Source organism: Punica granatum, chromosome 2 (assembly GCF_007655135.1).
Source record: "Punica granatum isolate Tunisia-2019 chromosome 2, ASM765513v2, whole genome shotgun sequence".
NCBI classification, from domain to species: domain Eukaryota; kingdom Viridiplantae; phylum Streptophyta; class Magnoliopsida; order Myrtales; family Lythraceae; genus Punica; species Punica granatum.
This window is the reverse complement of record NC_045128.1, coordinates 34,318,206-34,376,628: the sequence shown is the minus strand read 5'-3', so window position 1 is coordinate 34,376,628 and position 58,423 is coordinate 34,318,206. Positions and strand designations below refer to the sequence as shown.

The window sequence follows — 58,423 nt, the reverse complement described above, 5'->3', positions numbered from 1 at the left end:
GCGGTGATTTTGATCAGGATATCGGTATCATCTGGTCAATTGCAATTATATTGTGCTTAGGTGATGTACTTATTATTATTATTATTATTATTATTATTTTTAAGGTTTGTCTTGAAATCCCTATGATATTTCCTGCTCTTCTTTCTGTGTTGAGACTAACAATTACCTCGGCTTTCACTTAGATTTGACTCTTGAGAATTCAATCAATTTGATCACTTCACGGACTGGATCCTTAATTCTCTAAGCAATCATCCAAAGATAATGTTTTATAACTAGCAGGAAAGGTGCTATTTCTGTGGGCTTTCTGCGCCGCGCATGAACCTCTCCCGCGAGGACTTATTCTAAAGCATGTCGTGTCATCCATCATGAGTTTTTCTTTCTGTGGTCTCATAGTAAATATTCAAATCCAAGTTGTGCGGGCGGACCAATATATATATTCCCTTATTATATGAGTAATGGACCAACATATTCCATTGTTATAGTAGTTTATACCCCTGAAGTGGGACACAAAATTTTTCACTTTCAAAATTGGCTAGGACACGATCGTGAGGGCTCAAGTTGCATGCACACATTACAAGGTGGTAAAGGGATCTTATCAGTGATTCACAGGGTGGGGAGGCCCCATTTGATGCTTAGGCAAGTTGAGCTACAAAGTAATTATATAGAGGTTGCCAGCTTTATGGGCGAATAGCAGGTCTTGAAAGTATATTATTATACGTAATAGCGACAATTGAAAGTGAAATATCTTTATTTCAAGTTAGAATATCATTTCTCAAACATAAGTATTTTATTACTTTTTTCGTTGAGGGAGAAGGTAAAATGCACACATGTATTTGTTAATAGCACTGCTGGAAACTGCTGAATTCGGCGCTGCCGGACAGACAAGGCGGAGGTAGGTTTGGAAAAAAAAAAAAAGAGAAGATAATGGGCAGTTTATTGAACAAAGAGGAGTCGGTGGATTTTCAATCCGAAAAGTTTCAACGACATATCTTGCGTTTGGTTTCATAGTAGAATTTTAAAATTAAATTTTAATTTTGAAAAAGAGTGGTATAAATGGGGTCCACCATTTGACTTTATATGAGTTATGTTATTTTGTTGTGGAAAAAGAGTGGTATAAATGGGACTCACTCTTGACTTTGTATGAGTTATTTTGTTTTGTAATGGGTAGAGTTAACTTAGAATTGTGCTTCTAAAATAATATCAAGAAACCAAACAGGGCAATAATTATTACTTTAATACTAAATTCTCTAAACTATTCATTACTTTTTCCACAATTTTACAATATAATCGTTACTTTCTCTCAACTATTCACTACTTTTTCTACAATTCAATAATACAATAATTACTTTCTCTCAATTATTCATTACTTTTTCACAATTTTTCTCATAATTTAACAACACAATAATTATAAATCAATTAAAACCAAAACTGAACTCTACTCAATTCTAAAATCAAAAACAATTTGGTAAGGAAAGAAAATATACCTAAAAAATTATTTGTTTAAATATCTTCCTTGTAAAACATGAAATGAAGTACCTATCGAAAAAAATGAAATGAAGTAATCATCGAAAAAAATATATATGAAATGAAGTGTTAAAATAATGCGTCATTTCTGATATCCGTTGAGATGTTTTTATACACCGCCCTTCGACAATTGTAAGGCTACGACACCTTTTTGCATTTAATGGCAATCCGTACATTCAAATGCATGCATGTTTATAGTCCCAAAAAAGAAAAAAAAAAAGATAGCAATGGTTCTAAAAGTTTATTATTTTTTGAATTTGAGCTCCATCAGTATAACTTTGCAAAAAGCAGTCCTAAAACGTTTAGAGAAGTAATAAATTTGGTACATTCCGTAACCGACCGTTAACAATCATTGATGTCGACATAACACCGTTAAAAAAAATCCTAATTGGCCGTCAATCGGTACACTTGGACCAGTCATCACACGCCACGTCGATAATTCGGAAAGATTTATATAAAAAAATCATAATCAATTTAGAAAAATAGAATAAAATTAACTAAAATCAAATACAAATTAGAAAAATGTAAAAAAATAAAAATATTTTAAAATAAATTAAATTAAAAATATTTGGACATCTTTTATAAAATACGAAAAAAAAGAAATATAATTTGAAAATTTTTATAAATAAGAAAAAATATGCAAAAAAAGAAATACAAAAGAATTTAGAAATTGGAAAAGTATTTTGACATTTTATAAAATAAGAAAAAATTACAAAAAATAAACTAAAATGAAATAAGAATCAAATAAGAATTAAAAAAAATGTAAAAAATAAAAAATAAAATAATAAAAAAAAGGACGACCCAACCTAGATGTGGTTGGATTGCAGGGGAAAGACTGGACGGGATAGCCCTTCCGGTCTCTCATTCCTCTCGACGAGGTCAACAAGGGCTCCAGTGCTTTCGCGACATCGCCGAGAGGGAAGGGAGGCCGGAAGGGCTCACCCGATCCAAACCTCCCCCACCCCTATTGTCGACCACACCAAGAAAGAGGGGAGGCCGAAAGGGCTCCCCAATCCGTTCCTTCCCTCCTACATTCGCTCCAATAGGTTGGGGTCGGGTCCTTTTTTGTAAAAAATGTCAAATTTTTATTTTCCAAAAATGTCAAAATCTATTTTTTATTTATTTCTTTTTGGCAAAATGACCTAGATAATCACAAATTTTACACATTTTTCTACTGTTTTATCACAAACTAATTTTTTTATGAAAAATACACAAATTATCAATCCATTATGAGTTTTATTATGCCGTTACGATCTCTGTCAATTCTAATCGGGCATGTTGACTTGACATTGACGGTGACATATGGTGCTCAGAGATTGGCTACGTAGGCAGTCACACCTCTGAAATCATTATAAATATTAAGGGTGTGTTTGTTTTATAAAAAAATTTCAACTCAACTCAACTCCACCAACATAATCATTATTTTTTTAATTTTTTTAATTTTTTTAATCATTTAATTCAATTTTTAATATTAAATTCTCTCAACTATTCATTACTTTTTCACAATTCAACAACACAATCATTGCTTAATCATTACTTTTTCTAAACTATTAATTATTTTTTCACACTTTTTCTCATAATTCAACAATACAATCATTACAAACTAATTAATACCAAAACTCAATTCAATTCAACTTTAAATCCAAACGCACTCTAAAAAGGAAAATAAGGAGGAGGAGAAGTCTCTGCACACACAACCATCCTCATCTTTTTCTCCCCTCTATCTCCTTTGTTCGATTGCACGCCCCTCCACCTTCGACCTTCACTTCCAGCAAGTCTCTGCACATACCTTTTCTATAGCCTTCCTTCACCTCTGCCACCTTCATCACCACAACCTCAACCATCCCCTCCTTCATTCTCTGCTTTTCCTTTCTATCACTACTGTCTTCCTTGGCCTCCTTCCTTCTTCACCACATCACGATTGCTCCATTACAGCCATCTCCATCTACTCCCCTGTTTTCCATTTGCATCACCATCATCCTTTTCTTTTCCCCTCTTCAATTCACCATCTGCTCACACCCTTCTTCCATTACCACCCTTCCATAACTTTCCTATTTTCTTTCCTCTCCATCACCTTCCTCTGCCCAATGCCGCCAATACCAACTATCCTACTCTTCATCACCTTCCTTTTTCTCAGAGCTCGCCGAGCTATTGTTCGTGTGTTGTCGTTGCCTCCCTGCTATTGTGGAGTCGCTGTTAATCTTTCTTTCCACCACCGTTCACTTCCATCACCATCATCTTCTTTTTCCTCTGCTTTATACCATCACCATCCTCACATTCCTTCTCCTATATCACCCTTGAGCTATACTATTGTTGCTCATCCCGCCACCTTCACATTGCTTCAGCTCCCACCCAGCTCCTTCTCGAGTTGTTACTGCCTCCTCCTAACTCTCTGTGTTATTGTCTCTCAAAGTTGTTGTTGACACTCTACCCCCCACCGCTATGGTGCCCTTCGATAGCCCGTAACAAGCTCATTTCGAGGGGTTTTCGAGGTTCATGTGGCTCATGCCATACCCTTGCTTGCTGCTGAGATACTGTTACAATCGGGAGGGAAGCTAGGTGCAAAGACTTGTCGGAGGTGGATGATTATCGGAGGTGAAGAGGCATGCGGTTGATTGAAGGAGACAGATAGGAGAAGAAGATGAGGATGGTGGTGCATAAAGTCCTTTTCTAAAAACTTTTATAATGATTTTTAATAATAAATTTATACGGGGCCTACATAGCCAATCTTCGTGCGCCACGTGTCACCGTCAATGTCATGTCAGCGTGTCCGGTTAGAATTGACAAAGATTGTAATGGCATGATAAAACTTACAACGGATTGATAGTGTATGTATATTTTTATAGAAAAAAAATTAGTTTATGATAAAACGTAAAAAAAAGTGTAAAGTTTGTGATTATTGGTTCATTTTCCCTTTCTTTTTTAAAATATTTTTTCTTATTTTATAAAATTTCAAATTATTTTTTCATTTTTCTGTTTTTTTAATATTTTATAAAAAATGCCAAAATATTTTAAAATTTTATTTATTTTAAAATCCTTTTACTTTTTCTAATTTCTTTTACATTTTTTTATTTTTGTTTTATTTATTTTTATAAAAACAAATATATGCACATTATCATAATGTCTTTATATGCTCTTTTCGTATAAGTTACCGTGTGTATTATATATGTGTGTATATATATATATATATAATATACATATATAAAAGTTACAGTAAGCGGATGAGAATGGAGCAATCAAAATTTTATTCTTTAGTGCCATACAAAAATTATTTCTCTCTCCTCTTTTCTTTTCTCCTATTATAAAGTCCGATAAGGTGATTTCTTCTCACTTTTAGTTTCCAAAATCGCTCGTAACTGATATACTTCAATTAATTAGGACAATTAGATTAAGCATATAGTAGTAAATTTTATATTGATAATTACTCACTAACTTCACCTTTTTTGCTCATCATCCTTTTTTTTTTTCTCTCAATTCTCTTTCCTCCAACAGTCTAACGTGCTCTTCTATATTGACTTTGTATTTTTCATTTTTTGTTATATTGCATTGTGAATTTGTACATCAAATTTATTTCCTCATCTTTAATTGTTATTTTCTTCCATTTAAGTAATTCGTCCATAGTTTAACTAAAATAATTTCAAAAATATGTATTAAAATATCTCAATGGCTATATAATTTTTTTATTGTTTTATATATAATTTCTAAGTTTAGCACGGGTACATGCATTTCCTCTTTACTTACCAAAAGCATAATGGTTCAATATCCCCATGCAATCATCATATCTCTTTACTAATCTTTGATTTGATCGGTTTTTAAAGTGCTATAATGGATTAATATTTGGATCTCCAAATCCCTAAAATTTCTGAAATTCCACGTATAAACATCAATAGTCTCACATATTCACGTGAATCTTTGTTTCAATTCACAACCTCAACCGTGGCAAGTTCCTTATTATGGTTCGGAGTAATTTCGATTTTTCAACCGATAGGATAATGGCTCGAAGTGGACTATCCACGACAGCTAACTGATTATAGCTTTGTTTAAAGCCATTTTCTATGCTTTGACACCAACCCAAATTCGGTCCAAGCCCAGAGCCCAAGTTTGAAATGTTATGATCTATGGATTTGGTCCTTGATGGGCCACGGGTCCAAAATAGGCCCATGGGCCGAACGTTCTCCCGCATGGACAGGTAGATTATCCAGCGGGAGGGGGCAATTTGGGGAATTCGGCTTTGTCCCGTGAGGCAGATCTGGTGGTTCCTTCTTGCCTGCTGATCACCGCAGAGAGGAACACGACGAGAGGGGGAGCAGCTCACCAGGAAGGAGAAGGAAAATTCCTGCAAGAAATCCAAATCCTTCTCTCTACTCTACCGGAGATCTGCAATCGTTCCTCTTCCAATCTCGAAGGACCAATTCGATCTGAGGGATCTCAATCGCGGGGAAGATGTACGGATTCGAGGCCCTCACCTTCAACATCCACGGGGGGTACCTCGAGGCCATCGTGAGGGGCCACCGGGCCGGCCTCCTCACCGCCGCTGACTACAACAACCTCTGCCAGTGCGAGACCCTCGACGACATCAAGATGCACCTCTCCGCCACCGAGTACGGCCCTTACCTCCAAAACGGTGCGTCCCCTGTCGCTCCTCGATCGTTCACCAATTTGAGTCTGAGTGAGCTCGGTTCGGGGTAGGGGATGTGGGAATCTCATGGGGTTTTTGGCTGGGCATTCGGGTGAAATTGTGCTTCTGATTTGATCGATAGAGTTCGGTTTCTTGCATTGGTAGTTTGTGTTTCCGTTGGAAAATGGTGGCTGCGGCCTTTTACCTTTTCGTCAACCTGCTTGTGTTTGATTGTATTTATTCATTTCCATGTCTTGCAGAACCTTCGCCACTGCATACCACGACAGTTGTGGAGAAATGCACTCTCAAGCTAGTTGATGAGTATAAGAGCATGCTGTGCCAAGCCACGGAGCCCCTTTCGACTTTCCTGGAGTACATAACGTCAGTTGAATCTGCGATTTCACCATTCAATATTGTTGAATTTTTTTTTTTAATAGGAGTATTTGCCCATGTATTGCCACTATGTTGCGATATACTCGATAATAGCTTTGAGTCAATTCTGCCGATCTTGAGCCCGAAGAAGCTGGAGCGAAGTGCATCTTCTATAGATAGTAGTGTTAGTTTGTTTTTATTGATGATCTGGAGGTTGAATTCTAATGTGAAGGAGGGAATGACTGCAAACCGTATGGGATTTTGGAATTGAAGTATTTCTCCCTATGTCTCTTTTAGGTATGGACACATGATAGACAATGTTGTCTTGATTGTTACCGGAACATTGCATGAGAGAGATGTTCAGGAGCTACTGGAGAAATGTCACCCATTGGGCATGTTTGACAGGTTCTTTTACCGCTTCCCAATCGTTCTCACTAAGTTACACAGTTGATAGTTGGCCTTATCTTGACTTCATCTACGTCTTCTGTCAACCAGTATTGCTACCCTGGCAGTTGCTCAGAACATGCGGGAGCTGTACAGGTTGGTGCTTGTTGACACGCCACTGGCTCCTTATTTCTCTGAGTGCATCACATCGGAGGTAGAGCTTTCCTTTTGTTTGACTTGTGACTATGTTAGTTTTCTTCTTTTGAATTTGAATCCTCTTCTCTTATGGCATGATCTGTTAATATGGATGTGCAATCACTGCTACTGTAGAATGAGTTGTGATGTAATATGTAAAAACAACTTAGCTGTGTTTCCTCATGAATAACTGCTAGTGGTGCCACAGTCAAACAGTTGAAAACGTGGTCATGCTGTTTCCACTTTGTTTGGCTTTTCGGTTGGTATTACGTGTAGCAATATCTTTTTTTTTTCTCCCCTGCTAAGTTAATAAAGCAACTTAGCTCTTGGTATCTTCGCAAGAAATTGTAGAAATCTCAACCTATAATGAAACACTCTGATTTAGCATATATTAGCAATGATATGTATCATATGCTCGCTTAGCTTTAAAGAAGACAGTTTTTGTTATCACCTTCAATCACATTTGAAGTATGATCTTTGGTTTAAGGACCCTGCCATTCATTTTGCTACTGTGGGCACTTCTAATACATACTTCCCTTTCCCCTCTAGGACTTGGATGACATGAACATCGAGATCATGAGGAATACCCTTTACAAGGCTTATCTTGAAGATTTCTACAGGTTTTGTCAGGTGAGGTCTAGTTGCACATTTGCTGGAATATCTCATCTGATTTTTTCTTTTCCTTGAATTCTTCTTATGTGCTGCTTAAAAGCAATAAGTGCAATATTCTGTATAGAAACTGGGTGGTGCTACTGCAGAGATCATGTCTGACCTTCTTGCCTTCGAGGCTGACAGAAGGGCGGTGAATATCACCATTAACAGGTAAATTATCCTTAAAGAAGAGGTTTTATTAGACTATACGATCAATGCAGCCTCTGTTGTTACTAAATGCATTCTACTTTTACAGCATTGGCACAGAGCTCACCAGGGATGACAGGAGGAAGTTGTACTCAAATTTTGGTTTACTGTAAGATTTACACTCAAATTATGTTAACAATGGAAATCTCTCGGATTTACACTCAAATTCCTGACGGTTGGTTTATGTTTGATTTGCAGGTACCCCTATGGCCATGAAGAACTTGCTGTTTCTGAGGATATAGATCAGGTATTTCAATTGAATTCTGTGATGATAGTTTAGAGCTGATGCTTTGGGAGTGTACTGGCATAAAGCCTAGGGCTGTTCTTCCTTACTCAGTTAATTTTGCAGAGTCCCATTCCGATATATTCATTGAATCCTTTAAAGCTTAAAAAATGGAAAGAGCAAAGTTGGGCAGTTTCCTGATTTTTGGCACTTACAGGTCCGTGCCGTCATGGAGAAGTATCCTCCATATCAGTCTATTTTCTCGAAGCTGTCTTATGGAGAGAGTCAGATGCTGGATAAGGCATTTTACGAAGAGGAGGTCAAGAGGCTTTGCCTCGCCTTTGAACAGCAGGTATGCTTCGTTGTTTTATATAGCCATACACTCGTATTTGAGACGTGTTGGTGACAATACATTACGTGCCATATTTGAGGCGCAAAGGTGACAATACATCCTGTACGCTGAAATTCTTTGACCAACATGTAATTGTATTATTTAGTGCCTGTTTGGGACAATAGCCCCTTTATAACTCTTCATTCTGTTTCATGCAGTTCCATTACGCCGTATTCTTCGCATACATGAGGCTGAGGGAGCAGGAGATTCGGAACCTGATGTGGATCTCGGAATGCGTGGCCCAGAACCAAAAGTCGAGGGTCCATGATAGCGTCGTGTTCATATTCTAGTACGCATTGTAATCTCTTTATAGTAACAAGAGTATTGTGGCTTTTATATGCAATTCTTTTTCTGTAGATTTGCCATGTCACTTTATGTCGGATCCATTTCGAGTTGCCGATGTTCGGATGAGTGCGACCAATGTATTGGGTAAATCTTTAAATAAGTTCTGTCTATATTTGGAATAAGCATTCATTTTGCATGATGCTCAATTCAACTTTGCATTTTCAAAAATCTTGAGTAAATTGTAGTAGGATGCTTCTGTTCTCCTCTAGGAGCAGTTTTCATGTTCATTCACGGTAAACGAGTGACCCTTTCTCCTGTGAAAAAAGGATTGTACTTTAAGGAGTGTACTTTAAGGAGTGTCATAACGAAGTTCCAATGTATTGGGTAAATCTTTTAAATAAGTTCTGTCTATATTTCGAAATTCGTTTGAAATATCTCGTGAATAGAAGTGAATCGCCGTGTATAATGCACAAACTGCCTTGGAGGGGTCTCTTTTAATTAATTAGGTCCAGTTTGATTTGTAAATTTAATTTTAGAATCATAATTTTAATTTTAACTCAATACACTATACAATAAAAATATATATTTTTTAAGTTAAATTTATAATATCATCTCATTTGTCACGCATCATTAATGCTGAAGCAGGGATACCATAAATAGAAAAAAATAAATATATATATATATATATTTCTTTAAAAAAAATCGTTTTGATCTGACGCGGCAATCGCCGGTTCGTCAGAGCCGCCGCCCTGCTCCGCCGCATTCAGGCGGTTCTGCTCTGGAGAAAGCAAAGGAGAGCTTCGCGGGGGTGCCGAGCTGATTTTCGCGCCCTTCCTTTATTATCATTAGTTGAATCGGCCGCCCCCTTAAACAAATCACAAGCGAAATCCGTTTTATCGTCTCCTCGGCGAAGCAAAACTCCCCTGGTCCCTGAGAAGCTGAAACTCATGGAGCCATCTCTATCTCTATCCCCATCACCATCTCCGTCGACGGGCGACCACGGCTCGGAAACAGAACCAGCGACGTCGATCACCGACCTCGATGTCGACGCACTAGCACACTGCACCAGCTACCTGAGCTTGCAGGACGTATCGAACATGGCCATGTCCTGCAAGTTCCTCAACCGCGTCGCCTACTCCGACCTTGTGTGGCACCGTCTCTACAGGTATTCCTTCATGATTAAATCTCTTATCCTCAGCATTGGTACTCTTTATCTCCATTGTAGAAATGAAATTGATGTCGCGAATCAAATTTAACAGGGAGCAGTGGCCGCAGCAATTGCCTCCCAGCTTTACATCGGGAGTCCGTGAAGCGTATTTGGATCGGGTTTCTGCACTGCAGCAGTTTAAATTCGTCGATCCCTTAGTCGCCGACTTCTATACTGATGCAAAACCTTACCAACACATCTTATTGGACAAGAATCTGATGGTTCTTTCTCAGGTATTGCGGTTGTGTTTTCCCTCTAAGAATTCCTTCATTCTTGCGGTCCAAACTCTGACATTGGTTTATTAATCTTTTTAGTTGGGATGAAAGTGCTTCGATATTTAAAAATAGTGATGTTGTAATTCAGGGCTCATCGATACAAATGATGAAGATTGATAGCTTCTTGCATGGGCGGGATTTTGTTCTCCTCCTTAATGATCACAAGGCTAGAGTTACTTGTACAAGGTGAGAATACTAGTTTGCATTTTTCTTTGGTCTCTGTTGCTCTCCCTCGATAATCAATAAAATATACACTAGTAGCTGATGTGTGTAAACATTTGGTCTGTGATGATCTGTGTGCAGACTTTTCCCCTTTAATGAAACCTCCCTATCTCGTAGTGAGTCACAGAGCAAAGAAAAGATCCTTGTATCCTCGAGTTCTGATCATTCCATTCGGCTATGGTGGAAGGTAATGGTATGATTAGATTTACGAGGCTTGTATAAATTACTACCCGCGGTTTTCTTCTTCCTTTTCTTTCTAGCAGTTAAATTTTTTTTTCCCCTGCTAATTGCATTTGAAATGGCATTGCACTTCCGTCAGTTTCTATATCCTCTGAGAACCCAAATCTACCATTTTGGTGGCTCTGTCTCAGGGTTCATGCCAACGATGTTTCAGAGGTCACAATGGTCCAGTTTTAACCCTGTCAGATAAGTTATTGGGTGATGGAAGTGCCAAGTCATTGGCGAGCGGAGGGGAAGATGGTACCGTCCGCCTTTGGTCACTTAGTTCCAGTGGAAAACGAGGACAGCAGGCCTTAAAGGCCACATTTTATGGGCACGAGAAACCAGTGAAATTGGTATCAGTCGCTGAGTAAGTTTGGGAATCTTGGATAAGCTGACCTGATACTTTATGTCCTTTTATATGCCCCTTGGAAGAAATAATACTTTAGCATCAGGCTTTAAGATGAGCTCCTGGTTCTTTTTATTGTATAGATTTGTAGACCATTGCTTGATCTTAAACGTTAATTTTCAAAAATGATGCTTCACATTTGAAAAGTTTAATAGGTGCATCCAGTTTGCTCGTGGTCATGGTCTTTTTTCTTAATTAAAGAAGTGATATGCGAGAATTAGAATAAGATTGCATTGCCTTATCACTGGTTGTATTCATCTGGAAAACATTAGATTTGTCATAAACAATGATTGATTATCATAATCCGGCCATGCTTGGTGACTTCCATTTAATTTTGAGGCAGCAAATTCATATGGAAAGTATTCTCAATAGTATAATATATGCATCAGTAACCAATGCTTTAGCGTTTCATTCTTATAAATATGGCATCTAGTTCTGTCTCAATGCCAGGTATGCTAATGTGCATTTCTTGCTGCCGACTTGCAGGTATAAAACCTCTCTTTTGGTGTCCATTTCCAGAGATTCTAAGGTACCTTAGCTACATGATAAGCTTCTCTATCGTATAATGCCGTATTCTATTTGTAATGTTTCTTTAACCACCTTTATTCATTGCCATTGGTCTATTCATGTCTGAACTTTCTAGCCCTTGGTCCTTCCTTGCTGGAACAGTTGGGATGTTAGCTCCCATATATGTGTACATATATATTTTCCATCAAGGACATACGCAGTTTGTGGAGATGTTTAATGCCTGATTTTTCTTGAATAAGTAATGCATATTACTTGTCATATACTAATAATTTTTTTTTCTTTTATATCTACTGATAAATTAAATAATGCTTGTAAAGAGTTCAACTGAAGTGCACACAGTGGAATGCTCGTCTTTTTCTCATCTGTATTTATGTTTGCTATTATGAGTAATTTTCGTCTTCAATATGATATGAGAAAACATTGGTAGCAGATACGGGTTTGGGATGCAACCGCATCTTCTACTGTTCGGTCATCTTGCTGCGTGGGAATGACTTCAGTCCTTGGCACTCCAGTAAATATGAAGTGCCATGAGTCTCTCCTGTATGTTGCTGCTGGAACCCACGTTGTTGCAATCGATTTAAGGACAATGCAAAAAGTTTCCACCTTAGCAGTTTCAAAATCAAGGCTATGCTCATTTGAGATCCTGCCCTTGAAGTCATCACTCTGCACTGGTGAAGATGACAGGTAAACATTTTGATTTCTCAATGTGATCCCTTCTCTCTCTCTCTCTCTCTCTCTCTCTCTCTCTCTCTCATCGCCATGTTATGATTCACAGACAGAATCATTTATCTTTGAAGGAATAAGTTCTCAATAGCCTTCTTTTGTAGTTTTAACGTCTTTCGTCTTTCAGATTTTTAAAAGGCCTTCATGACAATAATATTAGGTTCTGAAGACAATGAAAATTGAATGCTAAATTCATCAAGTTGATTTTCCCTTTTATTTGCAAGATAATAGATATATTACCATGTCTTTGTCTTAAGCTGAAGCTTGTGCATCTTGTAGCAGTTGCCTTTCAAATTTCATCATTTTTAAAAAGAAAACAATTTACTAAGTAATTTCTTTGAATTTGGATGATGCTTCAATGCTGCAGAGCAATTTTGTGGGATATCAGGAAAAACCAGGCCAAGGCAAAAACAGACCCTGTAGCTGAGTTGGATGGGCATATTGGTCCTGTGATCCACCTGCATATGGATCCACAGAAGATAGTTACGGGAACTCAAAAAGATGTTAACATCAATACTTGGGAGGCTGGCACGGGAAACTTTACGAACTCTTTGACTTGTTGCACCCCTGAGGAAGTGGGTCCTTGTCTTGGGTGTTCTGCAATAGCCGTGGATGGTTACCGAATTGTTACTGCTGCAAATGGAAAGGAAGGCGGATTATTACGCTTTCGGGATTTCAAAAATGCGAGTTGTCCAGTCTCAGTTCATGGAGATGAGCAGTCATCAAAATTCTGGGATCCTCCTGAGTCATTGTATTCTGAGAATGATGATTGAGGTTGCTGAATAGTGTTTTTCTTTGTATATATATTTTGTGTTGTCCCTTGAAATTAGCCTCAAGTCAATAAAATTTCTTATGAGATCCCAATATAAGGACATTGATCGACATTCGCCGGCCTGCCACAACTTTTGCTAAATCATGAACGTGTTTGGGTAAAGATCATATTTTTTTATTTGTTTGGATTAATCAATTGTTAATGCTGGAGGACTAACAAATTCATAACATTTTGCAGTATATTCCCATGTGTAGACTGCCCCAAGAAATGCAAGCAAAAAGCTGTTGGCTCTCTCAAGATCTGAAAGCAATTGTGTTGTCCTCTGTTGATCCTTTTCGGTTTCCAGTGGATGCAGAAGGGAATGTACGGTACGCTAGTTGGTGAATATCCAATCTTAGTGTAATTAAGTCGTGAACTCTAATGAAGCAAAAAGCCGCTTATATTGACAGAATGGGGGAAAGTATTATTTAATAGACAGGAATTTTACGTTTTCTGATCAGAACCAATAGGATTACATCCCGTTCTGTCGGTCGATCAGCCAAAAGGATCTACAAATTAAATGTATCCATGCAGTTTTCTCTGAACCTATATCTTGCATGATCACAAAAGAAAGTGGAGCTCTCGTTCTTGCAATTGTACGTCATCTCTATATGGGATATGACCAATTCCATCAGTGAAGATCTCAGCATACTCATCTTCGTCACTCGCAAGCTGTGTTTGGTTCTTTACATCCTCACCATCTGTGTCATCCTCAGACACGTTCGCATTCTTCTCGACCAACTCTCTGAACACTGAAGATCGAAGGAGGAGACTAAGCGCTGTTGGAGAAGAAGAAGAAGATGATGACTTGTTAATGCACGAACCGATGGAGAGCTTCTCCTCGAAGAGCTCTTGCTTCCTGGGTGAGCCTATGAATTCTGTTGTATAAGGATTTATGGCGGGGAAGATTGAAGGCTTTGAGTCCTCTCCCATGATGTAGTTGTTTGACAGTGGTAATAATGCCAACTGAGGCTCAACAGAAACATGTTGTTGCTCATTTGTTCCGGGCTTTAACCATCGGATGTAAGTGCTCAGGTCGAAGTTCGTTACGGCATTGATGCCTCGGTACTCGATCGCTGCTATGTCATAAGCACGAGCTGCTTCCTCTTGGGTGCCTGCAACAAATAACATATGGATTATAACAAATCTTGGTTTTTAATTTGTTCTTTTCTACTGACTGGATTTCCTCGCACGGAATTTCGTTTCATGAAAGATCTGTGGGAAGTTGAGCTTACCGTAAGTGCCGAGATACAGGTACTTGTTCCCGAAAACTCTCCCGATTCTCGCTTCCCACCTACCATTGTGATGGTGCCTGCATTTAGTCCATCAAAATTTAGCTTCATCATATATGTAGTTGTTGCTCAGAATTGTTTTCTTTTGAGTAGAATTAGATCAATATTTTTGTTACCTCGCAACTCCTCTGTACTTGGATACACCCCTCGAAAAGCCGCTGCTCCTTCTGTACGGAGATTTACTTTTAGATCATTCAACTGATATATTTCCAAAATTTATTGTGAGTTTTGGTTCATTTATTCCTAGGGTGGTGTGTGAAATTAATACCTTCTTAGGGAAGCCAAGTACTCCTCCTTTGTTACAGTCTGCATGATCTCAATTTCCTTCTCGTAATCTGATATCTGAACAAACATGGAAACGTCATAAGAAAACTCACTCTGTACTGCATGGAGTTCTCTTCGTGGATTAATAATTGCTTTTTCGTATTTTACCGGAAAATTGGTAAAAGTTGATGCCCCCCAATACTTGAGAGCAGCTAAATCATACGCTCTCGCAGCTGATTCCTCCTCGTCGTAAGCCCCTGATAGATTCACAAGAAACAGGTTTTAGTATCCATTTTGATCAGACCCGCGAAAAGAGAGATTTTTTGAATAAGAAGGAAAAGAAAAATTCCTGACTTACCAAGATATACTGTTGATTGGTCCAAAGCCAAGAGCGATCCCGATGGAACACGAATATCAAATGAAGCATTAGTTTATAGGGAAGGGAGCCATAGTCATAGGTTTAAGGAAAAGGAGACGCATGAATCATACTGGAAGATCACTATGATGAAGATAGATATCTACCTTGCTTTCCCTTTTTCTTCTGCGTGACATTCCAAGAGAGCTTATCCCACAGGTGAGCTTCAAAGCGACCGGTCCACCGATGCCTGTTTTATATTCAGAATAAATAACTTGTGGTCTCAGGAAACTGAAGGAGAGGAAACTAGGATGCGTTTCTTCACGTCAAAAAGTAAACTGGACCGGTTTTCTGACCTGCTTACTCCTCGGAACCTCGAGCTCCTCTTCACCGTGGTGGCAGCAGAGTTCTGATCACCTGGTAGTGGCTGCTGCTGGCTCTTGTTATCATCGCTGCCGATAGAAACCGAGCGCGGGTCCCTTCTCCGCCTCTTGACACATCTCCGTGCAGACTCTTCTGTCTTAAGCGTCACCCTCTCCATTTCTCTTGTTTTCGCTTCCTCGTTTTTCTCTTCCAGCTGTTTCAATTTTTTGGTTTTTCTCTCCTTGATATGGGAGGATGCAATGGGATATATATGGTATGGTCATATTTTGGAATTACTATGTTCTTGGGTTGCTGTCGACAGGAAAGTGATTTAGGTGGAAGACGAGGTGGTCGATGATCACCAAGAGCAGTGTAGGACAAGCTCTGATGTCTGTACTGTCTGACAGCCCATGGATCTTCTGAAAACAGCATCTCAATGGTTTTTCCGATCAAAACGAAATAGAAAAAAGAAAAGGTTTTGCTTATTGGCTTCACATTGCTCGGTCAGTTGCTTGTGGACCAGGTTATGCTAATGGGGCTCTTCCACTTCGAAGGATCGAGACAGAAATCGAACGTACTTCCATTGTTAATTTTCGTGCCAGCCACAGATACGCTTTAATTAAGCTCAGCACTTCAGTTGGCACCATGATAAGTGCTTGTCTCGGAGACAATGTGCTCTATGGACGAGGAACCGTCTTAGTCTAGTAAGAAGTTGAAGCTGAGCTGCTGCTGAATCTGGATACTTCGCAGTGCTGGAGCATGTTGTGAGCAGTCATACGACCGCCGGACCTATGTTCTCGTGCCCACCGGACTCTCTATAGTATCAGGTTTGCATTATAGTTCCTCTGAATAAAGGGGCATCAAATAACCTCGTCTTATTTCTGCGCGATTGAAACGATCACTATCATCACTTTGACAGGATTCATTCATGTTACATTAGCTTTAGATGACCAAAACCAGAAGAAGAAATGTCTTGGAAATCCGAGGAGATATGAAGGTTCATTCAGAATCATTAAACCCAATCTGTTGTGTTTCTATGGACGGGATCGATACAGTCCCAGCAGTTATGACTAATACCAGAAGCAACAAAAGTTATCGGACCTCACGGTCACAGACCGGTATATTTCGACCGTGCTGAGATTTTCACCGTATGCAATTAGGCGGTTGAGTTGTTTTTCATTACTTCTCCAATTTCTAGGAGTGATCGCTCGTTTAGTTATAGCAACCTTTTAATAAATGTTCGATATCTCCGAGGGTTGGAACGTTTCTTCGTCCTCCTGGTTCTATTACTTGGTCTCAGTGGAAGGAAAGGGATGCTTTTATTAATGGGAAAAAGATAGCGATCGTCATAAAAGTTTGTTATTTTTTGAACTTGAGTTTTATAAGTTTGACTTTGCAAAAAACAGTTCTAAAATATTTGAAAAAGTGATCGATTTGATTCATTCCGTAACCGACCATCACGGGATGCTGACGTGGACTTAACGTCGTGAAGAAAAGAAAGAGGAATTTAAAGAGTTCGTTTTGTCGACGCAGTTGACGATCATTACTAAGGTATCAACTCCCATTATATTCCTCACTTCACTTTCAAGGCTGAAGGTGATGGCTTTGCTCTTTTATGCCTATGCCTCCCCAGTCCAATACATTGTTTATTTCTTCTTCGAATTTTCCCTCCAAAATCATTGAGGAAAAAATGTTATTCTTTGTCCCACGCTTTATAATATCCTAGGCCAATAAGGTTCGCTTGGTAGTTAAAGAGCATGATTTTCTTGAGGAAGTTCTATAATTTAAATCATCCCAAAAATTATATAAGAGAATACTCTCTATTAGGTCATCTGCACTGCCTATGACCCGGTTGACTTGTCTCGTAAACTTACGGGTATTATCGTGAACCATGAGATTAGTCAATGAAATCCGAACACCCTCGTTATAAAAGGAAAAAAAACTACTAAAATATGCCATGTAGACTTGAAAATCCAAATGTACTTTGGAGAAGGTTATTCATGTTTCCATTTATAAGGTGTGGCTTGGCCAAAAATAGGATTTGTCGATTCCCCTTGTGAGCACTCAGCAATTTCTGGACCCGATCATGGTGCAAATTAAAAGGGGCCTAATCTTGGGCAGTATTAACTTGACTCACTAAGCCTACTCCGGACCAACATCTACGGTCGGTGAGCCTGGCTCAAACGACAAAGCCTGGCCCTGCTCGACCCGATCTAATCAATGCCTCCTCAAGAAGAGCAAAAGAGTTTCTTATTACAAAAAATAAAATAAACAAATAAATCAATCTCTATCAATTTATTTATCTAGAAATATATTAGTTTGGCGGGCTTGGGCTTTTCTTTTGGATGGGCGGGCTTGATGTGAAGTTAGACCTAACCATGATGGAAGATTTGGGGGCCAAGACCAGCCTAACAAAGGATTAGGTGAACCATACTATGAGGTCCTGTCCATTGGCTGGGCCCATTAAGCCGGCCATGCATATGGCCTATCAGGGATGTCCATAGGCAAGGTCTCGGATGTTTGGACCCTTCCTAAATCCAAACTCTCTCAAACCCGTTAAGATTTTAGAAATAAATTCTCGAACATTTCCTACTAAGTTAATGGATTCCCGCCATTTACCCATTAATAGACTCATAAACATTGCAAAAGGACTTCAAATAGCAGCAATAACAAAACATATATTTAATCAAACGAGTTTCGAGAATAAAAATATCAGCTAAACTAATATCATTGCTGAAAGAGTCTTATTATATGGGGTTCCACCAATAACACAGAAAATGAAGTCAAAATGCTCCTTAGTCCAACAAAAGAAGAATCAAAAAATGATTTTGAACTCAACCCCTAATAAGTTAGAATAATTTACTAAAACGAAACAATTAAACTGAAGAGAGAGAAGACAAGAAGCCTAGACCTTAATTGATTAGAATATGGCATTTTGCAAATAAATACAACATGACTAGGGGTATTTCAATAATTTCATACATTAACGTATTTGGGATGGGTTTTGAAGGAAATTATCATAAATTTCTCAAACCCTACAGGTTTTAGTAAAAAATCCCTAAATCATATCCGTAATCCAACAAGCAAAATCCTCTAATACTCCGTTAAGACTTGAAAGGGTCAAAAGTCATTTATAGGACGACCATCAAAATCCCTGGGGCCTATAGTGAGAATATCCCAAACGCCCCATTTAACTTGGCAGACGTGGGTGATTGAGTTGATGAAACTGTTGTTACTTTGGAAGGGATTGCAATTCTCATTCCGAGGTCTGGCTACCTTCATGTTAAAATCAAGATTTGAGGCATCAGTTTTTTATCATACATATATATTCTTTAGGCTAATGAACAAATGCTTTGTACGTACAGGTACAGGGGACGGTACGGCATTGAAATTCGTCTTTCATTCTTACGTCTTCGAGTACCGGAGGATGATTTCAAAATACAGTATAGCAGTATTGGTCGTTTATTTTTGCTACCAAAGGTATTTCTCCTAATTATTAGGGACTGCTTATCATTTTTGAGTAGGAGGATTTTTTTTTTTTTTCATTTTTTCCCCCTTTAATATGTCTCTTTAGGCTTCAACTTACGTGTACTATAACAATACAAAGAGATTTTTGCATGATTCATTAATGATTGGTGCGCAAAATTTGATTAAAATAACTACTTCTTCCACTAAGATTAAAAGCTAAGGATTTTAATAAATTCCGTAGATCAGTTCGTCTCGTTCCATATCTAGAACTTGCAGTCGCACTGGTTTTGCTGTTTGGTCCATGGATTTCACCAATTCTGCTATATGATTCGTGGGTTTGAATGCCAATGACATAATTTTATGATTCAGGTGAATTAATCAGAAATGAACTAACTGTTTAATTTTATTTTTCAGTTTACCCAACCACAATACTACGTGGCTTGTCTGGTGCCGAAGTCACTAAACCAGGAAAGTGCCGCAGCTGTCAAGATGGTTGCGGAGTGAAATCATCACTTAGAGCTGAAGATGGCGTTCGCTATCCACTATAAAAAACTTGAAACAGCAACAACAATAGCATATTTCATAACACGAGTTTCATTAGTAACAACACCAACTGAATTTATACGACTCACAAGAGCTTAATCATATCGAGTTTCACTAATAATATAAAAAATGAAACTCCACTAAAACAAAGAACTAAATAAACATTCATACAACCAAACTCCTTAAGCTCAACTAAAAGCAGACATTCAAACCACGAAAATTCCTTAATCCTCCCAAAAGCTTCACATCTTCTTCTGGTGCATCGAAGGCATCATATACTCCACTAACACATGATTGGGAGGAGGGATTTCTATAGTGGGCCCGATCATTATACCATAAGGTCCTGTCCAGCGGTCAGGGCGGTTGCATGGGCCCAAGGACAGGCCGACAATTCTTCATGTACTAATGAGCCTAGTGTTCTCAAAGCCCATGGGCCTTAGAATTGAGCCCGGTTTGCACCCCCTCTTCGCGGCCATAGCGGGAAGATCCCGAAACGGCCCGTTTTGCTTCGACCTGTATAAATACTTCTGCTCGTCATATCTCCTTCCCGTTTCTCATTTTACCGCGCGCTCTGGCTCGCGCTCTCTCTCTTTCGCTCCTCCCCCCCCGTCGTTCTGCTCACTGCCTCCTCAATCGAAGCTCTCTTGGCATCGCAACGATGACGGATGGCCACCTCTTCAACAACATCTCTCTCGGCGGACGCGGAGGAACTGTGAGTGACCACTCTGTAACATCAGTTTTGTTTTGATTCATTAGTTCAGGCTTTGCTTAATCATTCACTTCGGGGGTTTCGGTTCGCACGGTGATTGTTCCTTCTTTCTCGATGAACCCTAATTCTGCAAATTCCAGCTGTGTATGGCTTTCACGCGCCTGATTGTTCTTCCTCTATGGTCCACTTAAGCGCTTGGGGATAGTGATACGGAGCCTTCTTTGAGCTTCTCGAATCCGTTGCTTCTGTGTATTGACATATCCAAATTCTGTGATCAAGCTTTTCTGACCGGCTACTGCTGCATTTCATGCAGTTCGGTTAATTTGGTTAATTCATGTAATAATTCTTTTTTTCCTTGCCTCTTGCAAGGGATCTTGTTGCTTCAACCTCCTCCATTTTGAAACCCTAGCACCTTACAGCTGATAGTATGACGATTTCTCACGAATATTTCTCTCTTTTCGTTGGTCTGCTAAATTTTTGAGTTTCAATTTTTGAGTCGACTTCCCCAAACACCCAGAAAGAATGAAATAAGTTTCGCCAGAAAAATTTCTAGCTTTTTAGGTTTCAATTTTTTATGAACCCTAGTTCTGCAAATTCCAGCCATAACTGTTCTTGCTCTATGGTCCACTTTTTCCTCCGAGGCATTCGGGGATAGTGACTAGGAACTTCTTTTAGCTTCTCGAAATGCATTGCTTGTAGAAAATGAAGTTAACGTATTTTAGCTGTTCAGTGTTTTTTTTATAGGCTGCAGCTGCTTTTGATGCAATTTGGTTCATTCGATTACTATATCTTCTTCGCCCTTGACAATCACAGCTGATAGCTTGACGATTTCTCCTGGAAGGTCTCAAAAATTGCTTGCTTTTCGTTGATCTGCTGGAAATTTTCGAGTTCCAGTCTTGTTCGACTTCCCTAAACACCTAGAAAGAATGAGAAGAAAATTTTCACCATAAAATTTCCAGCTTTTCTGACAGAATTTAAAGCTTTGGGCCATATTACGGTAACACTGGACTTGAATGTCTCGAGGTTATGAATAAATGAGAGAACCCTCAGTATTGTAGCCATTTTCCGCTGATTGTTTGGTCTTTGTTTTATTTCATGGAGAAAACTCATCCATAGTAACAAATACTCGGTGATGGTTGGTTATGTGCGTGTAGTTTATGCGGTGGGTGGTTCTTTTATGTGCCATTCTTGATACTTAGTGGCATTTGAAGAGAAAACCCAGGGAGGATTATTTCGGTACCTAAGATAGTTCTCCTGTCTATTATGTGAATTACAGAATCCTGGGCAACTTAAAATATATTCAAGAGGGATCTTGTGGAAGAAACAAGGAGGTGGTAAAGCAGTTGAAGTGGATAAATCTGATATACTTGGAGTGACATGGATGAAAGTGCCAAGGACGAACCAACTAGGTGTCCGGATCAAAGATGGGTTGTACTACAAGTTTACTGGCTTCCGTGATCAGGTTTTGCTCTATGGTTCTTTTCCATTTTCATGATATTTCCTAGTTCATTAACTCTGTAACCTGTGATTGCACGGCCTTCTAACCCTGTTAGAATTTCATGAAAGTGCAATTGTGGCAGGTTGTTTTAGTATTATAAGCATTAAAGTCTAAGGCTATTCATGTGTTCCTGGAAATGTGTTCATGGTCACTCTCTCTTTGGGGCTTTTGCAGGATGTGGCTAGTTTGACCAACTTCTTCCAAAACACCTGTGGGATGACCCCAGAAGAGAAGCAGCTCTCTGTCAGTGGTCGTAATTGGGGTGAAGTTGATCTTAATGGTTAGTTCATCCATTGTCCAAAGGAGTTTAATGTGATTGGACGAATGATAATTAGTCTTTCTGTGGAAAAATCTATTTCAGTTACTGAGGTTATAATTTACACCGATGTGGTAATCTCTCTGGCAATTTGCAGGTAATATGCTGACTTTCTTGGTGGGGTCAAAACAAGCATTTGAGGTTTCCTTAGCTGATGTCTCACAAACACAGATGCAAGGAAAAAATGATGTCATCTTGGAGTTTCATGTGGATGATACCGCTGGTGCCAATGAGGTCTTAGATGTTGTTTATGATTTAGTTGATATAGTATGTACTTTAATTAATATCTTTGACATTTTCATATAACAACATCGGCCTTATAATTGCAGAAAGATTCCTTGATGGAGATTGCATTTCACGTACCTAATTCCAACACCCAATTTGTTGGTGATGAAAACCGTCCTCCTGCTCAGGTGAGTTTATTTTTCATAGATGCATGGCCGAGGACCTTTTACCAGACAGTGATATTAAATTTTGCATTTTGCGCCAGGTCTTTCGCGACAAAATTATGTCTATGGCAGATGTTGGAGCTGGAATTGAAGAAGCTGTTGTTACTTTTGACGGGATTCAGATTCTTACTCCAAGGTCTGGCTTCCTTCATGTTTAATGCAAAATTTAAGGCATCAGTTATAATCATATATATCATCACATATGTTCCTTAGGCTGATTAACAAATGCTTTGTACAGAGGACGGTACAGTGTTGAACTTCATCTTTCATTCTTACGGCTTCAAGGGCAGGCGAATGATTTCAAAATACAGTATAGCAGTGTTATTCGTTTATTTCTGCTACCAAAGGTATTTCTTATTATTATTAGGGACTACATATCATTTTTGAGTAGGAGGATTTTTCCCTTGTCAGTGTGTCTCTTTAGGCTAAGTTTATATGTATCGTATTAATACAAAGAAATTTTTGTATGGTTCAGCTAATGATTGATGTGGAGAATTGGATTAAAATAGCATAATTTACTTCTTCCACAGAGATAAAAAGCTGAGGGTTTTAAGAAGTTCCATAGATTAGTTTGTCTTGGTCCATATATAGAACTACCCTCAACGGTTTGTGTAGCCACATTGGTTTTATTGTTTGGTCCATGGATTTCACTAATTCTGCTGTATGATTTATGGGCTTGAATGCCAATAACATAATTTATGATTCAGGTGAATTGATTCCGATCAGAAATAACTAATTTTTTAATTTGATTTTTCAGTCTAACCAACCATTTACTTATGTTGTGATCACTCTGGATCCACCAATTCGTAAAGGGCAAACTTTGTACCCGCACATTGTGATGCAGGTACTGCTGTGGCTTTCATCTGATTCTTTCTCGCACATTATTTTACACTGTTAGTCTGACTAGGATGTTTGTTTGGTGTTGTCAACAGTTTGAAACTGACTTTGTGGTCCAGAGCACTCTGTCCATGAATGAAGATTTATTTAATACCAAATACAAGGACAAGTTGGAGCCATCTTACAAGGTAAGATGGAATTCTTGTAGTAGGCTGATAAAAGATCATATCAAATGAACCATTATGTACCTGGATATCAATGTAGAGCTATCTTCTTTTGTTATTAGTGGACATAATACTTAAGATACAATCTATGTGGAAAGTTTGTCATAAACTTTCACTCTTCCCCCCCTCCTCTCTCTCAATTTTGATTGTTCAGGGACTCATCCACGAAGTGTTCACCACAATACTACGTGGCCTGTCTGGTGCCAAGATCACTAAACCAGGAAAGTTCCGCAGCTGTCAAGATGGTTATGCAGTGAAATCATCACTTAAAGCTGAAGATGGTGTTCTCTATCCACTTGAAAAGAGCTTCTTCTTCCTACCGAAACCTCCTACTCTAATTCTTCACGAGGAGGTATAATCTTTTCTTTATTGACAGCGGACATTTAGCATTTGATCTCATGTGATGCTATGATGTACTTCTATTAAATATTCTTACCTTGCTTTAATTTATACCTTTTTCAGATTGACTATGTGGAATTTGAGAGGCATGCTGCTGGAGGTTCAAATATGCACTACTTTGATCTCCTTGTGAGGCTAAAGACTGAACAGGAGCATCTATTTCGGAACATACAGAGGAATGAGTATCATAACCTTTTCGATTTCATAAGGTTAGTGGAGTGCATTATCTTTGTTGGCTTTTATTCTTCTTGCCCATTTATAATTGGAGGTTATGGTCTATGCGGCTGCAGTGGGAAGGGGTTGAAAATCATGAACTTGGGAGATTTCCAGACTACAGATGGAGTAGCACGTGTTCTTCAGAGTGAGGACGATGCTGTTGTAGATCCACATCTCGAGCGCATTAAGAATGAAGCTGGTGGAGATGAGAGCGACGAAGAGGTACGGATCTTTTCCCTCTCTTCCAGTATGTTTAGCTTTTAATCTTATATACTTAACAATTTTTGACGTGATGTTTCTTTACAGGATGAAGACTTTGTTGTTGATAAAGATGATGGAGGGTCTCCTACTGATGATTCTGGCGAGGATGATTCTGATGCTAGTGACAGTGGAGATGAGAAGGAGGCAAGCTTTCTTCTTTTTTCTTTTTTTTTACCAAAAAAAAGAAAAGAAAGAACGAAAGAAAGAAGCTTGACGTGTTCAAATTTCGATCAATTGCATCTGACAAATGAGATATTTATTGTTAATCTCAGAAACGTGTGAGAAAGGAACCGAGAAAGGAATCTTCATCAGTTAAGGCAACAACCAGTAAGAAGAAAATGAAAGTTGGAGATGAAGATGGTTCAAAGAAGAGGAAGCAAAAGAAGAAGAAAGATCCCAATGCACCTAAGAAGGCAATGTCTGGTTATATGTTCTTCTTGCAGAACGAGAGAGAGGTGAATATCGATTTATGCCTCGGCAAGTTTAATGTCTATTAAACTGGCTTTAGTGTTATGTTACTCCTGTCCTGTGGATGCATTTCGGTCCATAACTTATTCTTTGTGGCTGCAGAAAATGAAGAAGAGTAATCCTGGGGTTTCCTTTGCGGATGCCTCTAGAGAGATTGCAGATAAGTGGAGAGGGATGTCAGGTGTGTGCTTTAGTCCGTCTTGTGGTTATTATTATTCGTTTCTTTTTTGTTAATAAAAATTTGGTCGAAGTCTTGTAATCCCTGTCAATCTCTTCTTGCAGCTGAGGAGAAAGAACCATATGAAGCAAAGGCCCAAGTAGATAAGAAACGTTACAGAGACGAGCTTAGTGATTACAAGAATACGCAGCCGATGAAGGTAGATTCAGGGAACGGCTACGACAGCTCATAAGCCTTACAATGGTATTACAACCGAGTCCACATCTTTTGCAGAAGCAGCAGCAGTAGATTTCCAGTAATATAGGTAGCAGTTAATGTAAGTAGGACATGGGGGAAGACTTCGATTGAGCCAAACTATTATGATAAATGCTATGATTCGAGCACACGATATGGGCAAGTACTGTTAATCTGAGATGGTTGCATCCCTATGAGTTTTTTTCTTGTCAAGTTAGAGAGAACCCGAGTCAGCAATTTGCACGAAGTTGTTGCCTAGGACGGGTCTGTTCTTGTTAAAATTGGTCGAGCTTTTACCCTTTAATCTTGGAAATTAGCCGTGGGTTCGGTTCATCCCCATCAATCAATCTTCAATTATATGCTCCGTTCACTGGGCAGGTCGGCGAAGAAATGGCGCTCTGGTTAGAAACTGTGAATGCAAGACATGCCAAGTCTCATGCCAAGTCCAGCCCTGTTAAAATAAAGGGAAAAATACAAAAATCTCCCGAGGTTGGGATAAGTTGCACAATGTTATTTTATTTGGGTCAATTAGTTCATTTGTAGTTTGCTCCGTTAGACATAGGGGATTACGGCATTAATTATTTTTTTCATTTTCAGTCATCAATCTTTAGCTTTTTAATCATTTTGATCTTAAATTTTTTTCTTATATCATTCATATCCTAAACTTTTTATTTTGTTTCATTTTAGTCTTGAGAGAAAATCGAAAGGGATGGAGGGGTCGGGGCTGTCAATCAGCGACCCCGACCCCTCGATTAAGGTCGCCGGTACCCACGGAGGACGCCAACAACTTCGGTGTCGGGGTTGGGGACTCCAAATCAGAGGTCTCTTGTCGATTTGGGGTCGGGGCCGCCAATCGGCAACCCCGACCCCTTCACCGAGGTCGCCGGTACCCACGGAGGACGCCGACGATCTCGGTCGGTCGATTCGCGACCTCGTTGAAGGGGTCGGGGTCGCCGATTGGCTGCCCCGATCCCTCCTTCCCTTTCGATTTTCTTTTAGGACTAAAATGAAACAAAATGAAAAGTTTAGGATATAAATGATAAAAAAGATTTAGAATCAAAATGATTAAAATGCTAAAGATTGAGGACAGAAAATATTAAAAAAATTAACACCAACCCCTATGTCTAACAGAACAAACTACAATGGGGCTAATTGTCCCAAACAAAAGAACATGGTGCGATTTGTCCCGACTTCAAATCACGAGAGGAGTTTTTATCTTTCCCCTAAAATAAATGCTTTTCTGGTTCATAGGTGCCCAAAAAAAATGGAAGCAAATGGAATAGATCTTTATGTATCTCTCACATAAAAGACTAAACGAAACTTTATTTTATTTTATTTTTAATGATCAAGGGTGTCCAGACTTTGTTGAGTTCGCTCGATTAATCCTCAGGAGTAAATTGAGCATTAAGTCAAGGCAGGTGACCTCAAGGAATTTTGAATTTAGAATCGGATGAATATTTACGCTTCTTACCATAATCCGTGGAGGTTTAAGACAAGACCCTTGAAAGGAGAGGATTTAAGGCATTGTTTGGATTAAAATTTTTTTTTAACTCAACTCTACTTATTTTCAATTCAACAATACAATTATTAATTTTTTTTTCTTCAATTTTTTTAACTATTCAATTCAATTTTTAATACTAAAATCTCTGAACTATTTATTACTTTTTTCATAATTCAACAACACAATCATTACTTTCTTTCAACTATTCATTATTTTTTTTCCACAATTCAACAACACAATCATTACTTTCTCTCAACTATCCATTACTTTTTCACATTTTTTCTCATAATTCAACAACAATCATTACGAATCAATTAAAATCAAAATTCAACTCAACTCTAAAACTAAACACATTCTAATGGTATGTTTGATTTTAGAGTTAAGTAGAGTTGAATTTTGATTTTAATTGGGTTGTAATAATTGTATTATTAAATTATGAGAAAAATTGTGAAAAAATAATGAATAGTTGAAAAAAAGTAATGATTGTATTGTTGAATTGTGAAAAAAAAGATAATTGAGAGAATTTAATAATAAAAATTGAATTGAATGGTTAAAAAATTGAAAAAAAAAGTAATAATTGTGTTGTTGATTTTTGTTGTTTAGTGAATAAAGTTAAAAGTTAAAGTTAAAATTTTAAAAATATGATTGTAAAATCAAACGGAGCGTGTGTCTTTCCAATCAAACTGCCAGACAAAAACCAGACTTTTAAAGCAAATTCCTCTTTGACACTTATTCTCTCACTTTTGACCAAATTTAGCAAAAATTCTTCCTTAGCACTGTGATCACCTCAGCAGTACTTCCATTTACTTCTCTTGCAATTCACTCCTTTATTCTCCCCTTCTCTTCCAGGGCCAGTTAGTTCCTCATAACTCATCAGTTTTAATTTGTTTCACCAAAATAAAGAAAAAAGAAAAAAGAAAAGGACATGGACCCACATTGATCTAAAGCAAGATAGCTATAAACTAGAATGGACATGTTCTGCAGGTTTACTGTACATGATATTCCAAGCTTTTGCTGCTTTATTGGCCATAAAATACCGAAATAAAACTATCAGGGTCAATCGAAAAGAAGGAAAATACGAGCTCGAAACCTCCTTTTCGTCCTCGAATTAAAGATTAGGGCCTACTAACTGAGGTTTTAGAGCTATGTCAGCAACCCTATAAAGCTCTCTTTGGATAAAACAATACTGCAGACTGTATGGAGTTTAAATAATTCCAAGTATGAATCTCCTTTACTGCATTTATTTGAGTATACAGAATGCGAATATTATTATCAGAAAAAAGCCATAAAGTACATACTCATGAATGGAAAGTTTGCTGCATTGGTTGATCCCGAAGGCACATGCTCGTCTAGAAGGCTTTCCATGAAGCATCTCGGAGATGGCCATTACCCGCCTTAGATTTCCTTTATAAGCACAGGGCATTCGCGAGAGTCTGTTCCTGGAAAAAGGAGCTACCTACACGAGAATAGAGCAGAATTACATGTCGAGGATGGGTGTTTCTTTAGTTGATATCTACCACGTAATGGCAGCTATGGTCCCGCTATACGCTGCGATGCTGTTAGCCTACGTCTCAATGAAATGGTGGAAGCTCTTCACGCCCAATCAATGCTCGGGCATAAATAAGTTCGTGGCAAAATTTTCCATCCCTCTCCTATCATTCCAGATGATATCCTCCAACAACCCCTATAAGATGAACATCAAACTGATGTTTGCCGACTTCCTCCAGAAGATGCTCGCCGTTCTCGTGCTAGCAGGCGTGACGAGATTCAGCAGAAGAGGAGGCTTAAAATGGATCATCACGGGTTTGTCTCTCTTGACTCTTCCAAACACTCTGATTGTCGGGATCCCTTTGATTCAGGCCATGTATGGGAATGAAGCAGCTGGGCTCCTAGCACAAATAGTTGTCCTCCAAAGCCTAGTTTGGTACAATGTGTTACTATTTCTCTTCGAGCTTAATGCGACAAAGATGGCTTCAGCAACACAACCTCCGGAAGTTACAGGTAAGACTTTCACTGTTATTCTTCACAGTACAGAAGGAGACAGCATTAACAGATAAAGATATTCTTATTGTTGACAGAACATGAACGGAGAAATCGCTTTCATGTATCTTGAGCAACTTTAGTAATGTGAAAACAATTCCCGGACATTATGCACGTTGGGGCCAAAAGCAAAACCAATGACGCTTCTCCAGCCAAATAAATTCCCGTTCTTCTCTTTTATCGTTATTCTAAGACATATTAAACATAGTTTAGCACAGAAAAATGTTTTTATAGTTTTAGTGACGCAAACTCTATACTCTTCTGAAGCTGAAATTGGCTTTTTATTAACCGTTTATCTTTTCCCTTTTTTGATGCTTATATCATTTTAAAGAGGATACAGAGGTCCCAGTTGAATCCTTGCCGAAAGAGGGAGGAGAGGTTTCAAAATTCAGAAGCAGAAGGATATTCGAGACCTTGCTCATCGTGTTGAAAGTGGTAAAGAAGCTCGTAAGGAACCCGAACACCCACGCAACTTTGCTGGGGATTGTTTGGGCAAGCATCCACTACAGGTGAGCCTTTTGTCAACTGTTAAACCGAAAAAAGACATCAGTCCGAAGTTCAGCTCCGGTAGGGTTGTTGGCCTGATACAGCAATGTGTTGCAGGTGGAAGATAGAATTACCAGCAATTGTAAAGAACTCTATACTAATACTCTCTCAGGGAGGACTCGGAATGGCAATGTTCAGTTTAGGTACTATGAGTCAAGAAATCGCGGTTACTCGAATCTAACACGTTAGTGTTGAAAAACATAAATGATCTCAATCTTATCAACAGGCCTTTTCATGGCATCTACGGCAAGTGTAATAGCTTGTGGAACTCGAATTGCTGCAGTAGCCATGGTGCTGAAGTTCCTCGGAGGCCCGGCCCTGATGGCTATGGCCTCTTTCCCCATTGGACTAAGAGGATCCTTATTTAAAGTGGCAATCGTACAGGTGCCTTGATATCCTAATTTTTCTCAATTCACAAATGATTTATTGCCCAGAAGGCTATTAAGACTGGTGTGAGTATCGCAGGCTACCCTTCCCCTGGGAATCGTGCCATTCGTTTTTGCAAAAGAGTATAACGTGCATCCTGACATCTTGAGCACAGGGTAATCCCCATTCCACGAACATTAACTATTCTTGAGCAACAAGAAGAAAAAGTAATTATTCTCTCTATTCGACCTGAAAAGGGACTTCTTTTCTTTGCTGTTACAGGGTAATTTTCGGGATGCTCATCGCTGTGCCAATAGCTTTGGGGTATTATCTTCTGTTAGCACTATAGAAGACCTGATACCCCGGAAGCCCTGCAGCCTAATTTCAAGAGACGATTGTCCTCTCAGTAGAAAGGATACATAGAGTTTACAGATGAGGAAAGAGTGAGTAAAAAGTTTCCTGTAAATAGTGAGATATCACCGATACCGATTTGTAATTTGCAATAACAATATTGAATTTGTAAAAGTGCTTTCTGCAATACTACGTTTCACTTATCTGACGTATAGCATACAGGAGAGAAATTAATATCCATGGAACACCAGCCCCTTTCAGCTAAACCTTCCAAAGAACTAAGCAAGTTTGATCATCGAGAGTTAAGTTAACCATCGTAATTTATGGAACTTACAAGCCACGTGCTTATTGCTCATCAAGTTGGAGTTGGACTGCCTGGTTAGTCCTAGTTCCGGAAAATCCACCTTTCAAAGTGGCCATTTATAGATTGGGCTTTACCTTGGTCGATTGCATAGTTAGCTAAGCGCACATACCTACAGCCTAAACCTGATTCATTCCACCGTTTCATTTTCATTGCACTATGCATAACCTTATATCGCCATTAATGCCTTGGGACTACTGCTAAAGGATTCATCCATGTGCAAGCAAGGCACTCGGGGGAAGATAGAGCCGCTTCTGTGTCCACGGACCATGTTCAAGCAGACAGAACTGGTTGGGTTGCCTCCCTTGTTAGGGTCAAATTAATGTCCTCCATACAGATGTCCCTGCAAGGGTGCATTTGGCTGCACATAATCTGCCCTGCCTTTTCTGTAAGGGACGTCCCGCATAATGTGCCTGTACATGACGTCTTGATTTGCACAGCCCAACTCTGCAATGGGAGAATAGAAGGAAATCAAGAGTTAATAGAAGAGACAATGTTTTTGGTTTCAGAATCCAAAGAAAAGAAAATCGAAAGAATTCATGTTTCACAACAAAGTTTCTAGTAATTTTGATCAACTGGGGCAATGACTAAATACGAGCTTACTTGATTTCTGCACCTGATCTCGTGGTCGCGGTAATTCTGATCGATGATGATGGGATGATCAGATGCAATCATGTTAATGCGGTCGAAGAGAATGTTTCTAACATATCCACGGCCTCCCTGTATGTGCATGATTAAAGTAATCTGGTCAATAGATTCTTTTTTTTCCCCCCGGTAGGAGTCAATAGATGATTTAGATAGATACATTGTTTAGACTGTATTATATGATTACCTGCCATGTCTTGATCCAAACTCCATTCATGGTCCCGGCTAAGCTTACATCTCTAACAATAACAGCATGCACCGTCTCATGCTTTCTGGCTTTGCCAAGACTTCCAACGCTACATGGAAGAGAAATCAATGGAGGAAAGTTGCGCAAGCAACTAAACGAGAAAAAGATGGTGCAGACAAAAATCTATATCACGGAAAAGTAATTATAAGGGTTGTTGCATTCCATTGTTATATACCTTATCCCCTGACCTGGGTCGCATAGGATCCCCCCTGACATAGAGGTAGGATGAGTCATCCCCAATCGAGACAAAATCATCGCCTGCGCAGTCAATAGTACAGTGATTTTAAGTTGCTAGTTGAGGTACTGAAGAGCCAAGTGCAGAACCGGCAGAAGTTCCAGGAAGAAAATAACGGAGAATGAGTGAGCTTAGTGATATGTATGCCCACCAGAGGATTCTTATGGCTCATTGGATTTACCTGTTCTTATGTGACTGTCCTCGATCGAGACATACCTAGATTGCTGCAAGTGCATTCCGTCGGTGTTGGGGCTCTGCTGAGGGGCCCTTATGCTGATGTTGGAAATAAGCACCCAGACCGACCTCTCCAGGGATAAGTGTGTCTGCGATCTGTCCCGGAAACTCAAGTTTCCAATGTAAACATTCTTACAGCGGTTGAGGACAAATGCCTGAAACATAATGATCCGCGTCAATTTTTCCATTTTCAGCAATGAAATAGTGATCGAGAGGTGATGAGAGGATTCCATTCTTAGTGTTACGAAAGAAACGCGTGCGCATACAATTTTCTTGCTTTTGCAAAGGTAACGGTCCCACCAACTGGACCCTTGACCGTCGATAGCACCAGAGCCATCGATGAAGAGGCCGTCAATGTGCTGGAAATAGATCCAAATGTGACATTTGTTCTTGTGACAGACATTTTCTAGAGGACGGATCTTATTTAACTCCCGGTTGCAAGTGTGATCCAAATGATAACGATCTAGCTTCGTCTGGCTTGGTTTGCGCCGACGCAAAGTTCGAATGCAAAGTTAGATTAGTATAAACATACTTTGCGCAACTGCAAATTCATCAGACCCAATGCAACTATGCTGCATCAACCGTTAGTTGCATCATGACAACTACATATATGAGTTGACAAGACCATTAATCCGGTCACCAGAAGCATCAATAAACTCGTACCAACACAATTTTAAGCCAATACAAGTTCGAAAGGGGTGCCAAGGTGTTCACCCTCTTCTTTGTGGTTATACAGACCGGTAAATCTTCTTTTGTTATAACATTGTCTTTGGACTATATCTCTTATGAATGTCACACTTTTCCTTACTATATACTAAGGAAAAAGGGAAAAAAAAGACCAATCCAAATCAACTCTCATCTCATTTAGAAAGTTATACAACTTACACCGAGGTTTCTGCTTTATATGATACACAAAACTACCCAATGATATCAGTTACAAGCGACGCAGTGATCAGTACAATCGATAGATTTAACTTCAATAAACGCATAGCGGTCAACAAATCCTGCCTCTCGAGTTCAGGTTTCAAGCCACGTCAGGGTTCCCATAATTAAGAATTTGCTTGGGAGATCCCCAGGAGATGGGGCGAGGTACGTGATCTTCTTCCTGCCATTTGCAATTGATTTAGAAATGACAGGGTTTCAACGTCTATAACACATATTTCTGTGATTAATTAATGAAATGAAATGAGATTCGAGCTCAAACCTTTGTATGTCTACATCTGTGACATATATGAACCCAGCAACGTTGCTGCACAAAGGAAATAAACGGTTAGATAGAACAACTTAAAAATTAACCTTCCAGAGGAATATGTTAAAAGGGCCAAAAGTTATATTCTTTGGTGAACTTATTTTACCTTGAGATTATTTGCTCCGGTTCTTTTGCGAATGAAACTGCGAGAACTACGTGGAGCAGATCCCGGTTGATATTCACAGGTGCTAATCTCAGAGGGTCTGCAACAGACTTTGCACCAATCGGCAGGGCAGAGTGTGGGGCCTGGGGTCCGCCCCCAATCCTATAGATGGACAAATCACTGAAGTTGGCTATATTGGCATGCGGTGAGAGATCATTGCCTGGACCGTAGAAGTACTCCTGTAACACACGTCAGTGCCTTCATAAGCGCAATGAATTCAAGCTTAAGAATGCAACATATTAATGAATTACCACTAGCACACAAATATAATCAATTCCAAACATGATATAAAATGTAAAAGATCTAGACGAAAGAGACAAGATGTGCTCTTTCAATCTTCACAATGATAATTGCCAACTCATTTTAGCTAAAATGTTAAAATAAAGATCTCCATTAATATTTTCTTTTTATCAAATTATTGAAGGTCAATATCAATCACTCGTAGCTTCTATTCATAACAAAACAAAGAAAAGAGAAATAGTGACTCACCCTTATTCTAAAGCTCCTCGTCCTTTGCCGAAACTTATTACTTCTGGATACAACACCACCTGACTTTTGAAGCTTAACAACATCTACATTGGGATTGTTTTTCAACACATCTTTTTTGAGCATGCTGAAGAGTTTCTCCTGCAACCATTCAGAAAGTTATCTTTATACGACAGAGCACTCTCAAAGCTGCTCTATAGCACGAGAAATTATCCATATCTACAAAAGTTTATGTAAAAGAGGTATATGCTGATATGGTTTATAGAATACGAAAAAAATGAAAGCAAGAAGCAGTACCGACCTGATCCAGTACTAAGACTACATTGGCATTGAAAGTAGTAATAGCATGTTGAATCAACTGCATCAATAAAAGAAAAACATCACTATAATGATTTGCATCAATTAATATTTCAGTATCTTTAATATCCACTTTCAAAGCCGCTTACTTCATAGCCTACGCCTTCTATCCATCCCATGGTATTTATCACCATACCTGCAGCTCTTGATTCAGCATTACCTGCAAACTGTCTCTCCAGAATATCAGCAAGCTCCTTCACGAGCACTTTGTACAAATCTACATTATTGCTGCAAAAATTAATTGACACACAGCTTATGAATTAAGTTTGAAGTTCAAAAAATTAAAAGATGTGACCATTTCCCAACAGCAAAGAAAACTACAGAGATGCTTCTTCAAATGCCACTGAGTCAATACGAAACCAGTGCTAGGAACATTACTACATCCCTTTTGAGCAGGTTTCTGTATCTCTCGAGCATTTGTAGTGTAGGAGATTTAGCTAATGGTCATGATTTTAGCTCAGTATCATGTAATCAATATGACTACTGATGTTTTACATAGTATTAACAATTTGCATAAATTATACAGAGAGATTGCAAACTAGAAAGAGGAACACCATTAATGCAATTATCACCTCGGAGTAACATGCCCATAGAAGTAAACAAGGGGCATTTCTAGAGGAACTCCTTCCACAGGGTCAATGGGCAATTCAATGGGTGTAGCAGCAATAGAGCCAGGTATAGTTATAAATCCCTGGCCTACATCCAAGTCCACAAAGGTAGGTTTCCAACCCTGTTTAGCTGCCCAACTGAGCAGCATCCTCGACAACGTACTCTTCCCAGAATCCGTAGGTCCCACAACAATCACTCTGGGTCCCTGAAACATGGCAAAAACATCCTGAATTCCTTGCCTTACAACACAAACGGATAAGGGGACATAGGGACTCATCTCACATCCATATATCAGGCGTTTCCATCATTCTTAGCAAAATTACGAACTTCCCAAAATAAACATGAAGAATAATGCTTCCTCTCCGATTACATACACAAATCTATCACAGTACGACTAGTCCAAGCAAACCTGAGAAGAATTGGAGTCAGGTGGCGATGCTCTCGCTCGGTTCCTGCGTCCTTCAAGTATGGCATGCACATTTACATAGCTGACCATTGGTGTCTATTGTCACAAAACCAACATTCAGTCACAAAACTGCGAGATAGCCTTAAAGCTTCTCTAATTCGATAGCTCGATTGAACATGCGAAGCGAACTAGCTGCCTTGCCGGGAAACAGCAAACATTACCTCGTCGGCGGTATAATCAGATTCCGTCTCACCATCCATCTCGATAGTTGCTCCATACCAAGTAAAAACCTGCAGTTGTATGAATTATTCAGACAAATAATATATATTTATTGTAAACGTGAGCCCAACAAGTAGGGTTCTAAGTAGTACGGCAAACTTATGGCGAGGAGGAAAGGTAAGCCAGATTTCAGGCGGCAGCTCGGCGCCGAAGATCTCGGCGGTGCCGGAGAGAAGGCGGAGGCGGAGGGGCGTCTCGTTGCCGACCTCGATCCTGATCTCGCACTCCTTGTCCAGTTTCACCTGCTTAATCGCCGACGTTGAGCCACCGCTGGCGCTTGCTGGAGGAACTCCATAAGCCATCACGGTCTCAGCTTGCTTCAGCGCAACGCTTCTCCTCTCAGACAAGCTTAAACCTCAACCTCAACGGAAGAAGAAGATGAAGTGCCGAGACGGTGAACAGACGGACCGGTGACCTCACGGCGGCCTGAAGCGGAACTTTTGGTCCGCGTGGCAGGTCACGTCAAGGTCGATCCGCCCAAAAACAGCCCAAGGTGGGCCGGCCCGATTGGCTGCTTAAATTAAAATGTCAACTAGGCCGGGCCTATGGAGTTGAGTTTACCCAAGGCAGAAGAATTTAAGGGGGCGTTTGGTTCGGTAAAAGATAGGTCCGGAAAAGGTATCGGAATGTTCAACTCCGTTTCCAATTGTTTGGTAAAGAGGAATTGAAATCCATTTCCCTCAAACGGGGGAATTCCAACTCCCCTAAAATCAGGAAATCTGATTCCCTTATTGCACGCACGGAATGATATCATATCTGGAATGAAATAACTGAAGCTCTAGTGGACCTCTTTCGTCGGCAACTCTTGATTAAACAAGTTCCCAATCTTATTATTTACAATTTTGTTTTTCTGTTGAAGGTTTACGGTAAAATCCTTCTAGTTTCTCTATGAAATTAAAATTTTGAATAATTCTGAGCAAGAAAACCTAATCATTTCTCTTTACTGCAAATCTGTTATGCAAAAAGTTCGTATGATGTTTGTTCCTTTTTGTCTTCCCTTGTAAATGAATGTCATATTTTTGTTATGCCATATGTATCCGATATGATATTACAAAAAGTAGTGAGAATTGAAAATTCCAAAAGAAAAATATGTACATACAAACAAAATATAAAATAATGAACTGAACTCTGATGTCGGGCTAAACCAAACAAAAAAGGGAATTGAGTCATTCCATTTCTGATTTTACCCTATTTCGATTCTGATTTCGGAACATGAACCAAACGGCCCCTTAGTGTAGTAACGCTCGAACTCGACTCGAAAGTGTTGCTACGGGGACTTTTGTTTCCCTATATTTTTCCTTCCCATGTTCCTTACGTGCACCGTAATTGCCCTCTGACCTATCTCACCATCCCCGTGCGGTTGGAAGCTATCTCCCACATCTTTCCGCCCTAAATGGCGTGGAGAAAACCTCAATTTCCGTTCGTACTTCAATGTGCACTTTCATTTACCGGCGAACTAATGGTTAGGGAACCTGAATCATTCCGAATTTTGGGTGGTGTTTCGGAGGGAGAGAGTGGCAAGGTAAACTTAAATCAGATGCTACTGCTTCTATTGCTCAAAATATATTTGTCTGATGATAGGATTCTGAAAACGTGAAGATAGAAAACTATAAGAGATTGCAAAAGAGAAAAAAGAGTGGAGATGCGGGGTATCGATCCCCGTACCTCTCGCATGCTAAGCGAGCGCTCTACCATCTGAGCTACATCCCCTTTTGATGTCAGATCGCTTAACTAATATGTGATGTCGCCTCATTTGATATGCACATATATATATATTTTCTGTTACATAAACAATGAAATATAAATCTTAATAGTCGGCATGAGTAGACCTATCACAAGTATCAAATATGAAACCTTTTAGGGCCCATTTGGTTACAAAAATTTATTTTAACTCTACTTATCTTCAATTGAACAACACAATTATTATTTTTCATTTTTTCTTCAATTTTTTAATCATTCAATTCAATTTTTAATACTAAATTCTCTTAACTATTCATTATTTTTTTCTACAATTCAACAACACAATCATTACTTTCTTTCAACTATTCATTACTTTTTCACATTTTTTCTCATAATTCAACAACACAATTATTACAAACCACTTAAAACAAAAACTCAATTATATTCAACTCTAAAATCAAACACAATCTTAATTACTAGGCAGGGGTGGGGCATGGATTTTCATCCGGGGGACAAAAATACTACTTGATATAAATAGTAAATTCATGGTTTTTTTCATGGGGCAAAATACTAATTTTACATAAAAAAAAATTCATAAATAAACATACTTTTGAGGCAAAATTTTAAAAAACTCAAAATTTACCCCATTGTCAATACATTGGCTCCGCCCCAGTTACTTGGTGTGGGTGTGTCATCGCACCGCAAGTTTTTTCGATATTATATGATTGAGGATTGCAATTGTGTGGATTGAATTTAGTATGTTCGTACATAGTGTAAGTCAGTCTCAAGTAAAGAAATGACGCATGCGCTGAGAGCATGTCCTTAGATTGGACATGATGCACCACCATATGACTCTTATCGGATAGTTTCTTCATTTGGAATAATTTCCCACGCTGAGTGCCTCATTTTGATTCACAAAATTACTTTCCTTGTGCCCAAATATTCTCAATTTGAGAGGAGGAGGCGATATATATTCCCCTGTTACATCATCAATAGTTGATCGGTTCGACACCTATTTCTTTTAAATAAGATTTCAATTTAGAATATTGTGAATTAAAGAAAGTTTTTGGTTGTGAGAGTTTTACCTCTTCATGACCCGACCCGGCTCAAACTAGAATAGCTGAGGCTCATTAGACTTTTGGATACCGTGGTACATAGTAGACATACCAATAAAGGAAAAAAAGAAAAAGATAAGTCTCCTAATGTTGTATGTCATTGTTGTACCATTACAAGGTCGGAAGCCCTTCAACTTAAAACCATGTTAATTAGCCATTAGAATTCTTATTTCATTAAAGTCTGAATCCCTTCAACTAAAAATAATATTAATTAGCTATTATCTAACTAGGTCATGATCCTCTCTTAAAAAAAACCATATTAATTAGGTGAGTTGCGGGCTTCACGAGCAGCTCATTTGAAGCTATTTGGCCTTTCAAAACGCGCGTGGAATGTCAGTTACTTCACTTTATACTGCGAGAAAATTTATCCTTTTTTCCCTATGAATAACTTATCTTCATCCAAAAAATTATCTTAAGTCCCAGTCCCAGGATCATCCCCCCTTACCCTCCCCACCTTCCGATGAGGCTGGTGAATTTCGATGCAAGGAAAGTCTATGAATGTAGTATAATAAAATAAAAATTCTAAATATGTAATAAATGAATATGAATAGTTCCACAACGAATATCAAATCTGGAATTTCTTGATTATCAGACGATGGCATGTACCACTGCACCACATTCTCTTTGATACGAGACCAGGAAATTTAAGATGAGAATAAACCTGAGGTGAGGACACTATCGTCAAGAAGATTATCATCGAGACACAGATTTTGTGATCTATTACAACTACAATTAACCGACAAATGCGAGTTAGTTTAAGTGGTTTGATATATCTTCCTTTTAAACAAAGCATTGAGTTCGAGTCATCATGTAAATGGAGAAAATTCAAGATTGAAGGGTTTTATCTTTTAGTGGGTTGATTTCGCTTGAATTTGGATTAATTATAATCTATTAAACTTCTCAATACCATGCAAATCAGAGGAAAAAAAATACTAACTACTACCATATTATATATTATCCAACATGCTATCATATATCATATGATTACCACTTACCACTATGTGATTATATATGCATTCATATATGTACACATTTATTGGGCTCATATTATTATTTTCCTATGAGAAGTACAATCAAATTGGAGAGTCCACGTCATGAATATGGACAAACACAGAACAATATTCAGACAAAGAAACCAAATATAATTATTGGTGACTTTGAACATTGCTATGGTATGTTCACATTGAATCAAGGCAACCATCCCAGTCACTAGACGGCCCGAACAGTTAACCCGGGGTCTGGACTATATGCGAAGAAATCAAGGTCTGCTGAAAATTGCCGGATTATATATGAAAAGATGAGGAGACAAGCATTGGGAGATAATTCTAGTAATCCATGGCTGGCCTAATTGCGTCTGATTCATACTGAAATGACTAATCATGGAAATGATACTGCAAGGAAATGGAGGGGAAGAGGAGAATGTGTTGTATGGAATATGGAGATCGGATGTTGCATAGTTCAGTGGCTGAAGTACTGTCGTTATTCCAGTCCAGCATTTCCGCACATGCATGTCGACGGAGGTGGCAACAAAAGATGATGACGGTGGGGATGAAGTAAGCAAGGCCGAATTTTTATAATTATCGTGACCTGATGTTAGTATTTTAAACATTATGGGACAGTCTGCCATAGCCATACATTACATAGACTATAGTTTGACGTTGAAAGGATCTTCCAGCAGCTATCTCTCACCTCCGTTGAGGTCTTTTTCTTCCCCTAAAGATAGACAAAGAGGACTGGCAACTCAATGATGAACAGAGTGAAGTGTGAACTGGTACGCTCAATCATTTCGTCGCTCTTAAATAATATCTCGAATTGGAATATTATTGATGGATAAAATTTATGATTATGAGAGTTTTACTCCAGTTTATTGGATAGATTCAACTCAAACTGAATTAGTCAAAACCTATTGCGCTTCCAGATACTAGGGCGCATATCGAAAAAAGATTTTGTTCGGTCCGACTAGAAATCCTTCAAATGAGCACCCGCTTTGCCTCCCGAGGATCTCAGGCCTCTTCCATTAAATATTGGGTCCATTTCTAAGTCCCCTGTTCCCTAAGCCAAAGCCATGAGGAGAATTACCAATGGCCGAATCCTGTAAATGGCGTTGGTGACTTACGGAATGCATATACAAGGATGAAATTAGAAAGTTACTGAAATTGTCCACCGAAAAGGAAAGTTACTGAACTTATAATTGACAGATGTGTTATGGACAAATTTCTTGTTTGAAAAAGAAAATTGACCAAGGATAAGGGACCCTTTTTGTATGTCAGTGTGCTGAATAAATGTTTACATATAAAAATCCATGTCTATTTTAGATATCTGTGGTGACATCTCTGTGGGTTATACAAACATATTGATCAAAATGAGGTCATTTAGGAATTGGAGACTCTCAGTCATGTGAATGTCGCCTAACGCCAACAGCCAAAAGCGACGTCACGAGACAATATCCTGTCTTTCTGCCAGGACTGATGAATAGAAAATTATACAACTCCCTCTCGAACAATTTTGCTTTTTACTCTTTTTCTTTTTTCCGATAAGAACACGGATATATTTTCGTGTCTAAATATCGACTTGATCCTGATCATGATCATGATTCTCTGAATATTTCAAGGTCATCAGATCTGAGCTAGAGGGTGAGGGTAGATATGACAGTCTCGAGGTACGAGCTAGGATCGGTTCGGGGATGCAAGACCATAAAATTTTATCCAATGAATAAACGAGCAATAATATAAGAGAGAAGCCTCTTTCATGAATATCGTCTTTCCCCATATATAGAGGCCAAAGACGCGGTTGAAGTTTCATTTCTTTGTCTTCATCCTCTATGATCTTTTCGTTCTCTCCTTTCTTTTATTATTAAGAGAACATTCTTATTTTCTTCACGTAATTAGAATACAGTGAACAAAGTGTGCTAGCCATGGAAGAAGAGAAGGCCCAGAGAAATGGTTCGGTTGATCATGAGGAGCATAAGCCGGTCTACAGAGGACTTAAAACCATGCCCTTCATTATCGGTAAGGCCGGGTTCTTGGGCCCCTTCCGTGATTCATGATTGCCCGCAACGGTCTAAACCATTGTCTGTCTAAAGTTTTGCTATCGGATATCAGAAACCATTGTTTGGTGCTAGTAATAGATTAGATAGAGTCGAACCGATTATCATTGACACGCAAAGGAAACGATGTATTTCAATTTGCTGCAGGGAATGAAACATTTGAGAAGCTGGGAACAATTGGCACACTATCAAACCTCACAGTCTACCTCACCGCTGTGTTTAACATGAAGAATGTGAGTGCTGCCACTCTCATTAACATCTTCATGGGAACTTCCAACATTGCACCTTTTTTCGGAGCATACCTCTCCGACACTTATTTCGGCCGCTACAAGACTCTCGGCTTTGCTTCCATCTCCTCTCTCCTGGTATGGTGATATCCAATCCATCACTTTTTTTTCGCAAGAATGTGTCTAGTACATCAATTTTCAAGTAGTGATTAGCTGGCCTGAACAAAGGATATAATCATTCAGGGCTTGTTCTGAAGATATCTGGTAATTATCCGTCGGCACGAGCTTCTATAGTATGACGGCATAATTGTTGTGACAGGGCCTCATTGTGATCAACCTCACGGCAATATTCTCTGCTCTGCACCCTCCCCAGTGCTCAGCCCAGTCCACTGCCTGCCTTGGTCCGACAGCTGGCCAATTGGCCTTCCTCCTCACCGGGTTCGGCCTTATGGTCATTGGTGCCGGTGGAATCCGCCCTTGCAACTTTGCCTTCGGCGCTGACCAGTTCGATCCCACAACTGAATCAGGCCAACGGGGAGTTGACAGCTTCTTCAACTGGTACTACTTCACCCTCACCTTTGCCGTGATGGTGTCCTCCACCCTGATTGTCTATGTGCAGTCCGATGTGAGCTGGGCCATCGGATTTGCTATCCCCACAGGTCTCATGCTCTTGTCCTGTGCGCTCCTGTTCTTGGGCTCCAGACTATACGTCAAGGTGAGGCCCGATGGGAGCCCCATCACCAGCCTTGCCCAAGTGCTCGTGGCTGCTGTAAGGAAGCGGCGGCTGACAGTCCCGGACCAGCTGGCAGTTAGTCTTTTCAATCACGTGTCGGAAAAGTCCATCAACTCAAAGCTCCCTTATACTGATCAATTTAGGTACTCACGACTTTCGGCAATTAATTTATTTGCATCATTCATCATATTGGAGTAAGCTGATGAACGGTCCCATCTCTCCAGGTTCCTTGACAAATCTGCTGTCATAACGCCGGCGGACCAAATCAATATAGATGGCTCCGCCTCGAATTCCTGGAGACTCTGCAGTATACAGCAAGTTGAGGAATTGAAATGCATTCTGAGAGTGATCCCGATTTGGGCCTCTGCGATCCTCTACAGCCTCGCAAGTGCCCAGAACCATACCTATGGCATATTCCAGGCCCTGCAGTCGGACCGCCGCTTCTCCCAGAGCACTAACTTCAAAATCCCGGCGGCATCGTATTCTGTGTTCATGAGTCTGAGCCTCACAGTGTGGATTCCCGTCTATGACAGGGTCCTAGTCCCGGCACTGAGGAGGGTCACCGGCAAGGTATAGTAGCAAAATCTGAAGTAATATTTCATAGATTTGGTCCACAATGTCTTTCTGAAACCTTTTATCATGTTTTCTGTCACCAGGAAGGTGGGATCACAGTGCTCCAGAGGATCGGCATCGGGATAGTCATCTCTGTCCTGTCAATGATAGTTGCAGGACTCGTCGAGGAGAAGCGAAGAAATGATGCCCTGACGAAACCGAGTCTAGGAGTTGGCCCAAAAGGCGGGGCAATATCTTCCATGTCGGGTTACTGGCTGGTTCCGCAGCTTGCCTTGGTGGGGCTTTCCGAGGCGTTCATTTCAATTGGGCTGGTGGAGTTCTACTACAAGCAGTTCCCTGAAAACATGAGGAGCATCGCGGGGGCTTTCTCAACCACAGGAATGGCATTCGCGAACTACTTGAGCGGGTTCCTCGTGTCAACTGTCCACCACATTACCGTGAGGTCTCGGTCCGGGGATTGGTTGCCTGAGGATCTGAACAAGGGGAAATTGGATTACTTCTATTACATGATTGCTGCCTTGGGGGCCCTGAACTTCGGGTACTTCTTGGTCTGTGCTAGGTGGTACAGGTACAAAACTGATTCTAATAGGGGAATTGTCGAACTGGCCTTGCAAGAAGCCGGTGGATCGGAAAAGCTTTCAGTCTAAGTCGACTCTTATTTTTTTATGCCTGCAAACCACGATTTTCTATGTCTAGCTAGGTGCAGTGAGCATGTACAGAGTGGTCGCATTTTCACCTCCCTTAGCTTTCACTCCGTTAATCGAGATTCTCACTTTCAGCCCTGGAGGCGGGATCAGCTCCGAGTTAGATTATTTTTCACTCTCTATCTCTGTTCCTCTCATCCAAAGGATCAAATTTATCGGACTCGAGTAACAAGTTACACCATACTTGTGCACATTTAACTGCACGCTGGAGCCTAGAAGGTCGGTCCAAATGATAATGTAGCTCGTTTTCTACAGAGAAGACGGTACGTTTAGTGGGTTCGACCGGAAGATGTGTTAACCAAACAGTTGAGAATACCTTTGAACTCTATATCAAGTTGGCCAAGCCCATCCAAAATTATCGACTTGATTTGCTGTATGGACTCGATGTCTTGAGTGTAGGTTTAGGCTCGACCCAAATAGAGAAATGAAATAGAAATATAACAACGCACCTCGTAGATCAAGAATTGCGATCGCCTATAAAAATATTGAAAAAGATTAGGGAAAAAAAAAGAGGAATGGTAATGCGGGACATCGATCCCGGTACCTCGGCTCTACCATCTTTAGCTACATACCCTTCTGATTTTGTGTTTCATGGGTAAATTTGAATACGGAATTCACAAGGATGAAGTGTGACTCATCCATTTTTTACTTTCATGCTCACCTTACAATAGAGAGCATGTGATTTGAGAGTCGCAATGTATGAATTTCAGGATGCTCGTGCAATGTGACTCAAATGTGCTATGAGACCATGACTTTTTTTCCCCTTTTTTTTTGGGTGAATTATGACGCCAAGACTTTGGAATGGCTATTTCAAATTTTCCATACGGAAAGCCTCTTTTGTTTCACAAATTACTTTTCCTATTATGTCCAAATTTTCTTTGAAGGAAAAAAGGAAAAAAAAATCGCCTCCTGTTGTATGCTACTGTACTATATTACTAACTCCGAAGCTCTTCGACTTAAAATCGAATTAGGCGAGTTGTGGGCTTCATTAGATCTGTCGAGGCCACTTGACCATTCAAGTCAGGCGTATACTGTTAATTAATTCACTCCCCGTCCTGCTTAGCTTCAACATGAATCACGTATAGATATACTATCAGGACATTTGATCCTTCTTAATTCCCTAGGAACATTAATGGGTGCATGAACATATGCATAATGAGAGGCATGGCAGCATTCGTAAATTAAAAACGGGAATAAACCCGCGCTCTGGGGATGCTAAAGTCATGAAAAATGGTCAATGTGGACATTGGACATACTCTCGTTAAAGTTGAAAAGCTTAGTTATATATTATTATAATATAATAATTACCACTAATCAAGGGATTGGGGGTATAGTATAATGCATATGTATCTGGGCTCATGGTTTGCTATAAGAAGTTTTAAATTAGAGTCCATCACGAATATGGACAAACACAGAATAGTAGAAAAGCACACTAAATATATTTGCTGAGATCAACTTTGGACATTGCTATTACGTTCACACGGGATCAATTCAACCCTCCACTAGCCGACTTGAATGAGCCAATGAGTCATGACGGACAATATGTGAAGAAATTAATAGCTAATAATCATGATAATCAAACCTGAAACCTCTTAATTGATAGGTGAGGAAGTGCGCCTTTATGCTACACCCTCTTTCTTATATGTGAAGAAATCAAGGTTGCTCAATGTTGTGTCAATTCCCTTTTTTTTTTTGGTGAATACCATTGAGTCACTTTCTCATATGGATTTAGCACGTTCATATTTTTCGTTCATTTCCGCCATACCAACATTTAAGCAACCACCTGCTTTGTACGTCTACGATATCCTAATCGCGTATGTTAAGTAAGTTTTGTACGGATTATAGCCAGATGCAGGTATTTCTTTAGCTATGTCTTTCGCTGATCAAAAAATTAGTAAGTGCGTGCAATGAAAGTTAACAAATTCTTTTAACTTGTTTTAGTTTGTTTGAACGTTTAGTCATTCACATATGAGATAAATTAGACCAGTAGTGGTTGTATAATTTAATAAGCTAATGTAGTGAAGAGAGTTAAGGGGAAGCTATGTACGAAGAAGTTGGAGAAAACTTGGAATTTGAAGCAAGGATAGATATAAGATGCTACATAATTAGTTCTCATCCTTCAAAGACTGAGTGTAATAGCAGATTCGCTATTAAAAAAAAAGACATTATTTATATATAAAATATAAAGAAAAAAATAAACTAAAATTATTGAATACACCTTAGCAACGGGAAGGTTAGGACTGCTTCGCAAGGTGTTATTTGAGTTTGAAACAAGTCAAAGGCAAGAAGGGAAAAAAGAAGGGTACAGTCTTGGGGTTGTCTTAAGGTATTCATGAAAATATTTGAACCTCTGTTTATAGTAGAATGGAATATACGTTCGTACTCAACTATTAAAAAATAATAGTTAGACAAGTAGTTAACATTGCGATAATTAACTAATCTAACCAACAACTCATAAGGTGATGTGAAAAAATTTGGTAAGGAGGACAAAAACGCTTGGAAATGATGCTGAGAGTAGACGAAGAATATGAGAAGAAATTTCACGGAATCGGCAACTTTGAATCCAATGGTTGGGTTTGATGGTCTCATCATCACAATTACCAGAATGAACATAAAAGAAAAAATTTCATGAGTGTTATTCATACACTGTGAATGAGTAATATTTATTTCAGAATTATTATAAAATGAGAATATATGAGATCGTTATGAGGCTAAGTTAAACGAGTATGTCAATCCCTATATGGGTTTTAAGGCATTTTTTGGTACGAAGTGGCCGCAACAAACAAATGATGACGGTGATGATGAAGTAAGCAAGGCCAAACCTTAATCATGAAACAGTCAATAATGTATAGATTAATGAAGTCAATGTAAGCTAATTCCTGCTTATCTTTAGCACTTTAGTCGTGGATTGTGTCTTATGAGAGTAGTCATGTCGGCCAAAACAGTTGTATATCGGAAAGGTAATTATCCACTACTACAAATCCCTTTTTTATTCAATAAACAAAGCCACACACAGATTTTTTTTTTTTTTTTTTTGCGTGCGACAAGCCATATATGGATTGACAATGAAGGATCTCGCACCTCACCTCATTGAGGCTTTTCCACTTCTACATAGATGACAAAGAAAACTCTTACTCAGGGATGAATCTCGTGAATAGCCATCATATCGATCTAATATTTGTAAAAACATCGGCTTTGCCTCCCGACCCAACCCTCCGCGGTCAAATCTTGGGTCCATTCCCGAGTCTCTAATCCAATGTCATGACGGGAATCACTGATGGTCCGAGCATAGACTTGTGGAATATTTGCATATGAATGAAAGTGGATCTTATCTGGACTTCCCTAAACAAATTTACTTTCAGAGAAATTTCTTGCTGAACAAGGAAAGAGACCAGAGGATGAGGGGGCCTATTTTGTATGTCAGTGTGATACATGTGTATAGATGTAAAACTCTATATATCTATTTTATATATCTGTCACTGAAATCAAAGGAATCGGGAGACCTTGTCACCTAACGCCCACAGGCCACGGCGACATCACCAGACAATTTCCGGTCTCTCTGCGCGGACTGCTAAATATAAAAATTATCCAATCCCGTATTTCGAACAGTCCTTTGTACATTTCGGACCGTCAGATCTGCACCACGAGACTGGAGATCGGGTAAATCCTACAGTCCAAGAGGTATAATGGATTGTCCTGAGCGGGCCCAAAAATTTTCCCTGGCGAATCAACAAGCAATAATATACTACAGAGAAGCTCTCTCCCTTGATTGTCTTTCCACTATATAAAAGCCGATGACGCCCTTGAAGTTTTCATTTCTTCCTCTTCATCCTCTACAAACCCTTTCTGTTCTCTGTCTGTGTCTGTGCCTGTGTCTCTGTTATTTATTTATTTATTTTTCCCTTTTTAAGACAACATCTTTATTCTCTCTCCATCATAGTAGAATACAGTAAGCAAGGTCAAGGTTTGCTGGCCATGGAGGAAGAGAGAGCCCAGACAAATGGTTTAGCTGATCATGAGGATCAACTGCCTGTCTATAGAGGTCTTAAAGTCATGCCCTTCATAATCGGTAAGGCCGGCCCCTTCTCGAGCTGCTTCCTCATTTCCCGACAGCCCATCTATATGCTTATTTTGCTGTGAAACATTGTTTAGCATTAGTGATAGTCTAGACAGATGCCCTGATTGACGCATGAAGGATACCATATATTTCCTGCAGGAAATGAAACATTTGAGAAGCTGGGAACAATTGGCGCACTATCTAACCTCACGGTCTACTTCACCGAGGTGTTTAACATGAAGAATGTGAGTGCGGCCACTCTCATCAATGTCTTCAATGGAACCTCTAACATGTCGCCGCTGGTCGGAGCTTACCTTTCTGATACTTACTTCGGCCGCTACAAGACTCTTGGTTTTGCTTCCGTTTCCTCTTTCCTGGTAATATCCCATTCCGTCACTTATGCACAAGAATATGTTTAATGTTGAACTGCAGTCAACATTAATTTTTGTTCTGAGAGTATTTGGTGATTGCCGGTCGAAATAATGTGACCACGTAGTTGGTGTTACAGGGCCTCATATCGATAACCCTCACGGCAACATTCCCAGCTCTGCACCCTCCCCAGTGCTCAGCCCAATCCACTGCCTGCGTTGGCCCGACATCCGGCCAATTAGCCTTCCTCTTTGTCGGATTAGGCCTCCTGGTCATTGGAGCCGGTGGGATCCGCCCGTGCAACTTCGCCTTTGGCGCTGATCAGTTTGATCCCTCCACTGAATCGGGCCGACGGGGAGTTGACAGCTTCTTCAACTGGTACTACTTCACCCTCACGGTTGCTTTGATGGTATCAGCCACACTGATCGTGTACGTGCAATCCAACGTGAGCTGGCCAATCGGGTTCGCTATTCCCACAGGTCTCATGCTCTTGTCCTGCACGCTTCTGTTTTTGGGCTCCGGTCTATAGGTCAAGGTGAGGCCCGATGGGAGCCCACTTACAAGCCTCACCCAAGTGCTGGTCGCTGCTGTCAGGAAGCGGCGGCTGACAGTCCCGGACCAGCCCACGGTTAGCCTTTTCAATCACGTGTCGAAAAAGTCCACCAACTCAAAGCTCCCTTCTACTGATCAATTCAGGTAAAACACAAGTTTTGACATAATCAATTTATCTACATCATTCATCATATTCAAGTAATTATCTGGTTAACTGTCCTATCTCTCCAGGTTCCTCGACAAATCTGCAGTCATTATGCCGGTGGACGGAATCAATATCGATGGCTCTGCCTCGAATTCTTGGAGACTCTGCAGTGTACAGCAAGTGGAGGAAATGAAATGTGTTCTGAGAGTGATCCCAATTTGGGCCTCTGCAATTATCTACCACCTGGCGAATGCCCAGAACCATACTTACGGCATATTCCAGGCTCTTCAGTTGGACCGCCTCTCCCGGAGCACCGACTTCAAAATCCCGGCGGCGTCCCATACTGTGTTCACGAGCCTGAGCCTCACATTGTGGGTTCCTGTCTATGACAGGATCCTAGTCCCAGCCCTAAGGAGGATCACCGGCAAGGTACTACAGAAATGCCCAATCCGATGAAATCATGTTAAACCGGCAAGGGTCACGTGGCTTGAAACCTGATCTCGTGGTTGCTGTAATTCTGGTCGATGATGATGGGAAGATCAGATGCAATCATGTTAATGCGGTTGAAGAGAATGTTTCTAACATATCCACGGCCTCCCTGTACGTGCATGATTAAAAGTAATCTGGTCAATAGATTCTTTTTTGCAACCCCCCCCCCCCCCCCCCCCCCGGGATAGGAGTCAGTAGATGGTTTAGATAGATACATTGGTTAGGCTGTATTATATGATTACCTGCCATGTCTTGATCCAAACTCCATTCATGGTCCCGGCTAAGCTTACATCTCTAACAATAACAGCATGAACTGTCTCATGCTTTCCGGCTTTGCCAAGACTTCCAACGCTACATGGAAGACAAATCAATGGAGGAAAGTTGCGCAAGCAACTAAACGAGAAAAAGATGGTACAGACAAAAATCTATATCACGGAAAAGTAATTATAAGGGTTGTTGCATTCCATAGTTCTGTACCTTATCCCCTGACCTGGGTTGCATAGGATCCCCCTGACATAGAGGTAGGATGAGTCACCCCAATCAAGACACAGTCATCGCCTGCGCAGTCAATAGTACAGTGATTTTAAGTTGCTAGTAGAGGTATTGAAGAGACAAGTGCAGAACTGGCAAAAGTTCCAGGAAGAAAATAATGGAGAATGCGTGATCTGAGTGATATGTATGCACGCCAGAGGATTCTTATGGCTCATTGGATTTACCTGTTCTTATGTGACTGTCCTCAATCAAGACATACCTAGACTGCTGCAAGTGCATCCCGTCGGTGTTGGGGCTCTGCTGAGGGGCCCTTATGCTGACGTTGGAAATAAGCACCCGAACGGACCTCTCCAGGGATAAGTGTGTCTGCGATCTGTCCCGGAAACTCAAGTTTCCAATGTAAACGTTCTTACCGCGGTTGAGGACAAATGCCTGAAACATAATGATCAGTGTCAATTGTTCCATTTTCAGCAGTGAAATAGTGATCGTGAGGTTATGAGAGGATTCCATTCTTAGTGTTGCGAAAGAAACGCGTACGCATACGATTTTCTTGCTTTTGCAAAGGTAACGGTCCCACCAACTGACCGTCGATAGCACCAGAGCCATCGATGAAGAGGCCGTCAATGTGCTGGAAATAGATCCAAATGTGACATTTGTCTTGTGACGACATTTCTAAGAGGACAGGTCTTATTTAGCTCCCGGTTGCAAGTGTGATCAAAATGATAGCGATCTAGCTCCATCTGGGCTTGGTTTGTGCCGACGCAAAGTTAGATTAGTATAAACATACTTTGAGCTTGCAAATTTGTCAGACCCTATACAACTACGCTGCATCAACCATCATAGTCAACAACTACTTATACGAGTTGACAAGACCATTGGTCCGGTCATCAGAAGCACCGACAAACTCATATCAACACAATTTGAAGTCAATACAAGTTCGGAAGGGGTGCCAAGGTGTTCACCCTCTTATTTGTGGTTATACAGACCGGTAAATCTTCTTTTGTTATAACATTGTCTTTGGACCATATCTCTTATGAATGTCACACTTTTCCTTACTATATACTAAGGAAAAAGGGAAAAAAAAATGATCAATCCAAATAAACTCTCATCTCATTTATAAAGTTATACAACTTACACCAAGGTTTCTGCTATATATGATACACAAAACTACCCAATGATATCAGTTACAAGCGATGCAGTGATCAGTACAATTGATAGATTTAACTTTAAGAAACGCGTAGCAGTCAACAAATCCTGCATCTCGAGTTCAGGTTTCAAGCCAAGTCAGGGTTCCCATAATTAAGAATTTGCTTGGGAGATCCCCAGTAGATGGGGCGAGGTACGTGATCTTCTTCCTGCCATTTGCAATTGATTTAGAAATTACAGGGTTTCAACGTCTATAACACATATTTCTATGATTAATTAATGAAATGATACGAGATTCGAGCTCAACCTATGTATGTCTACGTCTGTGACATATATGAACCCAGCAACGTTGCTGCACAAAGGAAACAAATGGTTAGATAGAACGACTTAAAAATTAACCTTCCAGAGGAATATGTTAAAAGGGCCAAAAGTGATATTCTTTGGTGAACTTATTTTACCTTGAGATTATTTGCTCCGGTTCTTTCGCGAACGAAACTGCGAGAACTACATGGAGCAGATCCCGGTTGATATTCACAGGTGCTAATCTCAGAGGGTCTGCAACAGACTTTGCACCGATCGGCAGCGCAGAGTGTGGGGCCTGGAGTCCGCCCCCAATCCTATAGATGGACAAATCACTGAAGTTGGCTATATTGGCATGCGGTGAGAGATCATTGCCTGGACCGTAGAAGTACTCCTGTAATACACGTCAGTGCCATCATAAGCGCAACGAATACAAGCTTAAGAATACAACATATTAATGAATTACCACTAGCACACAAATATAATCAATTCTAAACATGATATGAAATGTAAAATATCTAGATGAAAGAGACAAGATGTTGCTCTTTCAATCTTCACAATGATAATTGCCAACTCTTTTCAGCTAAAATGTTAAAATAAAGATCTCCATTAATTTTTTCTTTTCATCAAATTATTGAAGGTCAATATCAATCACTCATAGCTTCTATTCATAACAAAACAAAGAAAAGAGAAATAGTGACTCACCCTTATTCTAAAGCTCCTCGTCCTTTGCCGAAACTTATTACTTCTGGATACAACACCACCTGACTTTTGAAGCTTAACAACATCTACATTGGGATTGTTTTTCAACACATCTTTCTTGAGCATGCTGAAGAGTTTCTCCTGCAACCATTCAGAAAGTTATCTTTATACGTCAGAGCACTCTCAAAGCTGCTCCATAGCACGAGAAATTACCCACATCTACAAAAGTTTACGTAAAAGAGGTATATGCTGATAAGGTTTATAGAATAAGAAAAAAATGAAAGCAAGAAGCAGTATCGACCTGATCCAGGACCAAGACTACATTGGCATTGAAAGTAGTAATAGCATGTTGAATCAACTGCGTCAATAAAAGAAAAACATCACTACAATGATTTGCATCAATTGATATTTCAGTATCTTTAATATCCACTTTCAAAGCCGCTTACTTCATAGCCTACGCCTTCTATCCATCCCATGGTATTTATCACCATGCCTGCAGCTCTTGATTCAGCATTACCTGCAAACTGTCTCTCCAGAATATCAGCAAGCTCCTTTACGAGCACTTTGTACAAATCTACATTATTGCTGCAAAAATTAATTGACACACAGCTTATGAATTAAGTTTGAAGTTCAAAAAATTAAAAGATGTGACCATTTCCCAACAGCAAAGAAAACTAAAGAGACATGCTTCTTCAAATGCCACTGAGTCGATATGAAACCAGTGCTAGGAACATTACTACATTCCTTTTGAGCAGGTTTCTGTATCTCTCGAGCAAGTATTTGTAGTGTAGGAGAGTTAGCTAATGGTCATGATTTTAGCTCAGTATCATGTAATCAATATGACTTCTGATGTTTTACGTAGTATTGACAATTTGCATAAATTATACAGAGATATTGCAAACTAGAAAGAAGAACACCATTAATGCAATTATCACCTCGGAGTAACATGCCCATAGAAGTAAACAAGGGGCATTTCTAGAGGAACTCCTTCCACAGGGTCAATAGGCAATTCAATGGGTGTAGCAGCAATAGAGCCAGGTATAGTTATAAATCCTTGGCCAACATCCAAGTCCACAAAGGTAGGTTTCCAACCCTGTTTAGCTGCCCAACTGAGCAGCATCCTCGATAAAGTACTTTTCCCAGAATCCTTAGGTCCCACAACAATCACTCTAGGTCCCTGAAACACAGCAAAAACATCCTGAATTCCTTGCCTTACAACACAAACGGGTAAGGGGACATGGGGACTCATCTCACATCCATATATCAGGTGTTTCCATCATTCTTAGCAAAATTACAAACTTCCCAAAATAAACACGAAGAATATGCTTCCTCTCCGATTACATACACAAATCTATCACAGGACGACTAATGCAAGCAAACCTGAGAAGAATTGGAGTCAGGCGGCGATGCTCTCGCTCTGTTCCTGCGTCCTTCAAGTATGGCATGCACATTTACATAGCTGACCATTGGTGTCTATTGTCAAGCATCACAAAAACCACATTCAGTCACAAAACTGCGAGATAGCCTTAAAGCTTCTCTAATTCGATAGCTCGATTGAACATGCGAAGCCAACTAGCTGTCTCACCGGGAAACAGCAAACATTACCTCGTTTGTGGTATAATCAGATTCCGTCTCACCGTCCATCTCGATAGTTGCTCCATACCAAGTAAAAACCTGCAGTTGCATGAATTATTCAGAAAACTAATATATATTTATTGTAAATGTGAGCCCAACAAGTAGGGTTCTAAGCAGTACGGCAAACTTATGGCGAGGAGGAAAGGTAAGCCAGAATTCAGGCGGCAGCTCGGCACCGAAGATCTCGGCGGTGCCGGAGAGGAGGCGGAGGCGGAGAGGCGTCTCGTTGCCGACCTCGATCCTGATCTCGCACTCCTTGTCCAGTTTCACCTGCTTAATCGCCGACGTTGAGCCACCGCTGGCGCTTGCTGGCGGAACTCCATAAGCCATCAATATCGATTCGATCCGAGCTCTTGGAATTGGAAGTCTTCGTAAAATAACTCCGATGAGACTACAGAAACGAGACTTCATAGGTTCAGGGACTTGAGAAACGGTCTAAGCTTGCTTCAGTCCAACGCTTCTCCTCTCGGACAAGCTTATAGCTCGACCTCAACGGAAGAAGAAGATGAAGTGCCGAGACGGTGAACGGGACGGACCGGTGACCTCATGGCGGCCTGAAGCGGAACGTTTGGTCGGCGTGGCAGGTCACGTCAACGTCGGTCCGCCCAAAAACAGCCCAAGGTGGGCCGAACCTATCGGTATCGGAATGTTCAACTCCGTTTCCACTTGTTTGGTAAAGAGGAATTGAAATCCATTTCCCTCAAACGGGGGAATTCCAACTCCCTTAAAATCAGGAAATCTGATTCCTTTATTGCACTCACGGAATGGTATCATATCTGGAATGAAGTAACTGAAGCTCTAGGGACCTCTTCCGTCGGCAAGTCTTGATTGCACAAGTTCTCAAACTACCACTTGGTGCAGTAACGCTTGAATTTAACTCGAAATTCGAAGCCATAAAATTCAGAGTTTAATTGTTGCTACTGGGACTTTTGTTTCCCTATATTTTTCCTTCCCATGTTCCTTACGTGCACCGTAATTGCCCTCTGACCTATCTCACCATCCCCGTGCGGTTGGAAGCTATCTCCCACATCTTTCCGCCCTAAAATGGCGTGGAGAAAACCTCAATTTCCGTTCATACTCTCCACCGCAAACATCAAGTCAGGCCATGGAGCATGTTGTAGACGCCTTGCCATGGCTGTACCTCCCGTATGGCTACATGACGGTCAACTACGTCATAATATTGATTCTTCGGTAAGGCCTACATTGATAAAGACGCCTCCATGATAGGCTTCGTCGTTCTCGTCCACTTCGGGTACTTCGCCATAGACCTAAGACCGCTGCTTCATGGAGTAGCACCTCCTACATGGGTCTTGCGACTCATGAAATAAGGTGTTGCTTATTAAGACAATCGTGTGGTTCATATTATCAGATCCTGGGCTTGCCTTTTCGCACCATTTGTAGATGGTTAGACTTCTTGGCATGGGAATGTTCAGTTACTCCATTGCAACGATTTTCAGTGTGCACTTTCATTTACCGGTGAAGTAATAGTTAGGGAACCCGAATCATTCCGAATTTTGGGTGGTCATTCGGAGGGAGAGAGAGGCAAGGTAAACTTAAATCAGATGCTACTACTTCTACTGCTCAAAATATATTTTGGGTTATTTACGTGTTATAAAATTAACATGTCACGTGTGCAATTCCGTCAATTTTGAACTGAAAATTAGCGTCGGGATAAATATGAAATCAGCACGTCAACGTTAGGATATCTCAGGTAAAAAATAAAGTTTGAGTTAGAACTAAAAATTCCTTCAAACATTATGTTATATGGCGCAATTATCCCATATATTTTTCTGATGATAGGAGTCCGAAAACGTGAAGATAGAAAACTAAAAGATTGAAAAAGAGAAAAAGAATGGAGATGCGGGGTATCGATCCCCGTACCTCTCGCATGCTAAGCGAGCGCTCTACCATCTGAGCTACATCCCCTTTTGATGTGTAATTTCACACCGTTTATTACTAATTCAATCTCGCCTTATTTGATATACATATATGTATACTTTCTGGTTATGAGGGAGGCTCGTGTGCCTAAATAATGAAATAAAAATTTTAAGGGATTTTTACTTAAAATGACCTATGATTTGTCCGTTTTTTCAAATCTATCATATGCTTTTTTTTTGTCAAATCTATCCCATGGTTTACTTTTTATATCAAATCTATCCCGGCGTTATCTTTTCCGTCGACATCTAACGACTATGCTGACGTGACACGTGGAGAGATAGTGGGCCACACTTACCACGTAGGCGCCACGTCAGCACGTATATTAGATATCGACGGAAAAGATAACGCCGGGATAGATTTGATGCAAAAAGTAAACCATGAGATAGATTTGACAAAAAAAAACATATGATAGATTTGACAAAACGAGCAAACCATGGGTCATTTTAGGTAAATACTCCCAATTTTAATAGTCGACATGGGTAGTCCTATCATGAATATCGAACCCGAAACCTTTTGGTCATTAGGTGTGGGTGCGCACCATCGCACCACGAATTTTTTCGATATTATATGATTGAGGATTGCAATTGTGTGGATTGAATTCAGTATGTTCGTGCATAATGGAAGTCAGTCTCAAGTAAAGAAATGACGCATGCGCTGAGAGCATGTCCTTAGATTGGACAGGATGCACCATATGACTCTTATCGGCTAGTTTCTTCATTTGGAATAATTCCCACACTGAGTGCCTCATTTTGTTTCACAAAATTACTTTCCGTGTGCCCATATATTCGCAATTTAAGAGGGGAAATTAAATGTGTATATATTCCCTTGTGACGCCATCAATAGTTGATCGGCTCTCGTTTATTTCTTTTAAATAAGATTTTAAGTTTGAATATTGTGAATTGGAGAAAATCCTTAGTTGGGAGAGTTTTACTTTTTATGAACCCGAGCTGGCTCAACCAGAATAGTCGAGACCTATTAGACTTTCGAATGTCATGGTATATAGTATACATACCAAAAAAGGAAAAAGAAAAAGATAAGTCTCCGATTGTTGTATGTCATTGTTGTACTATTACAAAGTCCGAAGCCCTTCAACTTAAAACCACATTAATTAGTTATTGAAATTTTTATTTCATTAAGATTCGAATCCCTTCAACTAAAAGTAATATTAATTAGCTATTATCTATCAGAATTTCTATGTCATTATTGTTCCCTATAGTTGAATGTTATTGTGATGATGGAATTACTCATACCCTTTATTAATTATTATGATTTTTATTTTAATGTACTAACTAGATCATGATCTTCTCTTAAAAAAAATTAATTAGGTGAGTTGTGGGCTTCATGAGCAGCTCATTTGAAGCTATTTGGCCTTTCAAACCGGGCGTGGAATGTCAGTTACTCTCTATACTGCCAAAAAGATTGTCCTTTTTTCCGTATGAATAACTTACCTTTATAGAGAAAATTGTCTTCGGTCCCAGTCCCGGGATCATCCCGCCTACCCTCTCCACCATCGGATGAGGCCAATAAATTCCGTTATAAAGGGAGATCTGTGAATCTAGTATAATAAAATAAAAATTCTAAATATGTAATAAAGAAACGCGAATAGTTCCACAACGAATATCAAATTTGGAATCTCGTGGTCATTAGGCGATGATGTGTACCATTACACTACGTCCTCTTTGATACGAAGCTGGTAAATTTAAGGTGAGAATAAACCTGGGGTTGGGACCCTACCGTCAAGAAGATTATCATCAAGGCACAGATTTTGTGATCTATTACAACTACAATTAACCGATAAACGTGTGTTAGTTTAAGTGGTTTGATATATCTTCCCTTTAAATTAAGTATCGAATTCGAGTCATCATGTAAATGGAGAAAATTCAAAATTGAAGGGCTTTATCCTTTATGGGTTGATTTAGCTTGAATTTGAATCAGAGGCCCCGTTTGATTTTAAAATCATGATTTTGATTTTAACTCTACCCACTACACAACAAAAACACACGTTTCCCAAGTCAAATTTATAATACTATCTCATTTGTCTTTTTCCACAATCAAAATCAAAATCAAAATTACTTTTAACTCTGAAATCAAACGCACCCTTAAAATCTATTGAAGTTGTCAGTACCATGCAAATCGGAGGAAAAAAAAAATACTCACTGCTACCATATTATATATTATCCAACATGCTATCATATATCATATGGTTACCACTTACCACTATGTGATTATATATGCATCCATATATGTACACATATATCGGGCTCATATTTTTCAATGAGAAATACAATCAAATTGGAGAGTCAACATCATGAATATGGACAAACACAGAACAATTCTCAAGACAAAGAAACCCAATATAATTATCGACGACTTTGAACATTGCTATGCTATGTTCACATTGAATAGTGCAACCATCTCAGTCACTAGACGACCTGAACAGTTAACCCGGTGTCTGAACTATATGTGAAGAAATCAAGGTCAGCGAACATTGCCGGATTATATATGAAAAGATGAAGAGATAAGCATTAGGGGATACTTCTAGTAATCAATGGCTGGCCTAATTCCATCTGATTCATATTGAAATGACTAATCATGGAAATGATACTGCAAGATGGAGGGGAAGAGGAGAATGTGTTCAGATATATAGAGATCTGAAGTTATATAGTTCAGTGGCTGAAGCACTGTCGTTATTCCAGTCCAGCATTTCCATACATGCAAGTCGTACGGAAGTAGCAACAAAAGATGATGACGGTGGTGATGAAGTAAGTAAGGCCGAATTTTAATTATCGTGACCTGATGTTAGTATTTTCATTATGGGACAGTCTGCCATAGCCATACATTACATAGACTATTGTTTGACGTTGAAAGGATCTTCCAACAGCAATCTCTCACCTCCGTTGAGGTCTTTTTCTGCCCCTAAAGATAGACAAAGAGGACTGTCATGATGAACAGAGTGAAGTGTGAACTGATACACTCAGTCATTTCGTTACTCATAAACAATATCTCAAATTCGAATTGATTAGGAGAGTTTTACTCTAATTTATTTGGTCGATCCAACTCGAGCTGAATTAGTCGGAGACTATTGCGTTTCCATATACTAGGGCACATATCGAAAAAAGATTTTGTT

General features: G+C 39.7%; 9 protein-coding genes, 1 long non-coding RNA gene and 2 other non-coding genes across 16 annotated transcripts; 5 read left to right on the top strand and 7 right to left on the bottom strand.

Annotated features, from left to right (window-relative positions):
- The first annotated feature begins 5,762 nt into the window (after nucleotides 1–5,762).
- On the top strand, nucleotides 5,763–9,075 carry LOC116194286 (V-type proton ATPase subunit d2). The gene is made up of 10 exons (XM_031523059.1): nucleotides 5,763–6,148; nucleotides 6,403–6,523; nucleotides 6,812–6,919; nucleotides 7,010–7,112; nucleotides 7,643–7,723; nucleotides 7,830–7,915; nucleotides 8,001–8,060; nucleotides 8,150–8,198; nucleotides 8,392–8,526; nucleotides 8,724–9,075. Exons 1-10 carry the CDS (start codon nucleotides 5,968–5,970, stop codon nucleotides 8,853–8,855), a joined length of 1,056 nt encoding a protein of 351 aa, XP_031378919.1. The 5' UTR covers nucleotides 5,763–5,967; the 3' UTR covers nucleotides 8,856–9,075.
- A 464-nt stretch (nucleotides 9,076–9,539) lies between these two features.
- Nucleotides 9,540–13,785, top strand: LOC116194283 (histone acetyltransferase type B subunit 2-like). Its single transcript, XM_031523057.1, has 9 exons — nucleotides 9,540–10,015; nucleotides 10,110–10,290; nucleotides 10,421–10,518; nucleotides 10,636–10,741; nucleotides 10,926–11,143; nucleotides 11,669–11,711; nucleotides 12,141–12,394; nucleotides 12,801–13,362; nucleotides 13,443–13,785. The coding sequence occupies exons 1-8, from the start codon at nucleotides 9,798–9,800 to the stop codon at nucleotides 13,204–13,206; spliced, it is 1,524 nt and encodes a 507-aa protein (XP_031378917.1). The 5' UTR covers nucleotides 9,540–9,797; the 3' UTR covers nucleotides 13,207–13,362; nucleotides 13,443–13,785.
- LOC116194284 (AP2-like ethylene-responsive transcription factor At1g79700) lies at nucleotides 13,779–15,970 on the bottom strand. The gene is made up of 8 exons (XM_031523058.1): nucleotides 15,512–15,970; nucleotides 15,323–15,405; nucleotides 15,159–15,167; nucleotides 14,969–15,057; nucleotides 14,805–14,878; nucleotides 14,653–14,703; nucleotides 14,480–14,556; nucleotides 13,779–14,359 (listed from the first exon to the last, which is right to left on the bottom strand). The coding sequence occupies exons 1-8, from the start codon at nucleotides 15,694–15,696 to the stop codon at nucleotides 13,806–13,808; spliced, it is 1,122 nt and encodes a 373-aa protein (XP_031378918.1). The 5' UTR covers nucleotides 15,697–15,970; the 3' UTR covers nucleotides 13,779–13,805.
- A 4,111-nt stretch (nucleotides 15,971–20,081) lies between these two features.
- On the top strand, nucleotides 20,082–25,651 carry LOC116194282 (FACT complex subunit SSRP1). Its single transcript, XM_031523056.1, has 16 exons — nucleotides 20,082–20,241; nucleotides 21,515–21,700; nucleotides 21,911–22,016; nucleotides 22,150–22,286; nucleotides 22,382–22,465; nucleotides 22,543–22,637; nucleotides 22,740–22,848; nucleotides 23,259–23,345; nucleotides 23,434–23,526; nucleotides 23,717–23,914; nucleotides 24,025–24,170; nucleotides 24,252–24,399; nucleotides 24,484–24,582; nucleotides 24,711–24,893; nucleotides 25,009–25,087; nucleotides 25,189–25,651. Exons 1-16 carry the CDS (start codon nucleotides 20,188–20,190, stop codon nucleotides 25,314–25,316), a joined length of 1,932 nt encoding a protein of 643 aa, XP_031378916.1. The 5' UTR covers nucleotides 20,082–20,187; the 3' UTR covers nucleotides 25,317–25,651.
- Nucleotides 25,652–28,160: 2,509 nt separating this feature from the next.
- On the top strand, nucleotides 28,161–30,269 carry LOC116194355 (auxin efflux carrier component 8). Its single transcript, XM_031523151.1, has 6 exons — nucleotides 28,161–28,820; nucleotides 29,191–29,368; nucleotides 29,463–29,548; nucleotides 29,632–29,789; nucleotides 29,871–29,947; nucleotides 30,054–30,269. The coding sequence occupies exons 1-6, from the start codon at nucleotides 28,301–28,303 to the stop codon at nucleotides 30,118–30,120; spliced, it is 1,086 nt and encodes a 361-aa protein (XP_031379011.1). The 5' UTR covers nucleotides 28,161–28,300; the 3' UTR covers nucleotides 30,121–30,269.
- Nucleotides 30,270–30,300: 31 nt separating this feature from the next.
- LOC116194356 (polygalacturonase-like) lies at nucleotides 30,301–31,996 on the bottom strand. 4 transcript variants are annotated; one of them, XM_031523155.1, is made up of 5 exons: nucleotides 31,792–31,996; nucleotides 31,551–31,633; nucleotides 31,316–31,424; nucleotides 31,083–31,203; nucleotides 30,301–30,930 (listed from the first exon to the last, which is right to left on the bottom strand). In XM_031523155.1, exons 2-5 carry the CDS (start codon nucleotides 31,628–31,630, stop codon nucleotides 30,803–30,805), a joined length of 438 nt encoding a protein of 145 aa, XP_031379015.1. In that variant the 5' UTR covers nucleotides 31,631–31,633; nucleotides 31,792–31,996; the 3' UTR covers nucleotides 30,301–30,802. The 4 variants fall into 4 exon arrangements, with proteins under 4 accessions (XP_031379015.1, XP_031379016.1, XP_031379013.1 ...); XM_031523156.1 differs by having other exon boundaries at nucleotides 31,100–31,203; XM_031523153.1 differs by having other exon boundaries at nucleotides 31,087–31,203; nucleotides 31,827–31,988.
- A 675-nt stretch (nucleotides 31,997–32,671) lies between these two features.
- Nucleotides 32,672–35,938, bottom strand: LOC116197772 (protein CLP1 homolog). The gene is made up of 10 exons (XM_031528012.1): nucleotides 35,486–35,938; nucleotides 35,336–35,404; nucleotides 35,118–35,210; nucleotides 34,672–34,913; nucleotides 34,189–34,327; nucleotides 34,044–34,100; nucleotides 33,746–33,883; nucleotides 33,200–33,435; nucleotides 33,049–33,093; nucleotides 32,672–32,949 (listed from the first exon to the last, which is right to left on the bottom strand). The coding sequence occupies exons 1-10, from the start codon at nucleotides 35,693–35,695 to the stop codon at nucleotides 32,862–32,864; spliced, it is 1,317 nt and encodes a 438-aa protein (XP_031383872.1). The 5' UTR covers nucleotides 35,696–35,938; the 3' UTR covers nucleotides 32,672–32,861.
- Nucleotides 35,939–37,030: 1,092 nt separating this feature from the next.
- Nucleotides 37,031–37,103, bottom strand: TRNAA-AGC. The gene has a single exon. It is a non-coding gene; the product is annotated as a tRNA-Ala (tRNA).
- Nucleotides 37,104–40,633: 3,530 nt separating this feature from the next.
- On the top strand, nucleotides 40,634–43,591 carry LOC116196913 (protein NRT1/ PTR FAMILY 2.10-like). The gene is made up of 5 exons (XM_031526858.1): nucleotides 40,634–41,196; nucleotides 41,382–41,599; nucleotides 41,781–42,337; nucleotides 42,419–42,764; nucleotides 42,851–43,591. Exons 1-5 carry the CDS (start codon nucleotides 41,103–41,105, stop codon nucleotides 43,412–43,414), a joined length of 1,779 nt encoding a protein of 592 aa, XP_031382718.1. The 5' UTR covers nucleotides 40,634–41,102; the 3' UTR covers nucleotides 43,415–43,591.
- Nucleotides 43,592–46,809: 3,218 nt separating this feature from the next.
- LOC116196595 lies at nucleotides 46,810–50,055 on the bottom strand. Of its 2 annotated transcripts, none has more exons than XR_004154858.1 (4): nucleotides 49,835–50,055; nucleotides 49,561–49,641; nucleotides 49,326–49,434; nucleotides 46,810–49,192 (listed from the first exon to the last, which is right to left on the bottom strand). It is a non-coding gene; the product is annotated as an uncharacterized LOC116196595 (long non-coding RNA). The 2 variants fall into 2 exon arrangements; XR_004154857.1 differs by having other exon boundaries at nucleotides 49,800–50,054.
- A 597-nt stretch (nucleotides 50,056–50,652) lies between these two features.
- Nucleotides 50,653–54,667, bottom strand: LOC116196594 (protein CLP1 homolog). The gene is made up of 10 exons (XM_031526392.1): nucleotides 53,479–54,667; nucleotides 53,329–53,397; nucleotides 53,104–53,196; nucleotides 52,659–52,900; nucleotides 52,170–52,308; nucleotides 52,025–52,081; nucleotides 51,727–51,864; nucleotides 51,180–51,415; nucleotides 51,029–51,073; nucleotides 50,653–50,930 (listed from the first exon to the last, which is right to left on the bottom strand). Exons 1-10 carry the CDS (start codon nucleotides 53,767–53,769, stop codon nucleotides 50,843–50,845), a joined length of 1,398 nt encoding a protein of 465 aa, XP_031382252.1. The 5' UTR covers nucleotides 53,770–54,667; the 3' UTR covers nucleotides 50,653–50,842.
- Nucleotides 54,668–55,211: 544 nt separating this feature from the next.
- Nucleotides 55,212–55,284, bottom strand: TRNAA-AGC. Its single transcript has one exon. It is a non-coding gene; the product is annotated as a tRNA-Ala (tRNA).
- Between the last annotated feature and the right edge of the window lie 3,139 nt (nucleotides 55,285–58,423).

Excerpts from the sequence above, each read along its gene's own strand:
- LOC116194355 (XM_031523151.1), top strand. The coding sequence starts at position 28,301 with ATGTCGAGGATGGGTGTTTCTTTAGTTGATATCTACCACGTAATGGCA. Across the intron at positions 29,790-29,870 it reads TTAAAGTGGCAATCGTACAG|GCTACCCTTCCCCTGGGAAT; the intron begins GTGCCTTGATAT and ends TGAGTATCGCAG. Across the intron at positions 29,948-30,053 it reads CCTGACATCTTGAGCACAGG|GGTAATTTTCGGGATGCTCA; the intron begins GTAATCCCCATT and ends TTGCTGTTACAG.
- LOC116194356 (XM_031523153.1), bottom strand. The coding sequence starts at position 31,630 with ATGATTTTGTCTCGATTGGGGATGACTCATCCTACCTCTATGTCAGGG. Across the intron at positions 31,204-31,315 it reads TTTGGATCAAGACATGGCAG|GGAGGCCGTGGATATGTTAG; the intron begins GTAATCATATAA and ends ATGCACATACAG. Across the intron at positions 30,931-31,086 it reads AGATCAGGTGCAGAAATCAA|AGTTGGGCTGTGCAAATCAA; the intron begins GTAAGCTCGTAT and ends CTCCCATTGCAG.
- LOC116196594 (XM_031526392.1), bottom strand. The coding sequence starts at position 53,769 with ATGAAGTCTCGTTTCTGTAGTCTCATCGGAGTTATTTTACGAAGACTT. Across the intron at positions 53,398-53,478 it reads CTCCTCGCCATAAGTTTGCC|GTTTTTACTTGGTATGGAGC; the intron begins GTACTGCTTAGA and ends ATGCAACTGCAG. Across the intron at positions 52,082-52,169 it reads TAGAAGGCGTAGGCTATGAA|TTGATTCAACATGCTATTAC; the intron begins GTAAGCGGCTTT and ends TTATTGACGCAG.
- LOC116196913 (XM_031526858.1), top strand. The coding sequence starts at position 41,103 with ATGGAAGAAGAGAAGGCCCAGAGAAATGGTTCGGTTGATCATGAGGAG. Across the intron at positions 41,197-41,381 it reads AACCATGCCCTTCATTATCG|GGAATGAAACATTTGAGAAG; the intron begins GTAAGGCCGGGT and ends AATTTGCTGCAG. Across the intron at positions 42,338-42,418 it reads CCTTATACTGATCAATTTAG|GTTCCTTGACAAATCTGCTG; the intron begins GTACTCACGACT and ends CCATCTCTCCAG.
- LOC116194286 (XM_031523059.1), top strand. The coding sequence starts at position 5,968 with ATGTACGGATTCGAGGCCCTCACCTTCAACATCCACGGGGGGTACCTC. Across the intron at positions 6,524-6,811 it reads ACTTTCCTGGAGTACATAAC|GTATGGACACATGATAGACA; the intron begins GTCAGTTGAATC and ends TGTCTCTTTTAG. Across the intron at positions 8,527-8,723 it reads GCCTCGCCTTTGAACAGCAG|TTCCATTACGCCGTATTCTT; the intron begins GTATGCTTCGTT and ends TGTTTCATGCAG.
- LOC116197772 (XM_031528012.1), bottom strand. The coding sequence starts at position 35,695 with ATGGCTTATGGAGTTCCTCCAGCAAGCGCCAGCGGTGGCTCAACGTCG. Across the intron at positions 35,405-35,485 it reads CTCCTCGCCATAAGTTTGCC|GTTTTTACTTGGTATGGAGC; the intron begins GTACTACTTAGA and ends ATACAACTGCAG. Across the intron at positions 32,950-33,048 it reads ACAGATGTAGACATACAAAG|GAAGAAGATCACGTACCTCG; the intron begins GTTTGAGCTCGA and ends TGCAAATGGCAG.
- LOC116194284 (XM_031523058.1), bottom strand. The coding sequence starts at position 15,696 with ATGGAGAGGGTGACGCTTAAGACAGAAGAGTCTGCACGGAGATGTGTC. Across the intron at positions 15,406-15,511 it reads AGGTTCCGAGGAGTAAGCAG|GCATCGGTGGACCGGTCGCT; the intron begins GTCAGAAAACCG and ends AATATAAAACAG. Across the intron at positions 14,557-14,652 it reads AAGTACAGAGGAGTTGCGAG|GCACCATCACAATGGTAGGT; the intron begins GTAACAAAAATA and ends GACTAAATGCAG.
- LOC116194283 (XM_031523057.1), top strand. The coding sequence starts at position 9,798 with ATGGAGCCATCTCTATCTCTATCCCCATCACCATCTCCGTCGACGGGC. Across the intron at positions 10,291-10,420 it reads ATCTGATGGTTCTTTCTCAG|GGCTCATCGATACAAATGAT; the intron begins GTATTGCGGTTG and ends GTTGTAATTCAG. Across the intron at positions 10,742-10,925 it reads CCATTCGGCTATGGTGGAAG|GGTTCATGCCAACGATGTTT; the intron begins GTAATGGTATGA and ends GCTCTGTCTCAG.
- LOC116194282 (XM_031523056.1), top strand. The coding sequence starts at position 20,188 with ATGACGGATGGCCACCTCTTCAACAACATCTCTCTCGGCGGACGCGGA. Across the intron at positions 22,017-22,149 it reads GGGTGAAGTTGATCTTAATG|GTAATATGCTGACTTTCTTG; the intron begins GTTAGTTCATCC and ends GGCAATTTGCAG. Across the intron at positions 24,400-24,483 it reads GAGATGAGAGCGACGAAGAG|GATGAAGACTTTGTTGTTGA; the intron begins GTACGGATCTTT and ends GTTTCTTTACAG.